Raw genomic sequence first — 60,948 nt, forward strand, 5'->3', positions numbered from 1 at the left:
TTTATTTATATTGGATACATTTGATATACTCATGTTTTCTGTGTTAATCATACTGCATACATTCATTCTGCTGCTTATATGAAGATGAAGTCCACTAGTGCATTTATCTGACAGAGGAAGGTTGGCATTATGTCTTGTTCAAGGGCCCCCCATTGATTAAAGACAGAAGAGAGATTTTAACTATATTTCTGCTTTTGCTTTGATTCCAACTTTCCCTTTGTAAAAAGATCACAGGAGTTCTTACTTATTACATTAACAAAAAACGTTTTGTATGTCACTTGACACTGTTTAAAAAACACAGAGCAGGTAGAAACGTTTAACAATTTTATTATTATCTCAGGTTGTCTTTCCTGTATTGCACTCTGTAGATCATCGAGCAGAGATTATAAGTGGGAACAAAACATCTGCGTTCATGCTGACGCTGAGGTGGGCAGATAATCAGTAAAGACTGCTTCACCATGCTGATGCTGATTGGTTGGATGGAGATTAGCCCTCATATACCTCCACACACAGACACAGACTCACACCTGCTGCGTTCTTCTCCCTCTCTAATCGAACAGCCATGTCGAGATGCTCTCTGGGGTTTTCTAAAGGCCTGGACTCTCTGTCAAACCAGACACAGACACACTGACTTACGGACAGACAGACAGACAGACAGACAGACAGACAGACAGACAGACTATCAGTCTGTCTCCTGGGACCTGGACACTCCTCAGTTCAATAGACATAAAAACCCACTCTCTTCACATCAACACTTGATAACTTCACATCCTTTCAACCCAGTTTGTGTAACTCAAATAATGACACATTTTTTTGTAATAATTTCACTCTTCATTCTTTGCAGAAATACACTGAACTGTAGCTGCACAACAGTTCACTCTGAAACATATCAGAAAGCAATGACCTTTCCCATCTACCCTTCCCTACTTCCAATACTGTCCCAATGCTGAACCATTACTCCCACCCACAGATAATAGTGCACACAACAGACTGCACATACACAGACACAGCAACCGCTTTCAGCAGATATTCTTTTACAAATACACATGTAAGAACGAACATACTTGAACACATGCATTCATAAATGTACGCTGTCTGCAGAAAAACTCTTCAAAACACGTGCACATGCTGAATCACATGTAGTTCAGCATTTGCACATAAAAGAGTATGTTTATATCAGAGGAGAAGAATATTTTTCATGCATTTACTAACCATATTTTAGGTGGAATTACCTAAATTAATCATGTTATAATAGTAATGAATCTATAAGTCTACTATGCTCAGGGTGGGATAAAACTGTAATATTATCTTTTCACAACACTGGATGTTTTCTGTTCAAAACCTGATTTAGACTGAAGGTAATTTGGGATGGAAGAGGAGTGTGCAGTCTCATGAATCATAGAAATCTTCTGTCTCAAGTGTTTCTGAGTACAGCAAACACTATTCCTTTGTGCTACAAGTGCAGTGCAATAAACCCAAATGTTTTGCTAGTGGCTGAAAACTACTGAGAGAAAAGAGATGAATAAAAGATGAAGATACAATAACACACAGAGAGAGAAGAGAAAAACTTTGAACACAGCAAAAGTTTGCATTAAAGAGCCTCACATTAAAAAGACATGAAATCCTGTTGTTTATTTGAGGAATTGGGCTTCTCTTTTCATCGCGGCTTTGATCAGAGTGACACAAACAGATCCAGAGAGAGAAAAACAACAAAAAGAGGAACTAATCCCATTCCTGATTGACAGCTTTAATTAACAAAAGCTCTGTGCATTTCCTCTCGCAGCCTCTGGGGGCCGAGGCATGGAAACAGGGAAATGCCAGAAAACAATACCTGACTTCAAACAAATGATCTTCTCTCCTTGCAGTTGTTTTCATGTATGTTCACATAGGACTTGTTAATGAGGACTTTCAATTTGCAGAGCTATATCAAACCGGAATACAGCTTGATTGGGCTTGAGACTATGGATTAAATATTCTTTGAAGTAAAATTAGTGAGATAACATATGTTTAAATATATATTTTTACCTTCAATACACATGTGATACAAGAGCAACACATTAATTCCTTTGTGCTTAAGGAGAATATATCAGCAACTTTATTTGGTTTATGATAGTATTGCACAAATGGGGTATAATAATGAAAAAACAAGCAAACTTATACCCATAAAAATGTTATTACAGTATCTGTACATGGAACCAGGAAGGGACGGCTTGACACTGGACGAGGGCGCCTGTGGGAAGCTGGGACCCATTATATATTATAGTGCAAAATACCGTAATTTGTGGTAAAGCAAGTCAGCTTATTTGGTGCAGTGTATTTCATACACAGATAATTCAGGTGGTCATATATGCACATTTAATGCATTCATTTTCTTCCCATCTTTTTTAATGTCTATTCACAGCTTTACCAGAGGTTTTCCAAGCAAATACTGGCATGTGATTGTTTGCGATCAAATCAGCATTTTTTTTTTTTGGCACGTTTTCTTGCCACCTTATTAATGATTCTCTAGATCTGCTCCTGGAACCAGGAATATGAAGGGCTATGTTCAGAAATGCAGCTATATGTACTTTGATTGTGAAGGTATTAAAAATCTGAGGAGGAATTAACATTTTCACTGACAAAAAAATTGATTGTTCAGATATTTTGAACAGAATTTTACACTACTAGTAGGCTACGTCCCATCAGCGAAGATTTTTAAAATAGGATCATTTTACTGATTCTACTGTAAAATACTGTATTTTATTTTGTGTGTATTTTAGTAGCTCCTGTGAATAAAAGCATAAAATATCATGTTGTAAAAATCTTGATCAGTCTTGCATGTGCATTGGTTCCATAAGCAAGCGAAAGATAGACAAAACTTGTTTTTATTACTTATTTTATCTTTTAGCTCTTCGCAGGATAGAAGAGAGATCATTTATCTATTTGTGGCAGTAAGATTAGTAACTGTAGTATGGTGAAACTTTGTTTTAATATAGTTCATACAGTTTAGCCTAAAATTTCCAGACTTGGTTCCATGGTGATAGTCTTTGTTGTTGTTTTTGAATGAGATACAATTATTTACAGCAAGATGTAGGTTCGTAGCCAGACCAGCATAAATGTTACATTATAAGCCAGTTGTTCCTCGCATATAATTCATAAATAAATAGAAATATTACAGCTGTCAAGGAGGAAAAGCGACAATTCAGGATCAGTCTCCACCCAAGGTCGACTTTTATTTCAGTCAATTGTCCTGTTTACTTTTAACCGACGGAGATGCTACTCACTGCTCAGCGTACTGTTAATCACTTTGTCAGAATCCATGACAGGCATTAAGAATAGCTATAAAAAACTAGTCAATCTTACACTGATGGTTTGGGTTTGCTAAACGCAATACAACCTTTATGCAACTGGCTGTTTTAACGGTTTTAATATTACCTATAAATTATATTACCTATAAGGTATTAAAGTGTTTGGTCAGAGGTCTGTAGAAGACTTCCCATCACTGCTGGCACATTTCACTGAACAGTAACATTTAACAGCAGCGAGTGAAGAAACGCAAGTAAAAATAAATAGGAAGTGTTTTATTGTGTCTCCATCTTGTCTAAAGACTAACTCACTGATTATAGTTAAAAAAAGAAAAAAAAAGGAGACAATAGCATGATGGAATATAAAGTGACATGGACTTCCTATTACTGTACGTACTTACAGTGCTTCGGAATCATTATGTGCAGTGCGGGGAGGTGAGAGACAGTCACTGATTATGGTGTACGGGAGCGGAAATGGCAAGCAGGCATAAGCACACAGCGACATTAGTGTTGTCCCAGACAGCCTGTTAGTTGAAGTGGGTTTTAATTAGCTACTTTCCAGTTAGTAAATGGAGGAATTATCAATGGCCCAAAAACAAGATTGAAACTGGGCATGCAACCCACACGCTCAGCAACACAACACACACTCACATTCACCTCTGCTTGTGCACGCATGTACACAATCATACACCTGACACAAACACACAAACACTGCCAAGTACAAAGATAAACACTCCAAGTAAATGACAGACAGGCATATCATATTAGCATAATACATGGCTCACAAATGGAAAAACCCATTATCTTGTTTTGGGGACCAAATGTTTTTTTTCACCTGCTTCCAAACAAATCAGAGCACGCTCATACTATGCTAACTAAAAGTGTTTATAAATGCAAGATTGCTCTCAATTTCAGTGCATTCAGCTCGTGATGCAGAACACTCCTGGCTTTCTGTCCCTCCTTTATGGACCTGCCCTGAGCTGTCACGGGCGAAGCCGTCATCTCACGATGACAACAGAATGCCAAAGTTATTAGCCATCTTTTTAATTAGATTCTGCCCTTCCACTCTGTCTTGTCCCCTCTTGATTTTTTTCTTTTTATTCATGGGTGCACCACCGAGGCATTATTAATATTTAGATGAGAAGCCCCTGCTATTGCCTCAGAGGCTGTTAGTAAAAGCAGCCTCCCCCCATAGTGTTGGATGGCTGGTTGGTTGGATGGAGGGATGAATTCCCTGATGGCCCTCCTTCATCTCCACTGCTGCCACAGCCATGCAGCCTCTCTAATAGGGGAGATGAGGATTCAGGCTGTTTGTGCTGTAGTGCAGCTATTACATGTTGTGCTGTGCAGGTTCCTTTGAGTTCTACAATACTGTTGAAAGCACTGAAAATACACCTCTTTTTTATGGGCTCACGTACTTTTGTGTGGGTAATCATTTCTGTGGATAATCGGCCCAAAGTAAATAACATGACAAGAAATTTCTAACACAGCTACAATGGTGTTGGATAAAAAAATATATTGCATCATTAAAGACATAAAACATTTATTATATTTTTTTTTTGCTATCAAGATAAGTGTCAATGAAATATCCACATCTTTACCATCCTTTAGTAAGTAAAAGTTAAATTTCACTCTGAACCAATCCACCTAATCGAGCTCTATAACTAATGCTTTATTTTCACTAGTGCTGTAAAACAATGGCTCCATGTGTTGAAGAGGAGATGACTAAATTAATTTCATTCAGTTCAGTTACATTAACACAGAGGTGTTTCTATAAAATTGCAGCGTGCTAATCAGGACAACACACAAAGGTTTCCCTGTGTGACTTTACTGCTGTGTAAATTCAAAGGAGACAGTTTTCCACAGACAGCAGGAAGTCCTGAGGCTTTGTCAAACAGTATTGAGTAGACGTATTGGAGTGCAGGTAGCTGGGGGGGGAATTACAGCTGAGCAAACATCGGAAGCCTTTACAAACCAAATAACACTTTCTGACTTTCTTATTCAAAAAGTGTCCCACTCCAAACGAGGTGTAGGAGAGACATCTGTTCCTGCAGGTAAGCTGAGGTGAAGAACAGAGACTTAACTCCTCGATGCAACAATGGAGCTGTCTACATTATTTCATAACTTTCCTAGGACCTGGATGTGTGCACCAGTCTGCTTTTACACTAACTAAAGTCTTTTTAAGGAGGTAACAATACAGAGTATGTACACCCCGATGTACACTGATGCCCACCTGCTTCCAGGTGTTTGGTCCCCACAACACCTTTCAAAGACCATGAGAAAACTATTGTACTTATTGTGACTTATAAGTGATGTAGTTCTGTACTTAAAAAAACGTTTCAATACACTGTGTCAGTCTACATCAAGTCACCCCCACACCTGCAATGGACCCTCAGTACCAACAGGGAGGGTGTTAATCACAGGTATAGTACACACTCCACCTTCAGCAGCATTTTGAGTTGTTAAGACTTGAGGAGCTACGAGAGCTTTTCATGCAGACATGCATCTCAGTGTCCACATTTTCAGTGGGAGAGCGTCAGGTGAACATAATGATTCCGGTCAGAACCAGAATTGTCGTCACAAAGGCCCCCGTCCTTTCTGCAGGGAAAGTCAACCACAATCCTGAGTCTCAGGTCACAAATACATCAATGTATGAGCTACCAAACCAGATGTGGTCAGCGCAGATACACCTTCAAATTAGTGTTATGAAAAACTTTAAGAAACAAACAGGTGAGTTGAGTAAAATATCCTCACCTGTACAGCTGTAGAGACCAGTCCACTTATACCCCGTTTTTAACACAAAAGAATACAAAGCAAATGCAAGGGCTTCATCAATAATGACCATTGTGTTAACCCAACATGGTGACTTAACAAACATCACTTTAACTGAAAATCTTTGTGCAGCCTTAACGTGAACCATCAACAATGGTTAAAACAACTATGTGTAATGTGTAAAGAGTTGCTCAGAGTCAGGTCAAGGCCTGGTACAAGTGGTCTGAAAACAATGTAAGCCTTGATACAGATTTAAAAAGTAAGGAAGCTCGGATCCTTTGAATTAAACTGTAACTTGCTGCATAAATTAGACCTCTCCCTCAAGAGTAGATGCCATGTAAACACTCCCTGGTCTTTCCCAAGTCGGAACAGCCTTAAAAAAGTCATGCACCGAGTCACAGTGATTCCTCATTGACTGTGACATCTCTGTGATTTAAATGGAAGACCTGTGTAGCTCCGAAGTTTACCAACATCAAATATAAAACAAAACAAAACCTCCTCGTTCCAGCGAGACCGCTTCGCTCCTAAATATTTCAAACTCCTTCCCCCTTTTTCCTCTCGTCGGCAATCAGGAAACAATCTTTCCTTGTCTCTCTCCTGCATCTTCAGGGACCCTGGGTACTGAGTGTGAGGGAAGACGTCTGAATGCGAGATGACTGCTCCAGATCCGATGGCGGATGGGTGTAGCTTGTGGAGGGCGGTTTAATTGGAGATGTGGATGGCTTCTCCTGCAGAGGGAGAATAGGGATGTGCGTGGCTCCCAGTGGCTCGGCGCATCGCATAACCAGTGACCTAGAAAAGGAACACTGATCACTCCCCGGAGTTGACGACAGAGGAGATGCACTGCTAACGAATGCAAGCGGCTGAAGTCTGCTGCTGATCAGAGAACAGAGAGGCACTGAGGGTATGCGGGACACGCGGCAGCAAATGTGACCTCTGCACAGTCAAGGGAAAGACACAGAGCAAGTTACTTTGGACTGCTTTGTTCAAATAACAGGATGTAGATAAAGTTGTAATCCAGTTCATAAAAAGCAAAAGTTGCAAGACAGAAAATTCTGCTTTACGTTATGTCCGCTCAATCATCACAGAGACAGAGCTGCACATTAAAGGACAAAACCTGACAAGATATAACATAGGCAGAAGTTTTACAAAGATAAACACTCCACTACAAACGCTTGGTGCCAAAGGAGAAGCTCTCTGATGGCGTTGCAAGGTAGAGCGGGGAAAATATCCAAAAATACAATGCTTAACACTGATAAAGAGTTTTTAGGTTGGACTGTTTGTAGTGGTTAAATAGGTTTGGCTGCCAGCCCTGTCCACATCTGGACATTACTTTGCTTGCATGTTGGTAAACTTTATTGGATGCATCTTTAGTATTTCAACTGAATATAATCTTATCAATTAATGTGATTACATCATGGCTAAATTAGGCAATTAAAAGTGGTTTGATCATTTTGATCTAAAAATAAGTAATAATTTTTCATAATACAAAAACTATACCGAAACAGCAACAGAGACTGGAAAGGACAAACTGACCGACAGCCAGAAATACAACAGCAAGTTTTTACCTTTTTTAACATTTGGAAAACCCAAGTTTGACCACATGAAAGTTCTTTGTTTGGTTTGTGTATATTTGAAGGCGTTGTAATTTTGTTATTATTAATAAAACTAACCTTTCTGTGCGGAGTTTGCATGTTCTCCTCGTGCTTCTCCTCTAAATTGCCCATAGGTGTGGGTGTGAGTGCGAAAGGTTGTCTGTCTCTATGTGTCAGCCCTGGCGATTGACTGGCGACCAGTTCAGGATGTACCCCGCCCTTCGCCCAATGACAGCTGGGATAGGCTCCAGCCCCCCACGACCCTGAACAGGATAAGCGGTATAGATAATGGATGGATGGATGGATGGATGGATCATAAAACTAAAGTGAAAAAGGTTGCATCATTTAGCAATTTGAGTTCTTAATTTGCACCTGCACAGCCCGCGACCACAGAAACACCAAAGCACTTGGTGCACTTGGCAGCCTCCTGCTTCTGTGTTGTTTAAATCTGGTATCTTTACTTATTTGTTTTTGCTTGGACTGTACTACTATGGGGAAGGGCCACTTTAGACTTCCTTGCAACCTAAGCAATGTATGTGTTTGGATATTGAGACGGACTGGAAATGCATGCAAACTCCTCTCAGCTCAGCAAACAGCACGACTCAACTTTGTCAGATACCATTATACCAGCCTACGAGGATGTTTCCCAGTCCTACTGACGCCCTAACTGGGATATAATGTGAAATTATGGACTGAATTGTCATCAGTTCAATTACATTTACATATGGATTATGATCATTTCTCCCCTAAAACAGTTTTAAAAGGCTATTTTTTAAACCTCCATTTCCTATCTTTTCTTTCCTAAATTATTCAGAGGAAACACTAGGTCAGATACATGTGAAGAACATGTGAACATTTCCCTTGAAATAAACACATTCTGTGCTTTATAATGAGCTGAATCAGACAGAGACAGAGAGAGACTCCCATTAGTGGTGGGGGAGAGGACTCCTGCATTTCCTCCATCAATTAGTGCTGCAGCCAAGCCAGAGGAGCGCCGCTGATTACTGAAGGAGCCGCAGCCAGCCAGTTGTGCAGTCAGTCGATACGGCAGCCTAGGTACTGGATAACTTTGATTCAGGGGGCCCAGATGGGACAACTTTACACCAATTCAAGGTTTGAAATCAAGTAAACTCTGTACACACTTCAGCAAGACATTTACAGTCATCAAGTATTCCACAGTTCAGCCAGCAAGAGAGCTCGCAGCATAGCCAGTTATTCCATAAGGCAGGCTTGTTGGACACCTGTCAGCATTCTATCAACCAGACTGAGAGATGATCAGCTGGTCCTGATTTTGACAAGCCTTTCCTGCATGCTCTGGATGATTCCTTGGTCCAAAGTAAAAATAGAAACGACTAAAATGATTGTTGTTCTGATTGTTTTTTACTGGTTTGTAGGATGTTGTTATATGCAAAATACATCCTGACATTTAACAACAGTGGTCCCCAGTCTTGTGGTTTGGACCCCTCCAAATGGCCCCAAAAATAAAGCTGAATCAAAGGGCAAATCTGTGTTTTTTCTAACTCTCCTAGTCTTTGCTTTACTGTATAATTTCAGCTCAATTTATCTTTGCTTGACCTGATCATAATGCTGAGACATATTATCTTGTGACAAGGGATCACAAGTAACATTGTTAAGGTGATCCCAAACCAAAAAGGTCAAGATCTACACGCAATTTTCTTCTTCAAGATGAACATGATTACTTCAGTTGTCAATGCAAATAAAAATACATGCAGAAACTCTAATATCGTGTTTTACTAAACTAATCTATAAATGGGCGGTGTATGTATAAATTTGGCCAGATTTAAGCTGAAATGTTTGAGACTGTTATTTCGTTCTTTTTCAAAGGAAATCTCTGCTTCTCTTTCATTTGTCTCCCCGTTGACGTGCATCACAGCCTTCACATTAATCACCAGTCTGTCGCTCCTTTCTCTCCTCCTCCTGGTCTCAATTTATTCACATTCCTCTCTTTCCCCTTCCTTTACCGTGAACCACGCCTAATTAGGCGCTCTCTGGATCTGATTTTCATAAAAGGCTCGAGGGAAGGGGGGATTTGGTTATGACAATTATTTTTCATATATGGAACAGGGACAAAGGATAAATGGTTATTAATATTCTGCACCTTAAAGAAAATCACCAAAAGATTTCACTGTGATTCTGAAATTACAAAGAGGAGCTGCTGTTTTTGAATATGAGGGACAATGTTGAGAAATGGCAGATAACAGACAAGGCCAAATTAATGCACAGTTGAATGTGGCACTGAAATGAAACATTATGTTTGATAAGAACACAAGCACAAAAAAAAACTGGTTTCACTTATTTTGGAAGAAATAAAAGTGATATATAGAATTTCTATAACAACAGAACATGCTAAATATCCATATCATCCATATTTAGAAACGAGTTGAGCTGCATAGGCTGCGTGTGTCTCCATGTAGAACTGATTGAGTCTGCATCTGCCTCTCTTCAGTACTGGTCTTCTACAGTAGACTTCCTTTGTTCCAATTAGTTGCTACCATGGTTGCAAGTGCATCACTCTTGAGTGGATCCATATCATATAAGACAGAAACAACAGACTGTAACCAACTCGACGTAAAAACAGATATAAACTGAATAAGCACAATATTTCGATGTATAAGGACTGTCTGTTACAAAGGTTATGGTTACGTTAAGGTTTAAATAGTCGTAAGAATGTTATCATAGAAAACAAGCATATGTTTCACCATACACACACACAGACACACTCACACACACATATTGCCCAGCTTTTAAGTATAAATGAGTGTCTACGTTATTCAGAATGTATGTGCCTGTCGTCTTATTAAGAGCAGCAGTACCTAACAGCCTCGGGGTGGATGCAGGGGGTGAGAAAACATTGGTTTTGGGTGGGGAAATCCAGTGATGTCCCCTGTTATATTAACAACACTGAAACACACACACACACACACACATACACACATATATATTCATGTACACTGATTATGTGGTCTGCCATATTGAGTGGGCTCTATTGTTTACGGCCCCCTGGACAGGGTCTCCAGATGGCAGGGTGCCTATTATTGCGGCCCCTACTGTGAGGGCCCCACTGCGTATGTGCACGTGTGTGTAGATGCAAATACAGAGAGAGATGCTCACCTCCCTGTTTGTGTGCATTTCTGTCTATATGACTGCAGGGCAGGTCGTGTGTGTGTGTGGATGGATGGGGTTAGGATGAGCCAGAGGCGACATACAGTGAGACACCAGTGTGACATTCCTTCAAAGGCCTCATCAGAGCCTTCCCCTACAAAGGAGAGTGCAGCGTGTGTTCCTCCAGGGGATTAGCTGGGCCTCGGTCATTAGGCCTCAGCCAAATGGCCCTGAGGACACGCTGGCTGGATCTATAGCATGAAACACATACAACACTCACACAGCCGTATGGTGGGCCCAGCTCATGAATATCATTACATAGTAATGGAGGATAACTACCCAGGGATAAAGCCCTGCATCACACAGTATGTTGTGCTGTGCAGGCAGGATGGGACTTAAGACAGAGAGAGGACATTAAATAAAAGCCAGTTTTTGTCTTTTTCATTTGGGTAAAACGTTTGGAGTTAATTATGACACAGTAATCAGCAGTGTTTCTCAAACTAGAAGTAAACATACAAACTAAGTTACAAGCATGCAATGTTCTCTCCCTGTGCCGCACTGAAGGTAAACACCAGGACAGGAGAGGAGAGAGGATCAAGTCAAGATGTTTTTGCGTCTCTGTTATTAGCTCCCATTGACGACTATCCTCCACCTCTGACCTTTATCACTGATGGCGCCCACTGATCAACATTACAACACATTGATCAGCAGAGGAAGCGCCAGGCATCAATACAGCAATCAATCTCCACAGGTCACTGAGGTTATGCAGAGACAGGTTGCATGTAACAGGATTATGCCAAATTGGATTAAAACAGATTGTCAGAGAGGTGATTTATTAGCAGAACTCGTATAAAGTAATTACATAAAGTGAAGGGTTCTAACAACAGAACAGGTGAGATTATGCAAAAGGAACTGCTGCAGTTTGAAATAATAAGTTTCCAATGTATCCTCTAAACGCAAAATTATTATTTTTTCCTTTATAAATAAATTGATATTTGCTAGTTTTTAAGTCTTCTAAATTGAATTTTTGTTGGCTACATTCATCAAGTCGTTAAGGCATCAAACCCTCAACAACAGAACCAAAGGCAAATCTACTCTGTACTTTACTCTCACAATCAAGACAAGAGAGGGAAAAGACAGAGTAAGACACAGAACTTCATTGATCAGTACATATATCCTGCCACCCCGGCGACATATCTGAACTGTCAAGACATTCATTACCTGCAGGCCGGCTGACAGGACGTGCTGCGATGCTTCCTTTTGTACGGCACAGAGACATGCTGACATTTCAACATAATGGTGCCAATAATGCCTTCATCTGTTCACAGATTATGGAGCAGCAGTCAGGAAAGATGTGATAGTCACGAGTTATATGATGATATGTACCTCAAGCTGTTGCTGTATTTTTGATGGGGAACATTTGACTTTTAGCATTTATTTAAACAGAAGGTTGAATAAAAATGAAAACGGATATGGGATTTATAGAATTTTACGGTAATTTTCACAGATGAAATGTATGTATTTTATTATCATAACATTCATCAAGCGACTTAAACTTATGTATAGCGACATAATTGGGGCTTTATTGACTTTTTTGACCCAGTTTTAACTCCAATCTTCCACCTCCATCTTCATCATCCTTTGCACAGCATTTCTCTCCCTTTAGTCAGAGATAAATTATTAAAACTGAGTATGGATCTACAAGCTCCCAATGCCTTGCAGTTGCTAAGCCACATCACCCAGAGGCGGAGGAAGGGGGTGGGTTGGACGGGTGGCCGGGCATTTTACGAGAGAGCGAGCATGCACCGCGAAAATGCAGCTCTCTCCAAAGGTCATCGCCACCCACCCAGTCTCCTGTGATATTTTCATTACTGAGGTGAAAAACACCCACTCTGCCACACTCAACTCTCTGTATATGTGCACCACCTTCAGGCCTGCTGATGTAATCCCCAGTGGCAATACAATGTGGTAGGCTTGACAGAGGGGGAAACAAGAGGGATGCTTTTTGTATGTTTGTAGGGTAATGGAGAAAATGCTAGGAGAGGAGAAAGGAAGGAAAGGGAAAATTATAGGACACAGAAAAATAGGAAGGAAAGCATTTGTGAGGAAAATACTAAAAAGAGAAACAAAATCCAACACAGGGAGAAAGGACCAAGAGGGAGAAGGTAGACAAAATAACGGAGGAGAGGTGAGAGACTGATGAAGGTAAGGAGATAAAGGAAGGACGAGAGATGGGGAGAAAGAGGAGAAATAAGAGACTTCATTACAGGGACGTGTCTCCGACTAAAGCTGGGAATCAGATAGGCTCTGATTGTTTTTTCTTAGATACACTGTAATCTCGCTGATCTCCAAACACTGCTGTAATTGGATTCTTGTGGGATGATCAGGAAAAAATGTCCTATTAACTGCTGTCTTTTTTGTCTCCGAACAACAGGACCAAGTCAGGGAAAGATGATTACCTCAAAGATAGATGAAGGTTTGGATTTTTGTAAAGATTTATGATAAGAGAGCTGATAATTCTGTAATAATTAGGCTCTAAATTGTTAGATAAAGCATCAAATATTTTGATGCTGAAACATATAGTCACTACAATAGTTTAACTCCTGTTAGACATAGCAAGACGAATACTGAATACAACCAGCAGGTTCCTGATACTTCAAATATACTGTATATATGCAGTATGAGCTATTATGCTAAATGTTAAAACACAGCAATGATGAGCTGCTTATGTCTTAACTTAATGAAATTGTTTAGAATTGTGAGAAACAAGGGTATTTGCTTTCTGGGGGGAGTTGGGTGAGAACATTAATACCACTTTTGTCTCTCAGCAGCTTCTTAGCTTAGCTTAGCATGGAAGAATAAGCTAGCCTAGCTGTCCAAAAGTAGCAAAACCCACCTACCAGCACCTCTAAAGTCTGCTTATTAGCTTTAGCCCACACCTTGTTGATTTTGTCCATACAAAAACCAAAGTGTAGGGTGGGAGGTTCATCATACAGGCTAATTGTTTGTAAACAGCAAATTTAATTTAGCATATTATAATTTTTAAACTACCTAGCACACTAGCTGTTTCCCCTGTATCTAGCCTTTGTGCTGAGCTAAGCTTACCGGTTTCTATAGCCTCTTATTGAATGTACAATTAGGAAAGCTACCTGTCTTCTAATCTAACTGTCCATCAGAAAGCTGATTTTTCCCCAAACAACCTCTTACTGATAAACTGATACAGCCAAAGCTTGAAACACTGCAGGTGTTGTAATTTTTAATATTCATTTCATCTCTTTCATGCTTCCTAATTTTCTTTTAACAACTACAAGGTTTTCAAGTAAATGTTATGAAACTGTACTTTAGGAAAACAATCTGGAGTTAGCCCACTGTAAGGTTGTTTATTTTTTATCATAATCTTTTCTATAATGTGTTTGTAAAATCTTTTCATGCCATAGATGTTTGAATAACGCACTGCTCTAGATTGAAAAGGTTGAAAATTCAAGGCTTGTGAAGCTCCTGGTAAACAAACATGATCAAATGATGATACTGTCCCGTGTGGGTTTCTCAGGATATGAATACCATATTCATATTATTATAATAAAAAGTTAGGAAGATGGAAAACATGTGTGTCAAATGAATCATATGTATATAATTTAGGAGCATTGACAAGAACATACCCAAGTGGTGATCCAATATTCTCCCTCCATTTGAAAGTAAGAAGAATATTGTGGCAAATATCTCATGCATATATCTATTTTAATGTTTATTACAATCTCATATAATAAATCCTAAATGACTGTAATTTATCTGACAAACACAGCAGGATTTAAAAGGATGAGATGGATTTTTCTCTGTGAGGGTGATCAGTCGTCACTTTCAGTACCATACAGTGCACACATAAATAAATACACACAACTCGATGTTTGCATACCGAATACTAAAATAGATTCCTTTTTAATTATATGACAAGATATTGTACTTTGAACATTTCTCATTTAAGCCTGAAGCAATTACTGTCACTGGAGGTGTGTGAAATTGGTGTTAAAACGCTAAAGCCGACTGTTAATTAATTCTTCCTTTGAAATGGCATTAAAACTCCCCTGAAAATATAAATCCCTAATTGCCGTGGTAAACTCTTACAGGGATTGTGAACAGGATATAAAGCGGGCCGAGCAAAACAACTTTGCTGTAACAGGTTTATTTGAGAGCTTTCATTTCTTCCCCTCTGCCACAGGCGGAAAGCGGGCGAGTGGAGGGAGGGCAGACGCAGAGTGTTTTTAAATTTCGCTTTCCTCAACAATCCCCGCCTTTTTATTTCTTTTAACTCTACTGCACCTTATCTTTCCATCTTTCTCTCGTGTTCCTTTCTTCATCTGTTCCTTTATTTTGCAGCCAATCCTTTCAGGCCTTCCATTAGAGGTTCAAATCAACTGATGTTCCTCTGATGCCAGCGCCTGTTGGAGCGTCTTTTAGGGAATCTATTGATCTTCTGGGCTGTTAGCCTCTCTTCGCCTCTCTTCCTCTTTCTATGTCTCTCTATCTCAGTTACCAGGACCACAGGGAGGCTTTTTCAGTCCCTGCTAGTTTGACCCTTTATTGCATCTGGCACTTCTCTGGCCCCTAACCAGCACCATCACCTGTTAGCAGCTTCGTGCCACCACTTCCCATTTAGATTCTACACACATCCAACTTCTCTTTGTCTCAGAGACACGCTGCCCACTTCTAAGTGGAGCACTTCATAACTCTGTAGCCCTACATTGTACATCAAAGTCCTTTATTCCTCACTTTAATTGCCTGCATAGTGGTAGCAGTTTAATCAATCTACCCCTTCATCCAACATTTGGGAAATATAGAAAGCAATGGGACAACAGTCAGTGGTCATTCTAATAAAAAAGAGGAAGCTTGTTAATATGTTTGCACCGTATTGGAAAAAGGAGCGAACACCTCTGAGTCATAAAAGCCACTCCCCTGAGCAGAATCCTGCTTTATAGTCTACTTTACTCTAAATTGGACCTTATTTCACGAAACTAACATCATGCATTATTTTAAGAAGACTTTAAACTAAATGGAATGCACTTATATAGCGCTTTTCTAGTCTTACGACCTCTCAAAGCTGCTTTTACACTACATGTCGCATTCACCCATTCACACACACATTCACACACTGCTGGCTACGTAAAGTGCCCAACTGTCAATCAGTAATCATTCACACAACACTGGCTATGCCACCGGGAGCAATTTGGGGTTTAGTGTCTTGCGCAAGGACACTTCGACATGTAGACTGAAGGAGCTTCAGATCGAACCGCCAACCTTTCGATTGAAGGACGACCGACCACTGACTCACAGCCGCCCCACGAACTAGTGAATGAGACAATAAACTTCTTAGCAATTTTTCACTGAGGTAATGACTGGAATGAGAGGCAAGGTCTTTTTCTGGAAGACTTCAATACAGTCAGTCTTCCTTTCACGACCTGTGAAGACCCCGTTCCTTCTGGTCAAAGAATGAATGCAGATTTAAGGCACCTACGTATCAGATTGCACTTTACAAACCAAGAAGCCACTTCATCTTCTTATAAACAGTCTGTGGTCTGAATGCAGCAACAACTGTTCATGATGTCCTGACTAGGTGAGCTTGTTCCTAACCAGGTGAGCTTGTTCTGCATCTGTGGCCTCAAGACTTGAAGTGATTATTAGTGATCATTCCCCCTGGCAAACACTCATGTAGTAGGCATTATGCAAGTAGGCTTATAAGAGTCTTATAGTGTTTGACCCTTGACCTTCCCCACAATTGAAATGTTTTTTGTTATTTTTTAGACCTCACCAAATTTGACTCTTCTTCCCAAATAATGTATTTTCTTACTTTATCTTACCGATTTCCTCACATTTATATTCCCTTTCCCCCCTAGATTCTCTTTATCTATTCCTCTTTCACCATCCCATTCGTTCCCCCTTCTTCTTTGCTTTCCCTCTCCTCCGACCTCTCCCTCTTTCTTTTGATTGACCACCATTTCAATAGCAGCGGCCAAGGTTATTTGGCAGCCGCCACAGAGCACATTTGTTTTTCCCTCTCTGCCACTGAAGAAGACACTCTGCTATTCTAATGGACTCCAGAAGAGAGTCCTTTGAATTGGTTTAAATAGAAGGCCAGCAGAGTCCCTCTTTCTCTCTTTCCTCTCTCCTTCTCTGCTTTTGTGGACGCTGACAAAGGAGTCTTTCTGTGTTTGCCATGGGACCAGATGTACCCAGGCAGTAGACAGGATGCTAACCCCTGGAAGCCCTTATGTTTCTCCTGCTATAGGACATTAAAGCTACACTGGGAAGCTTTGCATATTGGCAGCTCTAAATGGTAGTGAGAGGTGACTAAAAACCTGATCCTCAGTAAACACATAGCATGTAAGGTGATGTCACTGAATTGAACTTCTCTAGATCAAGCTTTCCAGCTGGTTTGGTCCAGGATACTTTACAATACTGGAAACCAAACGGATGAATGAGGCAAAAGTTTTAATGGTTGTTGAAAAATGAAAGACTGATAAAGACTGTTTGCTGGTCTGTCACTGCTATGATTTAATAACAATAACTAGTAGGTAAACACAAGGTTTGACATTTTTTGTAGCCTTTTTGTTATATTTGTAAAAAAAAAAACATCTTTACACTAATCAATACATCACATTGAAATAAGCAGAAAACAGCATCTGTAGCTGCCACAGGCCTGCAATAAGTCCTTTCAATCATTTCATTTCAAGGCCAGTTAGACGATAACGTCAACAAAATATAGTTTGATATGGTTAGCAAAGACACATAAAAGCTGCGCTCCTGTCCCCAACCCTTGATCATGAACTTGTTCTGTGTCATAAAAGAGGCAGAGTTAGGGCCCGATTAGACAGGACGGGTTTCTACAGCTCGGGGCTTGTTTGTCATGGTTTTCAATGAGAGGGACGTTATTTGCGCATTGCTTTTGCGTTGCAGAGCGCCTCGCATTTTTCCACTCGGGGCGCCTCGTGTTTTTGAGGAAACGCTCTGAGCGCCTCGAGTTGAAAAAACTTGAACTCAAAGCAGAAAAGCGCCCCACGTCAGCATTTTTTCTCATTGTCCAATCGGATGACAGGACAGGCGGGCCTTCTGTCAGTAGACAATATAACGGTTAGGTTGATGCTATGATTCGGTGGTTGCTTTAACATCAGTAGAAAAAAAAGGCGCAGCAAGCTGGTCTTTTCTTTAACCATAGGCGTCAACAAAAATGGCAGTGCGGTGCGCCTCATGTTTTACAGCCTGCAAAACACACTCTGTCTGATCGAGCCCATAGAGATGTTTCGGGCAAGAACAATTTGTTCAAAAATAACTTTTTAGTGAACTGAATGATCCGTTCAATTCCATGCACTGATTCGTTCCTGACGTTCATTAAATTATCTCTCGCTTGATGTTAACGTCTGATCGCGGCCACCCGATCCCTTCCTTCTTCCTTTTAGAAAACCAGACTGATTGATGTTAGAACGCGCCAATAGCCTTTTGGAGGAGGGCTGTATTTATCAAATGACTATGTCATTAGTTGAATTACGGAACATATCACTTGACCGAATGTGTCACTCACTCACTCTCTCACTCACTCGTCCACTGAACGAGAACAGTCCTTGTGAACGATACGACCTGGTTATGAACGAAAGTTGTTGCAGTATTTAATGCGTGCATACAAAGCCAATTCACAGACGTGCAAACCACTGACAGAAGAACACAAACTAAATTATGTTTATTTATTAAGACATTATAACGTCGGAAGGTTTTGTAATGGACAAGTTGGGCCAAGTAACTGTTATATCGTGATTATGTCACTAGTGGACCAGGGAATGCACCGGGAGCCTTTATTGTTCATAAGGAGTGAGAGTGAGGAAGGAGCAAGTGAGTTGCTTCTTATACGGATCAACCGGAAATGTCACTGAACAACTTGGTGAATGAGTCTCATGAACTAATCTTGCAGCTGAATGAGATTTGAAGACAGCATTCATGTTTAAGAGAACATCAACCAGGGAAGTGGATCTGGACACAATAAAAATGAAGGCAAATAAGAAACCAAAGAAACAAAGAATTACTGACTGAAAACATCACGAATAAAACAAATGTAAATACATACTAAGAGTGAAAAACCAAACTAATGCATGAAGTAAACAGGGAATTGATTCCAGCGATACATTCCTGGATAGATAAAGGGAGATGAAAATTACCCCTGGCATGCTGTTGCTTGATTAACTCAATTTATATATGTCTAAAATAACATTACACGCACACACAAAATTACGATTACTGTTTAAGATTGTTGTTCTGAGAAATTCAACACTGTCAACAGATTCAGTATTTAGAAATCAACTTCCACGCTGATGCTGCCGTATCTCTATTACATACAGAGGCATTATTGTTCTCCGCTCCCCTGTTGGCCAGAGACGCAGCACGTCAGAGGAAACATTCACACTCCTCTCACGAGGGAGCCGCTGACCTCTGCATGACTTCAATCCAACTCTAGATTGTTTTCTATTGTGTGCATCAAGCAGCGGGGATTCAGGGCTGCACCGTGAGCCGCTGTCAGGAGTCAAGCCTTTAATACTGAGCTGGATTATACTGCATGTGAGAAGTGAGGAAGAAAGTGATTCTTAATGGGACGAACGATGATGCTTTAAAAAGTGGGATTATTCCATGTCTTTTATCTCTGCATGACTCATTTAGCACTTATGATGTGCTTTGAGTGTGTAATACGTATAGTTTTAGGCTGTGAGAACAATGTTGAGTATTAAAGAGGAAGAGCGTATGAGAGTACTAATAAGGATGTATGTAATTCTCCCACTGTGGCAGTCATACAGGCCGTTCAGGTAAAAATGTCTTATTATCAGTGGGGCTGTCGTGTCCTCACAAAGACCATGCATTTTAGTGTTTTGACAATATTATTCGGCTCTAAACAACATAGCTATTAGTTCCTTTATTGTTTTTTTGAAATGTGTACATAGTAAGAATAAATAATTGTAAAAAAATATATATATATATAAAATGACAGGCATTTTGAAACTTGAAGCTTCTGCTTCCCAAGTAGAAAATTGCTTGTTCAGTACTGTGAGTCATGTGCACATCTGGTTTGTTGACATTTTCTGCAGCTTTTTAAAGTAAATGATAATAATCATTTTGTTTTTAAGACAAGTTGGAAATGAAAGTAAATAGAATCAAAGATGAAGCACCTAGAGGTTCAGAGCCAGATGAAACAGTGATCTGATTCAATCAATTCAACAATTTTTGATGCAATGGTTAAAACGTTGCTGCTTTGCAATACCAAACCTTGGTATCAGATCAAACATCACAGAGCTCTGGACCAATTTTCTGGGCTGCAACTCACATTGTGATCACCAGGTTTTAGATCCATACTTTTCAAACTAGATTTACACTGCTGGTGTGGGGACTGAACCTGCAGCCCTGTCATAAGCCTGCTTACCGTCATATTTTTTTTTAAATAACAACAACAACATCAACAACACTACTACTACGACTACGATCGGCACCTGTGTCCGATTGCACTTAAAGCTGTTTGTTGGCACTTACTGACTTTCCCTCCTGTCTTGATCGTTGCTTGTGTTGTATTAACTCTCAGATGTACCTCGCTTTGGACAAAAGCAAAATTGTAACATTGTAACATTGTACTACTACTGATGATAATATTAACACAAATAATATGTGTATTTATTATAAATGTTTGTTGCTGTATACAATTTATGGAGGTGCCCTCCATACATTTTATTATTTATTTAAATAAAAAACAAGTGCAATGTTCATATCAAAATTCTTTTACAGTCATGTCCCAGAGTTATGGATCACAACATTACAGTTTCCACAAGTTAATGTATTCATCTAGGTGGTGTTGTTGCTCAGAGGAGTAAAGTGGGGGGCAACTCCTGTTGCTCTTTTAGTTGTGCTTTCTTCTCCATCCAACAACAAGCTCATTAAACAGCGAGCAAACTGACATTTCACCCCGACGTCTCCCTCTCTCTCTTGTTTCACATCATTAAGTGGCACTGTTAGGCTCAAAGGTAGCCGGGCAAACTCTGTGAGAAATGGCTCGCACGGCACACGGGCGTTTTGATGAGCTTGTCACTCCTTCACCCCAAACATGCCTCATTAGTAGTTCAGTCGAAACACCTTTCTGCCCCCCCTCCACCCCCCGTTACACGCACACACAAACCATTTCTTTCTCTTTCTGTCTTTCCCTCCATCTCCCATCTCCCTCTCTGGCCCCCCTCCTGTTTTTCAGCACTAATTAGCTGGCTTCTCCCTCTTCTGTGCTTCCCCAGTCACATCTCAAAGGGAGACGGATATGATTTTTCTTTAACCCAAAGGCCAACTTAATCAGCTGAATTAATGACTTTATTACCCGTTAGGCTTGGGGCCATGCAACACATTTCTCTCCAATGCCCAACGCTCCTCTCTCTGTTTCTCTCCCACTCACTTCTTTTACCCCCTGCAGAAATTTTTACATTTCAGAATTAGAGAAAGACAAGAGACAGAGAGACACAGAGACAGGGCGATGGGTGGCAGTAAGATATGGTGAGAAATATAATAACTGAAGAGAGATGAAGTTACAGGTAATGACTGATTTTAACATTTAGCTTCATGTCATTTATGAAGCCGAGTCTGTGTGGGTGTCTCCAGAAAAATGAGTATACAAACCAAAGCTGCTTTTTTTTCTAATAAAACTTTGTCATCACATATCTACAGGTAAAACAAGCAATATATGTTTTTAACAGAGTTTGTCACATCAATTCTGTCATTTAAAAATGTTGAATAATGAGCACCCATGTCTGTCAAAGATGGCAAATGGCAACACACGCACGTACACAGTAAGCACAATGAACATCACTGCAGATCTCAATTTCTAAACACTCCTTTTTAATGGCTAAAATACGGTAATTAGTTGGTACATCAGTGTCTGTCGGTAGATATATTACCGCAATTGAAAAACACCACTGATAAGGAGATGCGCCATTAGTCTTCTCATTTACTTGACAAACTCTAACAGAGCCCAAGGCCTATACATTGAATTAGGTTCATTTGGTGACAACAAAATAATGAGGTGGCTCTGCAGCTCGGAGACGGCCTTGAGAACTCTTCCTCATATTGCTGTGAAGAGAGGAAACAGCCTCCTGATACAGCTGTGCTCAGTGTATAAAGACGACGCTACCAGGGACACGCAGGCACAGTAATGCTGCATGCATTATTGTTTCATATCCTTCCATTAACAAAAAAATGTCTAAAGAAAATTAAAAGCCTTTTCTACAGTTACAAATATTTAATTCTGCACTGTTTTTATTTTGTATATTTACAACTTTTTAATTGTTAATACAATGATTTTAAAATATTGGATCAACCTCAAATATTGTGCACCTCTTAAGCCTCTATAGCGGCGCAGCTCTCTGTATGGCAGTGTCAGAGAGTGGTTGGTCAACCACTCTGGTCCAGACTGAAAATACAATTTGATGGAGAGCCATACAATTTTATACAGTCATGTCATGTCATGTGATGAATCTCCTTGCCATAATGTTTTATAATAAAATGCCTTCAAATCTAAGACATTCCTCTCGGCTGTACTTTGTGCTTACTGCAGAAGAAAAAATGCCAACTCAGACTGCAAAACTGATGAACATTTCACCTGCTGAACATCAACATCTTTGCCTTGGCATTGCCAGCATTGCTGATTTTAGTATTCAGCCCAGTTGTACCTTAGAACAGTTTCACCTGCATGGCTGTAGACTTTAGGAAGCTTTTTAATTTAAAAAACACATGGTTGCAAAACAAAAACCCAAATTCCTGAACATTCCCTTGTAAGGAGTGTGTCATATGTGCTAATTTAAGGGAAACAAGAGACAAAGCTTTTTTAGTTCACTTTGATCATTAAAAGTTAATAAAAAATTACTATTTCATAAAATAACTATTTTTCAGAGGGATCAAAAAATAAACACATGCATTAGTAGTGGCTTTTTGAGTAATGAAGAATTAGTAAAATGAAAATTAAAAAATGTGTAGTGTATCTTCAGTCTTTTGTCTCTATATCACATTTTATATTCCTCCAAAACCTGTGATGCTGTGCCTGCTATGCTTGGCTTTGTCACCAAACAGTAATGCTTTAAAACATGCAGAGTGTGTACTCTGATGAGACACAACATATACTGCAGATGCATGCAGCCGGGTTATGCAAAACTGGGATGTAATTTTGATAAAGTCATTTTCTACTTAATTAGATGATTTTTTTCATATTATATTTTGCATCTATTTAGACATTTAAATGTTTGTTTTTAATAATTGCTCACTAAGTTGTGAAAACATTCAAAGCAGCATTCAAAAGGTATTTTGGGACATCAGGAAGGTAAAAGTAAACCACTCCTGTGTTACACGTAACACAAAACTATTCGACACATCTTCAGTGGGGTACCAGGGTTATTTTTATAGTTGTTAAATGTTAAAATATTTTCTATCTAATAAATGATTAGTTATTAATAAATTCTTATTTGACTGTGAGGCATAATAAAACAAACATGCTAAAGTAATATGCTAAAGATGGCTCCAAGCTACAATATATTTCTCCCAATCAACACCATTATAACAAATGATGTTGCTGTTATTGACATTACCTGTGAACTGCAGGTGAATTATCAACGGATGGGAAATACTCATTAGCAGTGTATGCCACCTCAGAAGAGGAGGATGATGATATGTGTGAAAAATAATGCACACAATCATTTAAACAGAATTGGAATATAATTTCCACCTGCAAATTCATCCTATCTATATCCACATTATTAGCATTACTAATGACCAAAATACAGGCTGTTAAACAATTTTAAATAATCAATTCATTGTTTAATTTATGATAAAAATTAAAAAAAAGCTTCCCTTTATACTTCCATGTGGGACCAAATCCAAAAGGTGGCACAGACACACATCCTCACAGTTTTTACAGAAATGTTTAATTTGAGAGTCTCACCTGAAAGCAAACACTGTCAGCAGCAGTGTTAAGATGCAAGGTGTGACTGATGGTTTTGTAACACTCAGTTTAACTAGAAACCAGCATCCCTGTTCTTCTCCGTATTTATACACCAGCACCTGCCCCACAGGACCTATTAGTCAATTACACCTGAGTGCTGCTGTTTAATATGGGCTGAAAACATACCCAGCATCAAACACTCCCTTTGCTGTATGTTCTTCCTGTGGTATATATAATAACGAGTGCAGCGGAGGTGTGCATGCATGTGTGTGTGACATTCAGAAAAATGGAGGAATTATTCATTAGCTCTCTTTTTCGCTCTTTCAGCCTCCCTCCTGATTCTCATGTTCAACAACTCTGGGGCAAATGCAGAATTGCAAATGAGCTCTCAGAAAAATAGAATTAATTGGCCATCCTCACAGGCTTCTTGTCAAAGTTTGGGCTGATGTGTCAACGATCCCCCCACAACTCCAAACAGCTCTGCTCTATATGGCACACAGCGGAGAAAACAAAGACACAGAGCAAAGCACTCCATAAAAACAAAACTACCCTCTGCGTGTCAATTAATAGAGCACTTCAATCAAGGCAAAACTTTCACAGTTGCCTTTATTCTAACTGCACAATAACTCACTCAACCAGGCGGCTGTCACTTCGCCCTCTCCGCAATTTCACAATCAGTTAGCCTCAAATTAGAAGTCAGCATTTCGCCTGTGGGGTGTCAGTTACTCTCAGGCCACAATAATAGCTTTCCTGTTGCTTCTCCTAGTGCACAGAAAGAGAAATATCAATGTTATTGAATTACATTTTATTGCAACATTAATATGATTGAATTTCAGTCTGTTGTTCAGGGTTTCCCAAATGATTGTTTTGTTTTTAGTGTCAGCTGATTAAATACACAAACAGCATTTGATCACTATCAGGCAGCGAGCGCTGGAGAGAGCCAGTGAGGTGACCAGAGACATGTTATCTGATCTGTGTTTAAATATGCTCTTAAAAGCCGTAAGAGTACAGGTCTGCTGTTACTGTATCAAACGGGCCCAAATGAAACTAAGAGCGGTGGCTGCATCCTGTGAGCCAACGTCTGTGTTAACACTCCATCTAGTGCTGTGTTTATGTATAACATAAGCATATACTCCAGTATGTTACCTTTGGTTTTAAAATACATAATCAGGTTCTTACATATAAAAAGTGTAAAACACAAAATTACATGTTTAATCCTGAGATTAAAAACACATCATAGAGGCATACAGTGCTTGTTTATTTCTTGGCGCACAGATGACTAATGAATCAATGCAACATGAGCATGGCAAGTATTTAACCTCATTTCACATGAGTGAGCAGCATTGGGACATAGTTTATAAACGTCACCGCAACTGACGTACATTTTATGCATGTGTATATACGTGGCAGTTATGGGAAGAAATCAAAAATCTAAAAAAAATCTTTAGATTACAATTTTATGAGTGCGCATTGTGGTTTAATGTTATACACTTTCAACCATTAAATGTTTTACTGCATCCCAGTAATCTGTATAAATTTGTGTATTTTCAATAAGTGATATAAAGAATATATAGAAATATCTAAGATTTGATGCCTCGTGTAAGAACATGTTGTGTTTAATACAAAATAGGAAACTAATAAAGAAAATCATATTTAATGTAGGGTTAACTATAAAGTTGGACACTAAATTTATAAATATATAAATCTACAGTTTTGCATCTTCTGAACAACCACAAGTTTTCATTTCAGTTCCGAGTTTAATTTCTACCATTTGTATAACGATTCAATGACCACAGCAAACTGTTTTGATGAGAGTTCATGTTTGTCTGACACCATAAATAATGTCTCATTTTAAAATCCAACAGTAAGTGAAATTTATGTGTCAGTTTTTCTTATTTGTGCTTTGTGATATTTTGAGGCCAAAATGTGATGAGTTTTGCAAAAATGATTTAAAAAGTAATAAGCACATTTTCAATAATCTTTTTGGCAATTATTTTAACAATCTACTGAAAAATGTGCTCAATAACTCCTAATAGACACACACAGTAAGATAATCAAGTTCCATTTATTTACAAAAATAGATATAAATAAAAAGTCTGAGTGTACATATCTGTACAGATAAAGAGTGTAGAAAATAAAAGCCAGAGCATCACAGTGGAGAAAACATTTCTGAGTACAGCAGCTAAATATAGCCTCACTGTGGGTCCAGATATTCTCATGCACATGCACAATCTATAAGAACCAAACCTGAAGTGTCCTTGTGAAGATATTAAGTAATGCTTGAGATCAGTGTTCAACATGAGCTGGTAGTTTTTGGGTTCAGAGCACAGAGCGGTATTTACACGCAAACATGAGCCATACTGCACATGCATTCTCAGGATAGACAAACACTCGAACACGGACTGCAAGCCTCACATGGTCGCCACGACAACACACTATCTCCTCACAGAACGGAGACCTGGGAAACAGTGACAAAAGACACAGAGTGCCAAATATGAAGAACTTAAATAAGAGGTTTTTTTAAATAAAATAATTTCAAGACTGATGGCTGTGTGTTCATGAACACTATCAGACATATGCACAGATAAACTTTGAGCTAACCATAAAAATAGGAGAGGAGGAACTTCTCAGACAGGTTTCAATCTATGACATTACTCTAATGTCATTAGCCAGGAGTTCAGGACACAGCTGAGCACTGTGTGGTTAGTTTAGAAGGATTAATAACAGAGAGACATGAAATTGTGCTAAGAGTGCACATGTGTACATGCATCTATGTGCATGTACACATGCTGTTATGCTGTTCAATTAATTCAAAGACTGGTTCAAAAGATTTTTATCTCGAACTTCTTTTAAAGAAACGTCAGTGGTAGAGCAAAGAAACAATCGCAATAGGGGACTGTGATATAATTAAGGCCATTGTATAACTTTGACATTTTAACTTTTTTGCTTGTACATGAAATACACACTTACACACAAAGCATTGTTTGAGCTGCTGCTTAAGAAGGTGAATGTCCTGAGTTAAAGAGGAAAAAAGGGGCGCAAGGCTTATGGTTAAATTTCGGGAAATTGTGACAAAAATGGTAACATGATGTCATTAGTTTAATTGACATCAGTGGCAGCCCCACTCAGAGGACATCCTGTATCTGCCAAAGAGCATTAGAGGTGTCCCTTGAACGCTCTTTATCAGATACAGAATGTCTATATAATCGATGTCATGGCACCATTTTTTGGGTCACAATTTCCCCAACTTTAACCATGAAACCTGAAACTGCTTTATTTATTGTTATTACAGATTCTTATGAAAAGGTTTAATGTTTTGTAGAGGAGGATATGTCTGCAAATGATTTGGCTTCTGTTAAAGACATTGTGTGAACTATGAATACTGGAGAAATCTTAAAACAAGCTCAGCTCCAGTGTTTTTTTGGACGGTTCTCTTTAGCACATAAAATGTAACAGCCTTAAAAATGTGTGATAGACAACTTAAGCGCATGTTAACTTATTATATTCTAAAGTTTTACAAATGAGGCCTCTGGATTCTGTAATTATCAGGACACTCCACAAGTGGCTGAATTATAAAATTATATATAATAACTATTAATACTGATCAATATATTGATATATATTTTTTTAAATGTATATGATTAGATTTTTGCCATATCGCCCAACTCTATTCAGAGGTCAGGATCTGCTACATCCACCGCAGCTAGTAAGGGTTAGCTGATACAAGCAAGAGACAAAGGGTAAACTTAAAAACGGTGGGTTAGCAGTTCTGCCTTGGGTTTCACTCACTGCAGTATGTACAGGCTAAACACTAAATACATATTATGTAATATACTCAAGGAGACTCAAGATGAACATGGTTTGAGTTTTTAAACACTGTCCGCTGTCTCACCTGAGGCAAGTGGCAAAGGCTCTGCGAGCATTACGGTGCAGGAAGTGGATGGGGAAACCTTTAAAGGTGTGTCCGTCTGGCACCGCCCTCCTCACTGCGTCCTGGAACTCCTCGTTGCCACAGGAGATGCCGGTGCATCGCTCCAGCTCATAGGCTGACAGCGCAGAGGACAGCAGGTAGGACAGGTGGTCGTCCCACACAGTAGCCAGCTCAAGCTCCTGGGAGAGAGACATTGCCTGATGGATGATTGACTCCTGCTATATTCATCACTTTATGCAAACTTAAGGTAGTCACATGTTTGATGTACGTTGAGATTCATTCCATAAGTGTGTTTGTATTTTTTCCTCTTTGTAGCATTTTTTTTTTAAATACACACATTTTGAACATCAATAAAGCATCTGTCATGGTTCAACTTTATGTTCTGAGTTTTCAATTAAGTTGTTATATAAAAAATTGAAAATGGTTATTAAAACAGTAGTTAGTTGGAAATGCACTATATTCAGGAAGTATGTGAACCACATCTGTCACTTGTCAAAAAAACACTTCTCAAAAAGCATATCCCAAGTAAACCCCTGAACTTTAAAGGCCACTGTGGTCCACTTTACCTTCCTGTGCTCTGAGACCAGGAAGCGCATCTCCAGCTCCAGCTGGTTGCTGGCAGCAGCAGGTTCCAGAGACGGGGCACAGAGTGGAGCCAAAGGGGGAAGAGAGGTAATGGAGCCTGGGGCACAGACAGACTTCAGAGCCTCTTCACTCATCGCCTTCCAATGAGACTGATTCTGAGGGAAGAAGGAGGGAAAGAGGACAGGCATTTAGTGGATGCGATTATCCAGCTTTTTCTGTTCACACAGCCAATACATTTAAGCCAGTGGGGGGTTGCTGCCTTGCTTCAGGGTAACATGACAGGACAGGAGATTCTGATGAATGGAACTGAAGCAGATACAGCTCTTTGGACAACTAGTTAATGCATATCTTCATATTCAAACACATTTCACCAAACCCTGACCCTGATAATTAACACCTGCAGAGGGAATAAATGTGAACATGTTAGGTTATTTCAGTGGCAATTTTTCAAAACTTAAGGGCCTTATCAATTATTAAGTTAACCACGAACCATGAAATAAAAGAAACATTTATTTATTCAGGTTGACGTTTTCCCACCTGTCCAGTTATAGTGGTGGTCTTGGTGGCCGTAGTACTTACCTGGAAGTCAAACACACAGAGCTCCACAGAGTCTGATGGCTGGCAGTTGGCCAGGAAGGTCTGGTGGTTGAAGACACAGCCTACAGTCCGGTAGGGGGAGGAGGGTTTCGGCTGGGGGGCCAGGGGTGGGGCATCAGGGTCTATGGCCTGGTGCAGGTATCTGACCGTACATAAAGGACACTAAGGATGATCAGCGTCATTAGAAACATAAAAACTACATTCTTTTGTATTTTCAAATATATAAATACTACAACAATATCGTATTGTAAATCTGAAAAGAAATATTTCAGAAGATAAAAAAGCTCCTAAAAACCCATCAAACAGTAAGAGCAGGATCCACCTGCTTATTGTTTGTAATGACCAGCTTCTATTACTCACTGAAGAAAAGTGTGAAATCAAGTCTAACCACTGTCAAATCTGTTGTGAGTAAAACAATAACTGATTAACAAAATCCCAGAACTGGATCACAACCAGAATGCAATCAATTGTTCCTTGGCCCGGCCGCAAAATTTCATGACAATAACTTCGTGGGATTCTCAAATATCCTGCTGTCAAACACACAAAGACTAATGAGACAATTCAGGCAAAAACAAAAGACACAGTTTAAATCATCTCTAAGCAAGTGTTTGGTTACAGATAATGCAGGTTAAGTTCAAACTTAAAGTTTTTTCAGGTAATTCTCAAAATATTAACCTGCATACTTCGTTAAACTGTTCTTCCTACTTTTATAGTATCTCCAACATAGAAATAATTTTGTGCATTTCCTTAAGAGTCCAAGCTACAGTACTTTCACTTCTGGCAGCAGCTTTAGTTTGGGATGGAATCAGCAAAAGCAGCTTCATAAGATACGTTATCATGAGTCAGCCTGAAAAAAGAAAGAAATAAAATGATCACACCTGTGTGCTGTCAGACTTTCCCAGAAGGTGATGCTCCCATCAGTCCCGCGGGTCAGGACCCAGGTGTGTGGAGTTCCCTTGTTTTTAGTTCCCACACACACATATGCATCCAGGCCAAAGCCCAGTAGGAGGCTGCAGAGCAAGGTGGCGTGGTCCTCACAGTCCCCCTGGGCAGGACAGACAGAGAGAAGCTCAGATCCTTCAGAGAATGTTTTATGTGGCATTCTATCATAAACATAATGTTATGTATTTACAGTTATATTTAGTTTAATAAAAGGCATGTACATTTGTATTTTGAACATTAAATTCAGTTGTACTTTGACAGCAACAGTCAACCCTGGGTCGACTTCTTCAATCAACAAGCCTCCAGCAGGTTAATTTCACAGAGATATGTGGATGAAAGACCACTGAGAGGCAAATAAACTTAAATACCAGTATTTCCATCTCCAAAAATCTAAACTTTATTCTTTAAAGTAACAATCTCAAACTTTTTCATTTAGATAAATGCCCTTTTAGTCTATCACTGAATGAGTGAGACACAATGGTGACAAACGAAAGCGAGGGCAATCAAGAGTTAGAACCATGACAAAGGCAGCCAGCCGTAGACGTCTGGTTAAATTAGGACATGTGCTCCCATAATTACCAATCATTGCCAGTGGGTGGTGCTCAGGAGCACGAAACTGAAATATTCCAGATTAGAACTTTAAATATTATAGTTATATTTTACTAATATTTTCAAACTATTACTAATTTATTCTCTGAATAATTTCTCTTGTGTCTTCAAATATTATGACTTCCATCTCAACCTTTTACAACTTTTCTCTCAAGCACTGAGTTTCACAAGAAAATATTACAACACTTTACAAATACTCTAAATATTATGACATTATTCTGGAAAATATTAATATTATCTCAAATATTACAACAATTGATCTTTTATATAAAATATTTTAACCCTAATCTAGAAAAAATTCTATCTCTATGTTTAAATATTACGAGTATTTTCTCAAAATATTACAAATAATACAACGGAATTCCCAAATATTACAACTTAATCTTTGTTACAATCAAGTATTGCAACACTACAACATTATATTATAAATATTCCCAAACTATGACTTTACAGGTAAACTATAACAGATATAACAGCTTTAATAGCAACAATGAATAACGTACTAACTCCTAATATGTTGACTGTTTAAAAATTATATTAATCTAATATTAAAAAAATTACAACTGAATTCTAAAAATACAAAAACTCTATTTCTGCAACGTTTAACAAAAAAATCCTCTTATCTAGAAACATTGCAGCTTTTATGTAGACCTTCAACAAGATACTTCCAAAAATAAACCAACTTTACTATATTAATAAGTTAATTATTTACATCATTATTTTAAACGCTTGCAACTTCAAAAGGTAGGGAAAGACATGCAACTTCTATCTTGAAATATTACAAATATTTTCTGAAAAGTTAGAGGTATTTGCTACAAATATTATGAATTTATTCTCTGATGATCTTTTTCCTCTAACCTTGGCTCTCATAATCTGTAGTAAAAATGCACTTTCAATATCGTGTCCTTAAATTCAGCTGGGCCCATTTGATGTTTGCCAGCTGGCTTCTTCTTTTCCATCTTTACTCTCACAAAATTAGAAAAAGCTGTTCTGAAATATTCACAAGTTAGACACAGAAAAGGTGTGAAGCTGTTTTGCACAAATTCATCATTGACACTGTGACTCTATGGACTTCAACTATGAGATGTATTTAGAAAGATTCTGAGAGTTTTGTCATCATTTCTTAACCCTGTTGCTTGTCTAATCCATCATGTTACAACAGTCTGTTTGAACGGGCATACAATATCCTGAATGCTATGTTAACTTTTCTCAGAAGTGTTGAACACACACAAGAAAAGCCTGCTGGAGAAGAAATGTAGTCTATAGTCATCAAATTGTCCGTGACAGTAAGCAACTCTTATTTCAGTCGTAGAACTTTTCCGGTAAAGAGGCCCGGGTTGAGCTGGGAACTGGTGCTGCTGCTGCTGCTGCTGCTGCTGCGTGCTGGTTCGGGCTTCAGGCAAGTCAGAATGATAGATGTTCCCCAGAAGTGCTAATATGGACGGCAGCATCGGAACAGGCTGGGGACTGATGAGGTTAAATTAATTTTCCCTGGAATGAAACTCATAAATCACCGCTGACAAGGGCCACTTTGCGAGAGTTGTGTTGTGTCTGTCTTGCCAGCCGCTCACGGAGGAGAGGCAGGGAACATTTATCCTGTGGTGGTCTGGGAAATTCCCCGCTATCTGGTCCAGAGATGAAAATGCATCAGTCAGCTGACTCTGTGCAAATCCTTCTTTCTCAGAAACGACGCTATCAGCTGTGCTCAGAAAGGGAGTGAATGTAAACGCAGCTGAACCAAGTCTGTGTGATGCTTTCTGACTGATGGAACAAAACCGAACAGACAATGTGATATTAATTCAGAACATGCATTAGACTCGGGGGGGGCAGATTGAGGTTATATGAGGAGAAGTTTTTGTCAAGGGCAGAAATGCAGTTTTACTTCTTAGATTTGATGCATTCGGCCAATTGTGTTTTAAATGAGCAAATGCACTTCTATTTATAACAACTTCAATGCCTCCACTTACCGATTAAATGATCATGATTTTTTGATAAGGTTCTCTTGACTCTCTACCTTATTATTGGAATGACTGACTTTTCAAACTATTAAGTTGAATCTATAAAAAATAATAATAATTATAATTAACTCAATTTGAAAAGAATCTTTCCACAAAAAATACAGTTAAAAGTGCTTTACAATAAGAACATTACATGATAATTGTCGTTATTTTAAGATTAAATAATAAAGGCAAAATAAAATGCATGACATAAGATGGAAAATAAGCACTGCATAAGAGGAAAGCTGCACTTAGAAAAGCCTGAATAAAACAATTTACAGTTAAAGTCTAAAGTGAAAACATATGTTTAGATTCTTTTAAAGTATTTAAAGCTGGCTTCCCTTATATCTTCAGGTTTTGTGTTTTTAGCTTTGGGGTGTAATTGGAAAAGTATGAATCACCGTTTTTTCCCTTGCTGTTGCTAAAAATCTCCAACATACCAGCAGCAGATAATCACAGTGTTCTTGAAGGTAAATACTTAACAGGGGGAGTTAGCAATGTAGCTAGGTCCTAGCCCACAGAGCAGCTAAGCCTTCACCAATGTTCCCTCTCCTCTTGGTTCTAGCCAACGGCCGGGCCGCCGAGTTACAAATCAGCTGAAGTCTATTAGAGATTTTTTTCTGGGGGATAGTAAATTGTGCATTAGAGTCATCAAGTCGGCTTCAAATAAAGGCATTAATCAGTGTCTCATCTTTTCTATGCATAAGGTGTTTATATGGTGGAACATGATATTTTCACCCACTTGTTAATGAGGTTCTTGAAGCTTAGATCTGAATCTGAAATAACAGCAGGGCTTGAAACCTCAGACTACATCTTTATTATTACCTGGCATTTGTTCTGTGTATGTCTTTGTCCTTTTGTTCTCTGGTTATGTTTCATGTTCATGCATTTGTCCTTTTGTTTTTTCTGGAATATATAAAGGCCTGGTTCAGAAACAAAGGCTTGCCATGAAAACCATCCAGGAGATAAGTATTGTAATGTATTAGTACATTTTGTTAAAAAATGTAATGAGTAATAAGTTAAAACTACTTGCTTCAGTATTATTTAAACCAAGTATTTACACATTCCTTCTTTAAGTTTGTTCTAATGTAGATTAAGTATGATTAAGTACCTATTCAATACTTTTTTTATATTCCACATCATGTAATCATGCACTTGAGTTATCCAATCTGTATCTGAATGTAGGGCGCTTCAGTCAGAAAGCATTGCAGTGATTCAGGAACCCGAAAACAATCCTCAATGTAACATTGGTGAGATTAGTGTTGTCATCCTCAGGCTGGATTTTATCTTATTATTATCGGACCAGAGAATAATTACAGTTGGTTTGATTCTGTGAAAAGCTACAACCTGTTGTTAATGACAGAAAAATATGTAAATAACTTTTGTTGATCTAGTTCCACTTTCTCCACTCAGGTTAAAACTTTTGATTTGATTCAATGTGTTGAAAAGTGGATTTGAATCTCGAGTGAGTTTTGTATTACAGTATTTTCCTTTTAGACACAAGTATTTAGTTTGGTTGAGTATAAGAAGAGGTTGGAACATGCGTTTTTTTTCGGAAAAAAGAACAGTTCACCCTTTGATAATTACAAATTTCCAAATGTCCAATTGTTAGGTCATTCTTATTTTCCATTCATGAATTAATTTGTGGGGGCCCTTGGTTTTGTTATTGGATTTTTTTCCACAGAAAAGACATCCTGACTAAAGGGACTAGTTCTTGTGGTAACCCGGATTCGTCTGAACATGCAAGCTACTTTCCACAAGCTCGTTTTGCTTTTTAGGTATGATAGACGACTCTGATCTGCTACTGACACATAATCCCATTCTGTTAGAAATATGAACCAGCAAAAAATGACCATTGGTCATAGGCTGTGTAACTCTGATAACTTATCAATTTTTAACCCTGTATTCCTCTCAGGCTCCATCCTCTCATCTAAATATGGACACTTCAGTCTCCAAAAAAACAAAGCAAATCCCCGACAGCATCAATGCTGAACTGGAGGCTTCAATTTTGCAGTCCACAAACCACAGGCCAAATGGAGCAACTGCCTTGTACTTACGCAAAGACAGTGCATCACACACAAGACACTTAATCACAAAAAGTTATGATGCCTTTAACTTCCTTAAATCTAAGGAATTTACATTAAATGTGTAAATAGATTATTGTCACTGTAGAGATGACTGTTACGTCCAGACACTCAGCTACATGAGTGACAGACATAGAGAAGTACTAATGAAAAACACATAGCTTTACAGGAACGTGGGTGTGACCAGCTATAAACGCGCCATTGTCTCTGTCTTTGGCAGTAAGGATCTTGCAGTACAGTAGGTGCATTGTCATCTGAAGAATGAGTCAATCCCTGTTGTGGCTGCCAAGAAGTCAGCCAGTTCTTCTTACCTTCCGTCTACACAGGAAAGCCATTGAAGTGCACCACTGCTCCTGCTTGCCTCCTCCTCCTCCCACCACCGGGGCCTTCTCGTGGGTCAGCAGGCTGACAAAGCGGGCGGCCTGTCGAGGGCTCTCCAGCAGCCGGCCCGCCCGGAGGACACGCACGTAGGAACACACTGGCCTGTTCACGCCGTTCTCATCCTGCAGATTGTATGGAGAAACACCCAGAGGAAATTGAGCGTCTGTGGAATAAATTTACTTCAAAGTGAGCAAGATAAGATATAAGGTTTCAATAATTCCCCTACAACACTTGTACATGTAGACACACCTGTGCAAAAATCTTGACCATTTTGGATTGGTGTGATGGACGTATCTCAAGAAACTCCCTCCACCATTGTTTGGCATAAACCAAGAAGAGTCTCTCCTTCTCTGCTGTCTTCTGCCTCTCCAGTGATTGCTGAATGAGAAGCACACAGTGATGTCAGTTATTAAATATGAACTTTGATGTTTTCTTTTACAATGCTGCCTTTGTATCAACTCTGATTGACTCTTCACAGCATAAATGGAATTCTGTTGTAATGATTCACTGTTAGCTCAAGTCGTTACTTTATTCATGAATAATGAAGCAGATGAATAAACAGAGGGATGAACAGACAGAGAGATGAAGAGACTTTCAGTGTGCTGACCTGTGTGCTGATGATGTCAGTGCTCAGAGTCTCTGTGAGAGGCGGGTAGAGCTCCAGACTGACAGTCAAAACACCAGCTGGGACTTTACATTCACTCCCTGGTGGCACAAACACAAACACAAACACACACACACACACACACACACACACACACACACACACACACACACACACACACACACACACACACACGTTAGTAACAGAGGGAGAGAGACAGGCAAACTGCAGCCATTTTTAAAAAATATTTCCAGCATAATCTTGATGGCTGACAGTTATTAGACTGTGGTTAGTCGTGGTATAAGATGTAGGACTATTTCTTTTGAATAAAATTTTACTTGTTGAGTCTAACAGAAGAGACACAAGCATTTGTTTGGAATTGAATGCTAATGTTGTCTTCTACTAAAACAATATTTATTTGGTATTTATACTGTTAGTATCGGCTTGGCACTTGTACGTGCGTGAAACTAAACTCTACTACCTTGTTTCACTCTGCCAATTGACTGCATGCATCATTCTACACTCTTAGCCATAGTGATGTTACCTTTCTAAATAACAATAATAAACATATATTACATTAATAATTCAAAAAACACTATTACGCTTGTATTCACTGCAGCAGAATTACCCTTACTTACCAACTCCCATTAACTCTACAGCAAAGCAGGTCTTCCCACTGGGCGAGCCGAGGACGGTCCTCCAGTCCAGGAAGTAGGATGAGACCAGAGTCGTCTCACTGGAGGTGTCCGTCTTGATCAGCACCAAGTGAACCGGGTCACACATAGACAGCATTGTGTTCGCATCAGCCATTTTACAGCCTTTTCCTGCAGGGCCAAAGGTGTTTACAAAATTACAAACTCAGAACAGATAATAATAAAAAACAACAACATGAACTGTTAGTCCTTATTGACTGACACCAACAGTGCTCATGTACACATACCTATGCCGTCTCTGTGGATCTCTAAGAGAAAGCCCTCTCTCAGGTCTGGTTCACAGGCACAGGGCACTGGCTTTGAGTGAAACCTCTGGTTGCGGAAGTGCAGGTAGAGTGTAAATGTAGAACACAGCTGACCAGGTAAAGGCTCTGGCTCCTGGAGGTGCTCCAGAAAGGCCTTACCTCCAAGCACTTGGATATAGAGGTACCGTCTTGATGGGTCAATATTGGCTGAGAGAATGAGAAGAATGTCTTTACTTCACTGCTCAACATTCACAAGAACATCTTAAGTGAAAGAAAATAGGCAATGCGTTTATGTTGGCTGGTAAACAATTGTCTCACTTTTTTCCAGCTGAGTAACATTCTTGTCAACAAAATGAGTAGCAGGCCTTGGTGGAGATCCTGTTTCTCCATCTGTATGTTGGCCAACCTTGGTAAAGTGCAGGTCCTTCATCACATCATCAACGATGCCCCTGCGCTGCAGAGCATGAAGGAAATCCACCTCAGATAGAGGCCGACGTGCTGGACCTTCGACATCCTTCACAGTCTCTGCCAGCACCGCTCGGATTTTCCCGTGGATATCCATCTGACAACCGGAAAAGTGTCAGAGCACAACAAAGTTGTTCGACATATCTGAATACCTAAAAATGTTTATGCAAATCCCTGCTTTGTTACTTTTGTCATTTATAAAGAGACTAAAGGCATGGGGAGATGACCCACATTAATACATTCAAGCAAGGATTTGGCATGTACCAAAATATGATTCAAACAATCAACAAATGCCTCAAATTGGTGCAGCATGGAAATGCATTTGCAGTGCAATACCTGACCTTTGATTTAAGTTTATACAGGACATATTATTCATACAAACACCTCTACATCAATAGCTTTTTGCCATAGGGTTTAAATCCAGCCCCACATACAATTAGAAGGAATCAACAAAACTTTCAAATATATAGAAATTAAGTGTTATTGGTCTATCATGAAAGAAAGGTTGAGAGCCTGAGTGTTGGAAACGGGATTTTTGAATAATCAAATGCAAATGCAAAACATAAAAATGACATATATAATCAGGAGTAATCAATCACTCTTTTACTACAGTTGAGATCCCTTCATTTGTTAATCATCACTTATAAGAAAAACAAATAAGGCTGCAGCAACAAGTTTTTGTGAAGCTAGATGTTTCTCCCCTATGCTGTCCTCCGATATCCATTTCATAACAATCTTGGAGCAAATCGTATACAGTCTTTAGTGCATATGCAGGGTCAAAAAAGAATATGCTTCCCAGACATGGGTATCTTCATATATACACAAACATAGCAATAGTCAACTACCTACTAATCAGACATGACTTTAATTATTGCAGTGGTTCATCTAAACGTACTAAAATACATCTGACTAATTTCTCACGTTCTCCAGAAAACAGTATGTCTAGTGTCTGTGGATCTCAATAGGCAAGCGGGCAAAGCATAATGGGGTGCATGTAAGGAGGCAAAATTATATCTTCACTCCCAGACGTCTCTTACATGATCCATTCATTTCTTGTCTGTAACTGTTATTGGTTGTTATTGTCTGTCCACTGTCTTATTCATTTTTAATTCTCTGTCATTCACGTCACTTTTGTTTTCATATTATCTCACAAAAAAAAAAAAAAGCATGCAAGTAGAAAAACCAACGGATTTCTTTTTAAAACAATTACATTACATTTCAATACAGCCTAACGTAATAAGATACGTTTATGAATGAAATATCTTCAAATATGTTGCATGGATTTCTTCAATGAGCAGGATATTTATTTACTACATTTTTGTATAGGCGGTGGCGTGAGGGCGTTTTGTTGACGTGCATTTGGAGAATACAGCATACAAAGGACGTCGTTTAATAACATAAACGTGTATAGAATTAAAGCAAGCGATGAATGTTGCTCACCTTGAGCAGATGGTTGTGAATTATTTGTTTCAGCTCGGAAGCTTTCTCTGGAGGAAGAGACATTACAGCTGATGAGTTGTTTCTCTTTCAAGATAGCTAGTAGCTACGTTACTAACCGGATGTTATCAGGAACGACTAAGAACTGAAGTTTTCTTATTTGAGCAATATTAGATCCATGTAAACATTTTTCGGCTGCAGCACAACTGAATTTCTGAGACAGTGCCAGTTTAAACTGTGGCGGAAAAGCAAGCGGGAATACGGCTCCACTGATGCCTGACAACGTTATTTATTCAAAATTGTGGTATTAATACAATTCTGTCTCAGAAATAAAAGGTGTAAATCAATTAAAACATCAGTGAAAAATCTTAATTTAGGGGAACGTTTGATTTAGTTTTAATATATTTTGAAAAATGAAATATTTCCATTTTTTGTCCGAGGAATTTTAATGGTTGGCTTATGTCGTCACGACCTGCGACGGCCAGTAACGGACCCTTTTGTAGTCCAAATTGTAGTTTCTTCTTAAAAGGGCTCCTGTATAACCATTGTACATGTTATTAAAGCTCCCGCGAGGAGTTTTTTGCTGGTTATGAAACAGACTAAATTAATTCTGATTACTCTATATGACCTACAAAAGCAAACCAGACCATTAGCAAAAAGATTAATTATTTCTATATAGTTATTTTTAATGCCTGAAACTGCCGGTGGGGGGTAGGTGGCAGACGAAGTAAGTGTACGCCGCCCTTATTTATTTTTTCCAGAGCAAAAATTTAAAGTGAGGTATACATATGACTTACAGAACGCAGGATGAGTTTTTTTGTTAAAAACCACCACTTAAGCAATGAAAGTTGTTCACAGCAGCTTTAAAAGGGCTCTTGTATTTACCTCCAATCATTATATGTTTTTAAAACTGTAATATTTTAAATCAACAGTTTTATGTATGAGGTTTTTATATTTCCCCCTTTTCAGTAAAAAAAAAACCACTTGTTGGATATATTATCAAATTTCTTGTGAAATTCTGCATTCTAGTTCTTGAAGTGTGTCCCTCATACTCCCTCCTCCACACACTCCAATGCCATCCCACAGACAAGAGAAAATTAAATTACTAAAGCAGTCAATATGAGCGAGGCCTCTTCTTGAAATATTGAATCAATTCCTGGAATCCACGGTGAGAGGCCTCCAGTCTGGCTGCATTGATTTAGCTCATGGTCGGAATGAAATTATGTCTTCAACACAGCAGTGCAGGAATAGGGAGAGCTCTGGGTGGACTGGACGCTGTAATGCTGCTTTTCCAACAGAATTAAAAGGAAAAAACACAAGTAGACAAGCAGTGTTTGGTAAAAAAAAAACAAAGAAAAAAAAATGAATGTTTTATTTTAAGAAGTACTTTGTGTTTTTCATGTTCTCACTGCACTTCAGCAGTGTACAAAAGTCCCCTGAAATCTAATGTGGAAAACAAGAATGAATGGAATGTTACGTTTAAATGTATCTCTTTTGGGATGAATAAGATCTGAGTAAAAGCAATGTCCATCAGTGGTAACTGGCCAATCATCTTCCCAGGCGTACGGAAATGCTAATGACACATCCACCTCCAGTTACTACAAACCACTCAATGCTGTTACCCATGTTAGGATACCTTGGAGCACACATTTTTTCATTAAACTCACTTCAAGGCACATTAAAAGCTATCTCAACCAGCAAACAAAAGGGTAAAGATGTATGTTGCCGTCACTATCCTCACTGGAATTTATGAAGTGCTCTGCTCCAACTTTTTAATTGCACTAATATAGCTTTTTATTGGTCCCAGTCGATTGAAAACCTGTTCCTTGATGCTATGGGTTCAAATTATGAAGTCACACGCAATGTGCGATGCTATCACTGTGTAATGCAGGTGTTAGTTATGTCAAAGATTCAACAGAAATTACATTCCACACATTTGGAGTACAAGGTTTTTCATTTAACAGCTTGTTTGGCTGTATTCTTCCAAGTCAGAACAGCCTTGCTTTGGTTTCCTCAAAAACAACAGTGGGATAACCTGAACACACACGCACGCACGCACGCGCGCACGCACACACGCACACGCACACGCACGCGCGCACGCACACACGCACACGCACGCGCGCACGCACACGCACACGCACACGCACACGCACACGCACACGCACACGCACACACACACACACACACACACACACACACACACACACACACACACACACACACACACACACACACACACACACACCCATCCAGTGGGTGAATACACGCTCTATGCGGTGAGGGACCAGACAGCTTATACAAAAAAAGATCTATGAAAAAATCGTGCTCATATAAGAGAAAATGAAAGGTTAACATTCTAGCAGAGTTTGAAACCTCAGCAAGGCAGCTCCCCATAAGGTGTCCAGTCACAAAAAATATATATCTGGCCATATCAGGATGCCCTGATGAATGTGAATGGAAGAACAAGTGGTGCACTGGAAAACCTCTAAATGCATGCATGAAATGCAAGTTTCATTACAGATTACAGAACAACATCAACAACAAAAAAATAGCTGACTTCTAGGCTCTACAGTCTTCCTATCTAAGGTTGGCTGGACAGTCAACACAAGCTATTTTGAAATGTAAAATATGTCCACAGATGATCAACACACCTGATCATTAAAAATAAAGAATGCAAAAACAAACCTGTTAGAATATATATTTTTTTGCTTTGTACTGCACCTTTAGTAAGTTTCTTTCAAAGCGATTTGCTATGATACAGTACATTCATCAACAGTGACAAGAAGAAAGGAAATAAAATCATCGTGCTGGCACCAAGATCCTGAGATGTTACTATATTTGTTAAGATCTTACATGAAAAATATACACACAATCATTTGATCTAGCGCTCCCGCATTTTGACCTTAAGAAATAAATACCCTCAGTTATGCACATATTACCATCCAAATCTACCTAGAGAAGTACCTAATCCCAGGTACTGGTGCAAAATAGGAGTCACTTATAAGTGACCGAGTGTTTCACTGGGAGTATATCCAGCACACCAGCAGGCCCACTGCCAAAGCTGCCCCAGCACCCACGTTGAGAAGGATGGGTCTCCAGTAGAGCCACTTCTCTCGTTTCCTCTCCGAGTCGGTCAGTCTCTGTTTCATCTGTTGGACCTTCTGTGTGGTGCTGGCAATCCTCTCCTCGCGGTGCCGCTTTCTGACACTGAAATAAGAGATGGTTAAGGGTAAGTAGTTAGCCAACAACAGTGTGAAAAAATTGCATCAGTCTTATGCTGCATTCGCATGGATTCAGGCAGATGGTAGACAGCAGATGGACAACACTCCCAGAATGGCAGGACGGCAAAATGAAACACGCCTGACGAGATGTTGCTATGGTGATGTTAAATAAACTATAATCAATACATTTATTTCATCATCATTTGATCTAATTATTGCTTATTTTTATTGATATTCTATTGCAAACATAAAATTATTGTTAGATTTCCCTTAAAACATAAGTGAATTCTTCCATTTACAATATGGATAGTGAAAGGAGAACTGCACTTTGTTTATCTGCGTCTGAAAAAAGAAACAACAAAAACAACAAAAAAACAAAAGCGCATGTGGTCATCAAGTGTAGGGTGCTGTTGAACCAAAATAATAATGTTCTTGTTGTCAAGATCGCCCATGTTTCTTGTTGTGATAGGGAGGTACATCACATCCAGCTGTAAATTCTGTTGCGGAGGATGGTAAAAAGTTAAAACAATTTTGACTTTGGATGGCAATGCCGTCTGCTGTTTCCGTTGCCGGGGATCTCTGCTGGCCTCACCACATTTAACAGTCCTGCTCTCATCCATTAAAATGACATCCGTTTGCCGTCTACTGTCTGCCTGTGCAGCTGATGTTCCAAAGAATAAAAGAGTGAAGGTATCAGTACAAACTCAACCTCATAGTTTGAAATAGTCATTTGCATTGATATTATAGGCAAAACAGAGCGTTGGTAAACAGCTAAACACCTCAACAGCGGTTGCCACAAAAGTTGGTTAAATGTATTATCTGTCAGTTAACCACAGATACCACATGATTGTTAGCTGAAAAAACAATGGCGGCCTATTTGGGCAAAAGGGACGTTAGTTTTCATCGTTCACAAATAAATGCCAGCATGGATGACAGCATGGATGTTATTTGATTATTTGGAAGCCAGAATGATATTGATGTCCTGTCTTAATCTTCCCTGATGTATGGCAGGTCTCGCTTTTTGCAAGGAGGCGCCAATTGGTGTGCCAAGTCTGCCAAATCGCCGCATTCACCAGCGTGGTAATGGACATTTAAGGAGTCATAAGTTGTTACTTACTGTCCAGAGTTTTCTGCGATGCTGTCTGGCTCCCCTGCAGGTAGGTGGTCTCCAGATGCAGTTTGTGGCTCCAGACAGGGTCCTGGCTGACCGTTAGGCCTGCTGTCGTTTAAGTGAGGTCTGGGGGGAGGTGGTGGAGGGGGCAGATCTGGCTCAAAGTCCTCTCTGGAAATCACTCTCTGCTTGTTCTGTTACAGAGGACAAGACAAAAAGACGTAACACAAGAAAAATTAAGTTTCGTCCCAACTTAGATAGATAGGGTACTCTACTTTTAAAGCAAGTTACTTCCCAACTAAGGAAACATTTTGGACATGTTTAGTCTCCCATAACCTCTACACCTGTCAATAAGTAAATGTCTTGATGGCCAAATTCTCCTTTGTGTTAATACAATTTTAGTTTAAAGTGTAAAAGTTAAGTCCTGGCACTGTGGTTGCTGGCACACAGTCACTTTGTGTAGTAGGTGTGTTGTGTGGGATGTCTTAAAGATACATCATTGATGGCAAATATATTACATTATAATAACACTAAAACAAAAAATCTATTTCCATAATATCCAGTTGTGAAGTTGAAATGGTGGCTAACTGAAATTTGTCCGAAAGAATCATTCCAAAAAACAAAAGGACAGAAGCATTGCTGCAGTTTTAAGCCAATTGCTCCTGATCATAGTTTTAAAAGTAAAACTGAAAGCTTGAAACAGTTACAGCTTCTGTATTATGGTTTCAGTAAGAGCCTCTATTCTGTTGCAATTTAGGTTTGCAGACTTTGGCATTCATCTGTCCAGTCTCAGCCATCAGAGTTTCACTGCCACTGGAGCTCACCAACAAGGTGTAAATCAGTTCATCACAGTCTAAACAGCCTTTTGACCAAGCTACCTTGGCTTCTGTGGTGTCAGTCAGGATGAGCCGGGCTCCCTCAATGACAGCCATGTAAGAGAAGCGGAGCTGGTCGGGGGTCTGAATCAGACCCATGCGGTATTCCCTCATGTCAAGGAGCACCTTCTGTATGTCCACTGATGATGGGTTTTTCCTCCTGGCCATCTGCAAAACAGATTAACATGTTTAGAATACAGATAAAAAGACTCTGCAGCTAAGCCTGTGTACTCACTAAATACTGAACCTATTCAGACAAGTTAGCCCAAGTTAATATCATGCTGACAATCATGCATGGTAATGTGAGGTTCAGGGTTTCTGTTTTAGGTTTTCATGAGTACACAGGGATCCCCTACCAAGCAGGTTACGAACTGAGAATAAGTATGGGCTAGTTCCCAGTCAGTTTGGTGTTTGTCATAATGTGCAACACATAGGATCTTGATCTTCTACACATGACCTGTAAAGGTGAGACAAGACTCATTTTCCTTTACATTTTTCCTTTAATAAATCAAACTGGGACATTATTATGGTACTTTTTAGGGCAGCGTAATAGGTTAAAGATTGTTGAGTACACAGCTGGCAGCTTTGACCATCTAAAAAGGGGAATATAAGGCTTAAAGCAACATTATGCAACTATTTGGTCACAAAATAGCGTACAAATCTTTAAGGTTTACACTGACGTGTAATTGAGATAATAATGCCTTTTGCGTTAGCACTCTGCACCCTGAACGCCTGTTCTTGCCCTATGTAACTTGTACAACTGAGTATGGGTACCATCTTTCTGGCAGAAAGCTATGGAGGCTAACATTTCCTGTTACTGGTCACAGCTCTATATTTTCAGTACAGGAATCTGAAAGACGCGAAGACTTTGATGAAGAAGTGGTGGAACAGGGGTAAATCTATAAAAACTTGAAGTTAATATGCATGCTGAACTTTAAAATTGGTCATGAAAAAGGTATCTCCGGAATCCCAGGGGGGAATAGAACTATTCAAAAATTCAAGCTATGGCAAAAGGAACTGAGACAGAATATGGAGAAAAAAGAATTCAGATCCTTTACTTAAAGCTCCTGTGAGGAGGTTTTTTCTGGTCATGAAACAGTTTCTGATTACTCTTATATGACCTATAAAAGCAAACCAGACCATCAGCGACAAGATTGATTTCTATATACTTATTTTTAATGTCTTAAACTGCTAGTGGGGGGTACAGACAGAGTGATTAACTGCACAGTGCCTTTGTTTATATTTTCCACAGCAAAGACTCACAGCAAGTAAAACACGACTGTTAAAGAAAGCAGGATGAGATTTTTTGTTAGAAACCACAACTTAAGCATGAACAGGACAAAATCAGCAAAGAGATCAGAGGTACAGCTTTGACCACAGGGGTTGCCAAAATCGACACAATCTGAAAGTTTGTAACACTACAGTAGAAGGTAACAGTACAACAACAAAGATCTCTTACAAGTCCTGCTTCCATAATCCTACTTATGTAACTGTACAGAAGTATTGTAAGCAAAATCTACTTTAAGTATCAAAGTTAAGGTACTTGTTCTGCCGAAGTACTTTTACCCTGTGACTAAGGTTGACAAAATGATCAATACTTCGAAACTTTTCTATACCATGTGTTTTATAAGGATACAATCTCTCATCATTTTTAAGTCCCATGATAACGAAAAGCACTGAAGCTTTTAAAAAATAAAAAAGGTCAATAGTCATATTTTCAACCCTAAGCTGCCAAGAGCAAAAGAGAGAGAGCGGTGGTGGCTGAGTGACATAAAGAGGAAGTTAAAAGTTACAATCACTGTAAATTAAAACTAGGCGGTGAAACAATGAAATATAATGTGGTTTTCTCATTGTTTCAAAGTAGTTACACTCACACGCCCACTAATACTGATGCATCAATGCTCGTAAAGCATTTACTGATGTCACCACTGACTGCAATAACCTTTTCAATTTTAAAATGGCAATCTTTTTTTTCTCCCTATTTCCAAGGTATCAACTGATGCCTGAAAATGCATCCAACATGCTGCAACGTCTCCCTTTATAGCTATTACTAAATAAGTAACTAATCTCATCCTGCTCTCTTGCCATAACTTGAAATTCTTGAGTAACATTTTAACTCTTTGTTGTCAATCTTAACAACTTGTCTCTTTCATGTTGCCTGTTTTTGGTGACATTCCCTCTCCCTGTTCTCACCAAGACCAGGCAGGTGTCAACCAGGGCAAAGGTCCCGGAGCGTCCAATCCCAGCGCTGCAGTGCACTACCGAGGGCCCGTGTTCTGGGCCCAATGAGCCAGACTCCCGAACCTTGAAGAGGAAGTTTAGGAAAGAGGCGGGAGATTCTGGGACACCAAAGTCAGGCCACGTCGTGTAGTGAAAGTGGTAAATCTCCCTGGATTCCCTCGTCTACAACAGAAGATATGCAATGTCAGCCATGATTGGATCATTGTATAGACAAGGTTCTGCATGACTGGGCTGATTTGTCACTATGAAAACATCAGCCACCACATGAATTCATACAATTTATCATCTTCATACATGCTGTGTATGCTCCGTTTTTACAATACTAAATACCATTTAAAATAATACAAATTAGGAGAGTTAAATTATCAGGACCAGTGGCAGCTGCCCTTAAAATGGAGTCAAAATGAAGTTACACAAGTTAAAAATTATTCTCTAATACATTAACAGACCAGACACACAGCAGTTTTCATCTCACAAAATATCATCTCTGAAATTACACCACTCAGCTTCTAAAAAAAAAGTGATTATCTAATAATCTGCCTCTCACGCTCACCATTGTGTTTTGCAGTTCTAGGACTCGGATTGTGTAATAGGATTGGTCCTCCTCAGAAAGTAGCCTGACAACAAACCCCGTGTCTGTGAAAGACATCTGTAGCTCCTCTGTGGTGGGCCAGTACTGTGCACACTTTTCCTGTTAGGACAAAAATAAATTTTGTCTTCAGAAGACACATAGTCCAAGTTGTGTGGTGGTGAATCAGGACTCATTTAGAATTAATGCACACTGATTGAATCCTTTAAACAAAGTGACCCCGCTGTGTCACAGTATTTATTTATAAGGGATTGAATTCATGGAATGTATCTTTATCATGAAATACTACTACCAATGTAAAAGAAAGTGTGATGTACACACAGCACTTTTAATTTACTCTTATCCTCAGAGTCAATATAGCCAATAGTACTGTGATATTAACCTCCATTGGACTTGTTTCCACAACTCAAAAAAAGCTGTTTCCGTGAAAGATCTAACTGACTTTAACCCTAACCCTAACAACTACAGTATAATAAGACTGTAAAAGTTCCTATATATCTGAAAACATACCTAGAGAGGATCCTAGGAATGACAAATAAGAAAGTTGATGAAGAGTTGTTGTTGTGGAACGTGTAGAGAAAAGCAGCAGATAGCTAGAATAAATATTTTTTTCAAAATACAATTCCGCTCTGCAAGCACTTATAAATAATATTCAAATACAGTGAGATTATTTTTTTCTCCCGTGGATATAAGAAGAAAACAGTTTTCAGATGTTTTTGTATTAAAGCCATTTTCAGACCAAAAGGTAAACAAATTTCTGCTTGATGCCTCTCAATCGGTCTGTGGGGAGTTTCAGTTTCAATGCATCTAGCAAGTCGGCTTAAATCTGTCCTGCTGCCGTATTAACACAAAACAAAAATATTTAATGTGATGTAATTACAATAAACGGGTAGAAAGAAAACATAATTAATTACATCGTGATGGAGATTTGTAAAGAAAGTTACAAAATCAAGCGTTGTTCAAAAGACAACAACCCTAAATTACTTGTTATTCCAAATGGTGTTCAGATCATCCCTCTCTGTTTAAAAAAAATCAACTTGGGCCTTGTCTGAAAGTATTCACTTATTTGCATTGATTTTCTAGTTCATCATGCTGCACAAAAAATTGAATTCGTTTTTTGGTCTGAAGACGCGTTAACAAAGTTCTTGTGTAGCAAGAATGTCTAAAGCTAATATCACGAACAAGAATTGACACCTAGAAAAATGTCTGTTAGAACATTACAGTACAAAAGGCAACAAGGGGGTTTAAGAATTCAGTGTGTGCAGGTGCTAAAGTGTACTCACAGATCCCTTTTCAATTACTCTGTTGAGCATTATAACTGCTTTGGAACACTGCTGCCAAATCATCAGCCAGAAATGACCACAGGTATTCCTCAAAGGCCCCTGTGAAAGTAAAAGGGAAAAAAATAACATAGAAAAAAAATACTTTGGCCAGATCCATTCCCAAATGCAAATTAATCTGGAATCTCTCAGTTCATTTCTGATTTCCAATGGGCATCATCAATGGGCTCTGACCAAAAGGTCTCCTTACAGCCAATTAGAGGAAAGAAATGTGTGATGTAGCAGGAGGTGGCTTTGCTAGTGTTCTGTTGCCACATACAGATAGCCACTGATTCAAACTAATACAAAGGTGTTGACATAATTTAGTTGCCAACACGTACCATTTGGTACATAATGTCAAGTACCATCCAGTTTATTAAATACTGAAGCAATAGGGGATTTAAATGTTCCATATAAGCAGCAGTCATCTTGGTTGTATACAAATAGAGGCCTCAACTGCGTACACCCATTGACATTTACATTGCTCGTACTAAAACGTACCTGAGAAAGAATGTAAGCTCTTTGGGCTTCTTCCTCCATGACTAAACTTGCATTGATGTAGTCATTTTCAGAGTTTTCAAGTTTTACACGACTGTGATCATCTGAAACCAGATGAAAGATCATAGAGGAATTACATAATCACAAAGATGCAATTTGCAATGATACACATTTTGACTAATAACCTTATTCATCATACGACTCACATGGGCTGACATCTCTGTAGCGGTTCAAATTCCGATTCACTGGAAGTTTTGCCACTTTGTAAGGATATTCACTGGCTTGGTTGCGAATCTCCTGTTGGAGACAAAAAGACAAGTAGAAAGTTGTCTGTGACATACTAGTGATGGAAGACATGATGTGAGATAAAGTTGTGCATAGTTGTATAAACATACACTCTTTAATACAATGTCTGTGTCCTGTGTTGGAAAAACAACACAGGACAGCGATTCTTTTCATAATCTGTATTAGGTGCGGCCAAGAAAATGTCCAAGCCTCAGCTGTTTCTTTTTCACAGATACATACAGATACAACATAAAGTATAATACTTATAAAAAATAAGAGCTACCCAACTACAAAACTAAACTTTGACAGACACCAGAGGAGTTTCAACATTTGAGTAAACATGGGGGAAACAAACCCCCTTCTCAGGGTGTTGAAATTACCTTGAATTCCATCACTTCTCAGTAAAACTGTAAACTGGATGCTGTGGTAAGCGAGTGACTGAGGTACTATTTCTTGCATGAAATTCTTATAAATACATTTATTTTCTCTAGCAAGCACAAAATGTTTTCCTAATAGCAGCTCAGGACAATGTTGCACTGAAACTTTAAAAGAGGGTAACCGTTGGCTATAAAACATCTCTAAAAAAAATGTTATCCTCTACTTAGTGGTTTCATACCGTATTACGAAATCAAAGGCAAAATTAAACCGGATCAGAAATATTATAAACTAAATGCTGGGCTCTCTTAGACAGCTGGTGGTGAAACACATGCGCTTTTCTCTGGAAGTCCTGAACAGTTCTCAGAAACTGCAGCTGACGTCTGCTAGCGTCAGCCAGCATTAGCAAACTGAGCTCAACTGTGAGGACTGTGCCGCTGCACGTTTTCTAGCTACGGAAGTCAGCGACTACTAGCGCGCGCTGCTAAGTTACTTTCTCATTCGTCTTCACTAAGTACATAGCCCCATGTTTTGGCTCTACGCAGTGTGGTGAAGTCTGTTATTAACACAACAAAATGATTCGCAAAAAGCTAAAAGTGACCAAATATTTATGAAGGAGTCAAACGGGTAGCTATCAAATTAGCTGACTAAAGCTAAGTAAGTTAGCAACCGATCGTCATAGAAACACGAGAGGCCCAGTGTCACTACTTACATTGTAAAGGTTTTGCCATCTCCCGGACGAATCAATGTCTTCAAATTCTTGCTCCATTATATCGTAATAAGTGCCCCGAGACACTCGCTGGATGATCAGACAGTGTTTGCGGCGCTGTTCACAAGTTACTCCTTTCTATAAGCCATCTGAACAGCAGTCTGTGTAACCCTGGGAATCCCTGCGGGGAGTCTGCTGCTCCTGCACAGTACTGCATGCACGCTGACTGACTTGGGTTGCCAGTTACGTGTTTATCTCAACCAACCAAAGAATAAATAACAACCATTTGAGCCACTTACTTTTATTTGCATAGTTATTGTATGTATCGGCATAAGTCTTTCAGTAAAGTTTTTCATACCCGCGCTAAGTTTGTTGAAGCAAGCGGAATTATATACAATATCTAAAAATGTGTGCATTTTCTTTTCACTTTATACAACGAGCACAATTTAAAAAACATAAATTGGTAACAGTGTTATGTGCAAATGTTACAATTATTTACGTTTAGACTGTCGTCTAAAGTATGCAATATGAGTGACAAATTAAATCCAGGTATATCCTAACCTGGCAACCCCTTTAGGGTAAAACTGTAACGATACACTGTATTTACCTGCTTACTAGTACAAACATGATAGCTTTACGTTTTAATATTTTTTGAACTTATATTATGGTTATTTGACATGAAAGGTTTAAAAATTAAAGTTATCATAAATTACTTTATAAAATATTTACTTACAATTGGTTTGAATGCGACACAGGATTAAATAGTAAATTATGTAATAAAAGGAAACAGTAGAGCATGTTACTATTTACTGTCAAAAGTATGAGGCTGAGAGGTTATTGGTTATGAGACTGAATGAAATTACGATGAAATTGGATTTATATGATATTTTACAAAGTAATTCTGGTGATAAAGATAATAGTTTTTTTTTACGGTATTAAAAAGGACTAGTTTGAAAGACAGAATATAATTACTATCTTTGTTTTATTTATTTATTTATTTTTTAAATAGAAAATAAACAGTAAAATCCCGATCCACACTCCATTCCAATTGGTGGCGATAATGCACCATAAAGTTGTTTGCCAACCGCCAATAAAACAAAAGGAAGAAGAAGAAGAAGAAGGAGAAGAAGAAAAGAAACAGAAGAAAAAGAAGAAGAAGGTTTGAAGGCGCCCCCTTGTGGTGTACATACTTACTGCACACTCTACGCGGACCCGCCAAGCACAAGCACACTCACTCACACACACACACACGAACACGAACACGAACAAACAAGTGGACACATGACAATTTAGCTAGGAAGCTAATGTTGCTGGCATATTATAGTTGAAATCATGTTTGTAGCGCGTAGTATCGCAGCAGACCACAAAGATCTAATTCACGATGTGTCGTATGATTTTCACGGCCGGAGAATGGCCACTTGCTCCAGTGACCAAAGTGTCAAGGTAACGTAACTAAGTATGAAATGTGCATTACTTTGCTCATGTTAGCGTTAGCTGTCAAGCCTAGGTTGCTAGCATTAGCTACATTATCAACTTCCTTAGTTCACTGCTGTATTTACCGACCCTTATTGTTCAGTTATTAAAATACATAATATGTCGTAATTTTCTAAATCTTTGGCTTATTCTGGCTATCGGAGGCAGCTTCCTCCTTTTGAATTAGGTTAGTTTGCTAGCTACGGTGCCTGTAGCATACAAGCTAAGGTGGCTGCAGTTGGGTCTAAATAACGTTTTAATTTAAACTTTTGCATAGTACAGTAACAATTGCTGCACATCTTGTTTTCTTTCAGGTTTGGGACAAAAGTGAGAATGGAGAGTGGCACTGCACAGCCAGCTGGAAGGTACCAGTAGGAACTAACTGCTACTGCTTGTTCCGTTTTCACTTGTCAAGGCTTTCCTGGTCAAATAGCACTTTGTCATAAGGACAAGGACAAAAGCATAAGGACATATTGCATTTGTGCATTTGCCTTAAACTGGTGTTGGGCTTTATTGACTAAAGCTCATTTCTTATCCGTGCAGACACACAGTGGATCGGTGTGGAGAGTGACGTGGGCTCATCCAGAATTTGGCCAGGTTTTGGCCTCCTGCTCCTTCGACAGGACAGCTGCTGTCTGGGAAGAGATTGTAGGGGAGTCAAATGACAAGCAGAGAGGACTGAGCCACTGGGTAGGTGAAACTAAAATTAGCACAATACACTTCACAAACATGTATTTCTTAAACAAAGACAGCTCACCAGTTCAGTTACTATTGCAGCATTAAGACTGATCATACCCAGTAACTTGTGATTATGGTAGTGAACCCCACTAACACAGAATGTGTCAGTTTGCTATAGTTTTCTGTTTGATACAAAAACTGAAACAAGCATTCAATGCTTTTCTGTTCAGATAAAGAGAACCACACTGGTGGACAGTAGAACTTCAGTGACTGATGTGAAGTTTGCCCCGAAACACATGGGCCTGATGCTCACCACCTGTTCTGCGGACGGAGTGGTGAGGATCTACGAAGCTCCTGATGTGATGAACCTGAGTCAGTGGTCCCTGCAGCACGAGATCTCCTGCAAGCTGAGCTGCAGCTGTATCTCTTGGAACCCCTCAAGGTTAGACTGTGAGTTTCTTTTCTATCAAAAACTGTTGTGACATTAAAATGTACAGAGGATTCCCAGCCTGAGCTTTATTGTATTTTTTGTTGTAAGGTGTAGCTAAATCAATTAATTTATAATAATAACCTTTATTTAATCAGGTAAGTCCCATTGAGATCAAGATCTCATTTTTAAGAGAGACCTGAGTACATAATAGTACAATAAAACATAAAACACCATAATAAGTATAATACAATGAAAGCCATACAAAGAATAAAGGTAAATTAAAACGAGTTAAAGAAGTTTAAAACAATCACAACTGAGATCAATCAGACTTTTGAGAAGATTTCTGAATTGACCCATTGGAAACAGAGTGTCAAGCTTTAAGGTGCACTGTAATTTGTTCCAAGCATTCGGTGCGAAGAATTTAAAAGCAGTCTTTCCTAGTTCACTGTGAACTCTGGGGACATGCAGCACTAACCAGTCCTGTGAATGAGTATTATGTTTTGCAACTCTCCATCCAAGAAGGGATGACAAATAAAGAGGCAATTTTTTAAAGAAGCCCTTTATAAATAAATAAAAGCAAATGCTGGTCTCTTCTAATCGAAAGAGAAGGCCAACCCACATTTTGATATAAAAGGCAGTGATGGGTGCCATAGTTGTCCCCAGTTATAAATCTAAGGGCTGAGTGGTAGACAACATTTAAGTCTGCAAGAGTGGATGTTGCCACATGTCTGTAGATAACATCCCCATAGTCCAGCACTGAAAGAAAGGTTGCTTCCACAATCCTCTTTCTACAAGGCAGAGGGAAACAAGACTTCTTTCTGTATAAGAAGCCAAGCTTACATTTTTTTGTGAGTGCATCAATATGGGGTTTGAATGTGAATTTGTTATCAACCCAGATGCCAAGATATTTATATTGGCAGAAACGTAACTGGCAACAGTTTTAATAATTGATTTATTGTTTCAGTTATTGTTTAATTAAGCAAGGAATACGATTTGATGTTTTCGGGAAATTGAAGAGAATCTTTCATATAATATTTTTGCTGACATAAAGCATTAATGAACCTGGTTCATGTAGTTGTATGAGTAGTCCCGTGGGCTCATGTTTCTTAACTTCATGGTGTATATTTATGTGACTCTTCATAGTTGCAATAGATTGTATACGGGACTGATATTCGTTAAATTCGCAGATTACTTTTTTTGCAATATTACTTAGAATCAGGTTTAAATGTTACATAAATGTCTACCAAAACTGTGAAACTAAATTAAGCTCTATCCAAAGCACCAGTGATGTTTGAAGCTGCAGATGTCATCAGTCGTGACATTCTAGCTTTGATACAAGCTCCGAAACACGGTATTGAAATGTCTGTACAAGCTTTGGAGTGTTGGTATTGAGTAGCTACAACACAACATACGATCAGTGACCAGTTTATTCAAGTCCTCCTTGCTAAGGTAATATAATTTAATACAACAATTCTGCATAAATCCTGCAGACATTAACATTATAATGTTCCTTTTGTGTTTAGACAGTTTTGTATATTTACTGTATGTATGTGTTACTTTTATTGCTCTACCTTTTAAACTCTCTGGCAGATCAGTGTTAACTCATTAACATACAAAACTATGACCAGCGACCTCTGAACAGCCTGTTAAGGTGGCTTCACACTGTCTGGGCAGTTTGCAGTCGTCTTTTAGATAACACCGTCTAGTTTGAGTATCTGTGAGTGTAATTTTGTCTTATTTATCCCTACCACCCAGCTCTCGTGCCCACCCGCCAATGTTTGCAGTGGGGAGTGACGACAGTAGTGTAACATACGGTGGCAAAGTTCAGATTTATGAGTATAATGAAAACACAAGGTGAGTAATTCTATAGTTTTGTGTATGACACTCTTTTATACATTTAATAATATAAATGCAATGAAAACTTCTTGATAAAAATAATATGTTTTTTATGGTTTTGTTTTAATTTTCAAAGGAAATATGCTAAAGCAGAGACACTGATGACCGTTACTGATGCAGTTCATGATATTGCGTTTGCTCCAAACCTGGGAAGGTCATTCCACGTGCTCGCTATAGCAACAAAAGATGTCAGAATCTTTAAGCTTGTTCCTATGAGGTGACAAAGTCCGTTTTTTCCCTCTGTACAGTCAGAGTTGACATATGCAGCAGTAATGTCATTTACATTTCATGCAGGCTTCTTATTTATTTTTTTAAAGATGCTTGAAACTGTTAAAAAATGACAATAGTGATAACCTACCACTGTGTTAATTAACTTTCTGTAACTTGCAACCATCTGTCAGGAAGGAAAGCACGTCTTCGGGGCCCACCAAGTTCGAGGTGCAGATTGTGGCTCAGTTTGACAACCACAACTCCCAGGTGTGGCGTGTGAGCTGGAACATCACCAGCACTCTGCTGGCCTCTTCCGGGGATGATGGTTGCGTTCGCCTCTGGAAAGGTAGTTATTTTGTTTATCTGTCTTCTTTTCATTATAGTTACAGCAATACTGGAAGTTGTTTTATGTAAACAGTGGCTCTCACTTGTATTAAGTAACTTGGCAGATGCATTGTTGGTATCAGTCTATTTTAAAATGATGACACAGTCAATCAGTTTTCACAAACCGAGATGAGTTAATGTAATTAATTGTAATTCTCTCTTTTGTTGGGGTGATACAGGCGCTCAATGCATCAATCTATGTAGTGTGAAATAATTTGTCAACTGATTTAGTGTCGTTAGTTTTTGCTTTTATTTATTATTTTGATGCTAGTAAGTACAAATTAATAGAATTCTGTTTAGAGTTCAGGTTTTCACAGGTCAAAAAGGCCGACCTGAACTCTTACGTAGCTCGTACAGAGATTCAACTGGACATTTTGAACATACATGAATATATCTGTTAATTATAACTATATCATATCATACACAAGTTTCCATCCATCCATCCATGATCCATACCGCTTATCCTGTTCAGGGTCGCGGGGGGCTGGAGCCTATCCCAGCTGCCATTGGGCGAAGGGCGGGGTACACCCTGGACTGGTCGCCAGTCAATCACAGGGCCGAAACATAGAGACAGACAACCTTTCGCACTCACACCCACACCTATGGGCAATTTAGAGTCACCAATTAACCTTACAAGCATGTCTTAGGACTGTGGGAGGAAGCCGGAGACCCTGGAGGGAACCCACGCATGCAAGAGGAGAACATGCAAACTCCGCACAGAAAGGCCCCCCTTGCCCAAACCGGGGTTTGAACCAGTGATCTTCTAGCTGTGAGGCAGCAGTGCTTACCACTGCACCAATGTGTAGCCCCATACACAAGTTTAACATTACATTTTCACAAGAAACAAAAAATGTATTGGGGACCCATTCGATTTCCCAGGGATCCACTCAAGTCAGCACCAGTGGGTTCCGGGGACTCGCTACATTGAAATCACTTCATGTTCAACATGTTTCAGATGTTCAATTTATCTTGTTCTATTGTCATTATTTTGTTGTTGGGGAATGAGCTGCAGAGATGTGCCTGTCGAGCCATAACAGTCCTCCATATATAATATACCAAACACAACTTACCTTCTTAATCTTTTCAGCCAGTTTTTATGAAGGAGGCAGAAACAGAACGTGATCTGCTAGTTTTGATCCCTTTATATAAATTGTCTTTTAACGTCTTGTTCACCTCAGTGAAGAGCTGAAGAACCCATCTTTCCTCCACTCCTGTGCCTCTGACTCGCTGCTGCTCGACTTTTTCACCTTACTTTTGCTCTTATAATCAGATCCTCTATCCGCTTAAAGGGCCAGTTTGCCGATTTTCAACATCAGTCCTGTCATGGTATTATGTGGAGCTAATGCCATTATGGTAGAAAAAAAATGCAATTTGGCTCTTTGCCTTTGGAGGACGCTATACGCCTCTCCAATGGGCCCTGGAATACCTCCGCAAGACTACGTAAAACGCGTCATCTGGCGGAGGCCAGGGAGCTTGCTAAACTACACTTCCTCATCTAGGATGCCCGCCTCCGAGTCCGATGTCACGTCTCGTTCAAAATAATCAGGTTTGAAATGTAGACTGTGGACCTGAATATCTCTTAGATGATCCTCCAGTATATTCTCATCGTATTTCGGATTCTGTACCCCTCAGAGCTATTGCCTGCAGCGAAACAGTAGTTTTTCACTCCCGCATCTCTCGCTGGGACGTTCTTTTCAGAGGGAGGGGCGCAATGCTTGCTGGTTGTTGTAGGAATGTAGAAACCACAAGCTGTTTGTACAACTTTCTCCACAGCTATACCGCCAATTTAAATATTATTGCTTCTATCAATTACACTAGCTTTGACTGACAGTGGCTTTTTCCATGGGCGAATTGCTCCTTTAATTATCACACGTTGAACACACGGCACTTATGTTTCTTTCGTCATCCCTGCTGATCACGTCTTCTCAGATGCACTTGGGCTTTACACATAATGACCTCTGACCAATGCTAATAGAACATGACTAAACCTGATTAACAATAATAAAACTTACACCCTTTGGGATACAGTGTTTTATGGACCAGGTAGTTCTGTGAAGACCCTTACTTCAGAATGACAAAAACACAGTAGAAAAAATACATTTGCTATGTATATGTGTGTATGTGTCTGTTGTTGTTCATGTAACAAGGACATATGTTGTTCATGTAACAAGGACATATGTTGTTGTGGTAACAAGAACATATGTTGTTGTTGCTCTCTTTGCCTGTCTCTATCCTGCATCTCCTTCTATCCCATTTTCGGCCCATCCAGTCGAGGCAGATGGCTGTTCAACATGAGTCTGGTTCTGCTCGAGGTTTCTGCCTGTTAAAAGGAAGTTTTTCTGCCAATGTGCCGAATTGCTAAGTGCTACTCTTACGCTACTCATGGTGATTCATGTTGGGCCTCTCTTTAAATAACTTAACAAAGAGTCGGTCTAGACCTGCTCTTTCTGTAAAGTGTCTCGAGATAACTCTGGTTATGATTTGGCGCTATACAACAAAAAGTTGATTGATTGATTGATTGATTGATATGTGCAAATATATACTGTATTTCCACTATGTTTGTATTTAGGTAAAATTAGAATAAATATCATTGTGAGCACTAATTGTCACATTCTTTGTCCCTTTGCAGCTAACTACATGGACAACTGGAAGTGCACAGGCATCCTAAAGGGAGACGGCAGCCCACTCACTGGCTCGTCTGGTCAGCCCACAGCCATGAGCACTGTGGTGGGCTCCTCAGTTCAGACCTCTCAGAATGCCCTGAACGGGATGTCTGCAGGAAGGTAGGTGGTGTGGTGCTTCTGATGCCACTCACCCATTCCAACCCAAGCCTGCCAGAACTGACAACTTACTATTCCTCACACTGACTGGGACTGCAGCTGCTCACTGACAAACTCTCCAGGCTCGCACTTATCAAATATTGCACTCCTGCAAAGAGCTTGGCTTCCAGCACACAGGTTGGCGGCATAAAGCCTGTGAAGTTGGATGTTTTGTGTGATCTTCTCATGATTTTTACTGCTGCATGTTGTAAGAGTGGTTTCGTGTTCCCACGTTGCATTGTTAGAGTTAGGGCTAAACATTTTCATGACATAAAAAGTCAAATAAACCTGTTCATGTAAATTTGATATGTGACTTTTATTTCAAACAGAAACCATTGTGTTTGTTAACAATATTTAGGAAACAATAAGGGATTTGATTAGCTTAGTCTACTGCACCTCAATTATATCAATTAAAATTATTTTAAGTCAAATCAAAGCTCATTTCACTTGATTGTATCCTCGAGCAACTCTTGCCAAACTCTTTGCAGAGCTGAAGCACAGCTTAAATGAACCTCATTAACACACTGTAATAACATCAGAAATATTATTAATACAGCCAGTGACTAAACTGTTACTTTTGAAAAAAGATATAACACATTTGTTCCTTGACAGATGAAACACTGAATTAATTGGCAATAATCATCCTTTCTCTATTAATTATACTCAGGGACTTTGTTCATCAAGTCTTACTTGATCTGTCATAACCAGTAACGCTTAGTAGCTTGTTTTAGTTACATCTTATGTAGAAATTGCCATGTTAAGGACATGTTTGTGACAGTTACATAATGTTTAGCCATTCACCATTATTACATTCCACATTTGTCACTTTTTGCCACAGTGTAGTCTGTTTGGCAAAAGTTACATAGCCCCGCTTTAAAATACGGATTATAGATGAGCAGGTATAATGATTTGATGTTGTGTGAAAGAGAGAGTAAAATGCAGATGGACAAACGGTGTTTGAGTTTATACTGTTGTGTTATCAGAGTCAGTAGGTGGCTGTATTTATGTTCAACTTAACACCCTCTTACTTAACCTGTATTTATCATGCTTGTTGTTTTTGAGTCACTTCTAACCTGAGTAAAAAAAGATCTGTGTACTGTGTGACAATCTGTTGAAAAACTCTGTAACCAAATTTGATTGTTTAGTACATTTTGCAAAGTTAATTGCATAACAGTCATTGATGACACCAAAGACAGAGGTGGGGATTGTTGAAGTAATGTGGTATTGTACTGCTTGTTGCATGCAGGATTGGCAAGAGAGCTCCCTTTGCCCCTCCCCTGCGCCAGCTGACCTCTCCAAAGATATACCAGCATCCTGCATATTACTAATGTCCAATCTGCATCAGCTGCCAATTTCTCTTCTGTCAATGCATTTGAAATGAATGAGTTGTGTCTGCGCTGAATATGTAGATCAACCATTTTAAGGAGCAGTGTGTAAGATTAGTGACATCTAGTGGTTAAGTTGAAGATTGCAAGCATTAAGGAGAACTCACTGTGGCCACATCAAACGTGATAGGCCTGCTCAAGGACCATTGTTTGGTTTGTCTTTTCTAGGCTACTGATAAATCATGGCAGTGCAACATGGCAGACTTTGATATGACCCGCTCATGTATGTACTTGTTTTTTTTAAGACTGGGATACAGTGCTGTCACTCATGAAGATGATGAATTTTTGTTTGTAAAACTTTCCTTGACCTGAGAGGAAGCGATTTAAGAGTCAGCACAACGTGCAGTCTATGGGCCGGGGGAAGCTTGCGGCTTGGGACAGAGGGAAAAACACTACTGCACATATTCATTAGGTTGGAAACCCAAGTTAAAAGCGTTTGTGGAAGCTAACAATTCTTATAAAACTCTTTTTAGAGTCTTATGAATATGGTCCAGTATCCTAGTCTTAATAATGCATCCACAGTAGTGATGCATTACAGCTCTTTAGAAGGAGAGCTATCTCTTGTCTCCAACTTTTCTCTGTTGTTTTCAACATTCTTTTTGGGGGCGGGGGTTAACATTATGCTAAGACATTAATAAACTAAAAATAATTGAGAGGGGAGTAGATTACTTCTTTTTTCTTCTTGTGCTTATCTGTGGTTGTTGATCCAGCTTTGAGATGCGTTACAGCCACCAACTGGACAAGAGGGCTGGGAAGCTGTAAAATTTGGGCACAATGACAAAACTAACAGATCTCAAGTGTGAATCATTCCGACCCGTTTCTTTCGAAGAGCCATTTTAACATATGAAGAACTCATTCTAAGGTAACGACGAAAATTATTCTTACTTTAAAATAAGAAAATGAATAAATTATTTTCAATTTCTGTAAGCAACTTTGCCAATAGATTCCAAAATCTTATACACTGAACCTCAATGGGTTCTTTTTTGGCTTAAAGACGGATGTATCTACTTTTAAGACCTCTACTTTGTTTTGATTACAACGTGGTTTGTCGATGGTTTACCCTTTTAATTACACAGCACACACACCTTTAAAAAGAGCTTTAACACTATATCTCTCTGCCATTTTCTTCTGCCTTCTAATTCGGTTTCTCAAGCATGCGTGTATTCTTTTTCCTTTTACGCACATCTCTTATGTGACTCATCATGTCCCAACTGAATACTGGGGTATAACTGGTGAAGATAGGTAAGATATGTTATGGCATAAAAACTGCAGTTTTTCATTCTGTTCATTCCGTCACAGGTTCCACATGGCTTTGATTTCAATAAGGTGATTGCCAGTGGTTCATCTATTTCAGTTGAATGACACCTACATCTTTACAAAAAACATAATCACTAAACTATCGGCCCTTCACTTCTTACCTATTTTTGGTTCTAGAGAATGCATGCATTATTTAATCTTTTTAATCTCTCATTCCTACTTCCTTTTATGTGTTCCCCTCTGTATCCCACTGTCATCGTCTCCTCCCTGTCCATGTATTTGTTGGTTCGTCTTCTTCCATTTTTTTTGTTGCTTCAGGTATTTCTTTCCACCTCTGGATCCTCCCAGAGCAGGGACCAGGTACGGTCACCTGTTGCCTCCCTCCTCCCTAATAGAGCACTGTGATGTTGAGCCTATTCAGCCTCAGCAACAGGCTCTTCCTCACAGACTCTCCTCTAGAGCACTGCTGCCCTTACCAGAGGCTGAAGGGCAGTGATTTGGGGGTGTTTTAGCTGAAACATGTTATCTTTTTCACTTGCATAAATTATATACAATAGAATAAAATAGAATAGAAAGGGTATTGTATAACGTTTCTGAGATTTTGTAATTATATTGCCAAGTAAGCCATTTTGAGAATCATTTAATGTGTAGTTTAGTCTAAATATTACACTAAACATTTTCCTTTGTATTCTTGTGCTTTAATTTCATTAAATGTACAATAAAGGCACAACCATATATTGTCTAGTGTTTGTGGTGTCATGAAACATGTCAGTGTCAGCTGGGACAGCGGACATTAAGAACACTAAGACCTTAACTATCAATGCCTGAATAAAAATTTGCT

The 60,948-nt window shown here is 39.1% G+C and overlaps 3 protein-coding genes across 3 annotated transcripts; 1 reads left to right on the forward strand and 2 right to left on the reverse strand.

Annotated features, from left to right (window-relative positions):
• Positions 1–25,808: 25,808 nt before the first annotated feature.
• Positions 25,809–38,521, reverse strand: cep76 (centrosomal protein 76). Its single transcript, XM_069656708.1, has 12 exons — positions 38,356–38,521; positions 36,769–37,012; positions 36,433–36,657; positions 36,131–36,316; positions 35,496–35,593; positions 35,138–35,266; positions 34,819–35,010; positions 29,754–29,920; positions 28,858–29,017; positions 28,260–28,433; positions 27,655–27,872; positions 25,809–26,220 (listed from the first exon to the last, which is right to left on the reverse strand). The coding sequence occupies exons 1-12, from the start codon at positions 38,416–38,418 to the stop codon at positions 26,082–26,084; spliced, it is 1,995 nt and encodes a 664-aa protein (XP_069512809.1). The 5' UTR covers positions 38,419–38,521; the 3' UTR covers positions 25,809–26,081.
• Positions 38,522–40,522: 2,001 nt separating this feature from the next.
• On the reverse strand, positions 40,523–49,751 carry ptpn2a (protein tyrosine phosphatase non-receptor type 2a). Its single transcript, XM_069656002.1, has 9 exons — positions 49,579–49,751; positions 48,413–48,503; positions 48,210–48,310; positions 47,673–47,771; positions 46,354–46,491; positions 45,753–45,962; positions 43,563–43,727; positions 42,691–42,878; positions 40,523–41,559 (listed from the first exon to the last, which is right to left on the reverse strand). Exons 1-9 carry the CDS (start codon positions 49,633–49,635, stop codon positions 41,370–41,372), a joined length of 1,239 nt encoding a protein of 412 aa, XP_069512103.1. The 5' UTR covers positions 49,636–49,751; the 3' UTR covers positions 40,523–41,369.
• A 1,066-nt stretch (positions 49,752–50,817) lies between these two features.
• On the forward strand, positions 50,818–60,727 carry seh1l (SEH1-like (S. cerevisiae)). The gene is made up of 9 exons (XM_069655773.1): positions 50,818–51,018; positions 51,363–51,413; positions 51,592–51,738; positions 51,957–52,168; positions 53,912–54,010; positions 54,129–54,269; positions 54,454–54,608; positions 57,276–57,429; positions 60,426–60,727. Exons 1-9 carry the CDS (start codon positions 50,908–50,910, stop codon positions 60,601–60,603), a joined length of 1,248 nt encoding a protein of 415 aa, XP_069511874.1. The 5' UTR covers positions 50,818–50,907; the 3' UTR covers positions 60,604–60,727.
• The last annotated feature ends 221 nt before the right edge of the window (positions 60,728–60,948 follow it).

Source organism: Semicossyphus pulcher, unplaced genomic scaffold (assembly GCF_022749685.1).
Source record: "Semicossyphus pulcher isolate SPU_LCO1_2020_fin unplaced genomic scaffold, fSemPul1.0.p SCAF_9, whole genome shotgun sequence".
Taxonomy (NCBI): Eukaryota; Metazoa; Chordata; class Actinopteri; order Labriformes; family Labridae; genus Semicossyphus; species Semicossyphus pulcher.

What these genes read in the sequence shown, in the direction of transcription:
- cep76 (XM_069656708.1), bottom strand. Translation starts at nt 38,418, where the DNA reads ATGTCTCTTCCTCCAGAGAAAGCTTCCGAGCTGAAACAAATAATTCAC. An exon ending in GAAAGTCTGACAGCACACAG is followed by an intron (nt 29,018 to 29,753) that starts GTGTGATCATTT and finishes ATGTACGGTCAG; the next exon opens with ATACCTGCACCAGGCCATAG. An exon ending in TCTGTGTGTTTGACTTCCAG is followed by an intron (nt 28,434 to 28,857) that starts GTAAGTACTACG and finishes TTCTTCCCTCAG; the next exon opens with AATCAGTCTCATTGGAAGGC.
- ptpn2a (XM_069656002.1), bottom strand. Translation starts at nt 49,635, where the DNA reads ATGGAGCAAGAATTTGAAGACATTGATTCGTCCGGGAGATGGCAAAAC. An exon ending in GAGTAATTGAAAAGGGATCT is followed by an intron (nt 46,492 to 47,672) that starts GTGAGTACACTT and finishes TTGTCCTAACAG; the next exon opens with GAAAAGTGTGCACAGTACTG. An exon ending in CTGACACCACAGAAGCCAAG is followed by an intron (nt 42,879 to 43,562) that starts GTAGCTTGGTCA and finishes CCTCTGTAACAG; the next exon opens with AACAAGCAGAGAGTGATTTC.
- seh1l (XM_069655773.1), top strand. Translation starts at nt 50,908, where the DNA reads ATGTTTGTAGCGCGTAGTATCGCAGCAGACCACAAAGATCTAATTCAC. An exon ending in AGAGAGGACTGAGCCACTGG is followed by an intron (nt 51,739 to 51,956) that starts GTAGGTGAAACT and finishes TTTTCTGTTCAG; the next exon opens with ATAAAGAGAACCACACTGGT. An exon ending in TTTAAGCTTGTTCCTATGAG is followed by an intron (nt 54,270 to 54,453) that starts GTGACAAAGTCC and finishes ACCATCTGTCAG; the next exon opens with GAAGGAAAGCACGTCTTCGG.